This window comes from Acartia tonsa, chromosome 2 (assembly GCF_053477335.1).
Source record: "Acartia tonsa isolate MP-2025a chromosome 2, ASM5347733v1, whole genome shotgun sequence".
NCBI classification, from domain to species: Eukaryota; Metazoa; Arthropoda; class Copepoda; order Calanoida; family Acartiidae; genus Acartia; species Acartia tonsa.
The window spans coordinates 12,698,073-12,770,161 of NC_137261.1; the positions used below are offsets into that span (position 1 = coordinate 12,698,073).

At 32.7% G+C, this 72,089-nt stretch overlaps 4 protein-coding genes across 14 annotated transcripts; 1 reads left to right on the forward strand and 3 right to left on the reverse strand.

Annotated features, from left to right (window-relative positions):
- Positions 1-370: 370 nt before the first annotated feature.
- Positions 371-12,652, reverse strand: LOC145304714 (uncharacterized). Of its 4 annotated transcripts, none has more exons than XR_013874176.1 (23): positions 12,516-12,652; positions 11,756-11,805; positions 11,281-11,357; positions 10,054-10,730; positions 9,896-9,958; positions 9,495-9,643; positions 8,837-8,943; positions 8,470-8,520; positions 8,158-8,253; positions 7,611-7,691; positions 6,896-7,096; positions 6,339-6,602; positions 5,868-5,993; positions 5,177-5,532; positions 4,807-4,972; positions 4,509-4,538; positions 4,295-4,391; positions 3,937-4,021; positions 3,363-3,443; positions 2,677-2,777; positions 1,717-1,802; positions 586-1,268; positions 371-405 (listed from the first exon to the last, which is right to left on the reverse strand). XR_013874176.1 is itself a non-coding variant. In XM_080146681.1 (22 exons), exons 1-22 carry the CDS (start codon positions 12,596-12,598, stop codon positions 1,074-1,076), a joined length of 3,210 nt encoding a protein of 1,069 aa, XP_080002807.1. In that variant the 5' UTR covers positions 12,599-12,652; the 3' UTR covers positions 371-1,073. The 4 variants fall into 4 exon arrangements, 2 of the variants coding, with proteins under 2 accessions (XP_080002807.1, XP_080002793.1); XR_013874175.1 differs by having other exon boundaries at positions 371-442; positions 571-1,268; XM_080146681.1 differs by having other exon boundaries at positions 371-1,268; positions 11,281-11,345.
- A 48-nt stretch (positions 12,653-12,700) lies between these two features.
- On the reverse strand, positions 12,701-16,482 carry mRpS14 (mitochondrial ribosomal protein S14). The gene is made up of 6 exons (XM_080146707.1): positions 16,341-16,482; positions 15,877-15,946; positions 15,416-15,522; positions 14,231-14,317; positions 13,826-13,887; positions 12,701-13,114 (listed from the first exon to the last, which is right to left on the reverse strand). Exons 1-6 carry the CDS (start codon positions 16,446-16,448, stop codon positions 12,961-12,963), a joined length of 588 nt encoding a protein of 195 aa, XP_080002833.1. The 5' UTR covers positions 16,449-16,482; the 3' UTR covers positions 12,701-12,960.
- Positions 16,459-18,997, reverse strand: LOC145304732 (actin-related protein 2/3 complex subunit 1A-A-like). The gene is made up of 3 exons (XM_080146693.1): positions 18,694-18,997; positions 18,136-18,242; positions 16,459-18,045 (listed from the first exon to the last, which is right to left on the reverse strand). Exons 1-3 carry the CDS (start codon positions 18,787-18,789, stop codon positions 17,124-17,126), a joined length of 1,125 nt encoding a protein of 374 aa, XP_080002819.1. The 5' UTR covers positions 18,790-18,997; the 3' UTR covers positions 16,459-17,123.
- Positions 18,998-21,656: 2,659 nt separating this feature from the next.
- LOC145304752 (tyrosine-protein kinase CSK-like) lies at positions 21,657-43,053 on the forward strand. Of its 8 annotated transcripts, none has more exons than XR_013874210.1 (14): positions 21,657-22,014; positions 22,642-22,705; positions 23,185-23,253; positions 23,845-24,039; positions 24,596-24,661; positions 26,584-26,657; positions 27,668-27,790; positions 28,559-28,609; positions 29,165-29,258; positions 29,812-29,898; positions 37,262-37,456; positions 37,744-37,875; positions 39,165-42,291; positions 42,466-43,053. XR_013874210.1 is itself a non-coding variant. In XM_080146710.1 (13 exons), exons 1-12 carry the CDS (start codon positions 21,773-21,775, stop codon positions 37,828-37,830), a joined length of 1,347 nt encoding a protein of 448 aa, XP_080002836.1. In that variant the 5' UTR covers positions 21,657-21,772; the 3' UTR covers positions 37,831-37,875; positions 39,165-43,053. The 8 variants fall into 8 exon arrangements, 3 of the variants coding, with proteins under 3 accessions (XP_080002836.1, XP_080002834.1, XP_080002835.1); XR_013874216.1 differs by having other exon boundaries at positions 42,615-43,053; XR_013874222.1 differs by having other exon boundaries at positions 39,165-41,020; positions 41,146-43,053.
- Positions 43,054-72,089: the final 29,036 nt, after the last annotated feature.

Below are 72,089 nucleotides of genomic sequence, written 5' to 3' on the forward strand. Positions count from 1 at the left end.
ATTAATGAAGTTATGTAGCAGCAAACATAAATGCGCGAAAGAGTTCATAGATTTTTTGAGATAATCGTTACATTTTAACGTGAACTGCACAAAATCCATTTTTATACATACTTTTAATAAGATATATTAACCTAACGTAATGTGAATTTTTCTAACCCTTGCAGTATAACACAAAATTAAAAAAATTGACAAACAGCCAAAATAACAATCGATCTCTTTACATTACATTAAACCGATCGGATATCTTACAATCAATAAAAAATACCATAGCTAATTGTAAATTGTCAAATAACATAAAAAAAACTGTCAGATATACATTAAATACACAATAAATGTAAAAAAATACATTGTAAATTATTTCAATTAAAACTTTTTTTGGAACAAGACTAAACTTTATTGAACAAACTTTAGCGGAAAAACAGAAAATTAGAGAGTATATTTGCTTAGGGTAAGCAAATTAGCAATTTTGTGATATCTACCCTCACACCATCAAATTAGGGTTACTGGGAATTGATAAGAACTAAAAAAAAATAAACAAAGGGTATCTTCTTTTTATCTAAATTAGCTTACCTTAAGAAAATATACCCTAAATAATATTAAGTACAACATGTAAGATACCCTTTAAATTGTATCGGATTTTATAATTTTTTTTTTTACATAATTTAAGCATTTTCACTTCATATTTATGAATATATAGTCTTTTTTCTTCTTTTTTTATGATACATAAAATAATTCCATTTATTAAACAAATATATACACTAAAAAATCTACTAAATAAGAAAAAATCAATGATAATTGATAAACCTTGATTTTTAAAATGCCAATAAAAAGTTATATGTAAATCACCAGATATTTTGGAAAGAAATTAATTTAAAAAACTTATTATCTCCTTACTATTTCACTTCCCTTAACTAAGACCCACTAACTGAAATAACTACAGGGAAAAAAACAAAAATAACCAAAAATCCTCAAAAATAAAAATAACTAAAAAAATATCCTCTAAAAACTAAAAGAGAAAATGAGGGAAATTATTTGCCACAGCTTGCAGCGTAGCATCTCTACCACTCTGTAGTCTAGCTGTACATCTGTCTGTCTCTCTCAATCTCCTTGGCACGCTCCAGCCGCTTTTTGTTCTTTTTGGCCATCTTGGCAATAAGGTCGTCGTTCTCCTCGTCACCGCTGAGCTGCCCCAGGGAGGAATTTTGGATGAGCCGCTTCTTGTTCTTCTTAGAAAGTTTTGGACTTATTTCCTCGAAGTCATCGTCGCTCTAAACAAGATAGTTTGCGACATAAAAATATTTCAAAATCAATAGGTATTTTTTTTATAAAACAATTAACCGATATGATTATCTTTTCAAGTGAAGCTTTTCAAAGGTCCAGGGAAGTTTTATAACAGTTAAGGGGAAGGTAAAACGACAAAGACTGGTTTATATTTCATGAAAACTTTCTATATTAATAGATTCCTGGGACATATGTCCATCTAGTCTATGCATTGTTTTGTCCGTCGGTTTGTTGGTCTAAAAGACATAAACACCAATTGTTGATTTTTTTTTGCATATTCTCTTTCTTTATGACAATTTAACATTTGTTCTACAATTCTCTTGGTCAGTGTGTTCAATGTTCATTTTATATATTAAGTATGCTTTGCTTCTTATGGATTTTGTCATAAAAAAAAATTTCTTAAAAATTGAGATGAAAATTAAACCTTATTCTTACCTCTTGTAGCTCTCTGCTCTTTCTTTTAAGCTTTCTCTTGTTGGTCCCCAGAGGTTCTAGTTCAGTGTCAACCTTAGCTTCCTTCACCTAGCGACAATGTTCATAATAAATTTTTTTTTATTCATGGACTTAATCAAGAATAATAAAGACGTACATAGATAATCTATCTGAAAGTGTACAACTATAATGTTAATTAAACCCTTATCAAAGATTAATAGGAGGTAGTTTTTTTCCATTTCAAAGGGCTTAGGGCGATGTGACACTTAAAAATCAAACATAAAACTCAAAGAAACTCATCAAAAAACAGCTCTAAAATTCGGCACAGCAGTTGCTTTTGTGAAGAACAATATGGAACTTTTTAGAAACGGCGGGGGACACGTGACACGTAATATTTCAAACATGTCAATATTAAAAAAAAATTGTAAGTGTAAAATCTTACAAAAGTGTCAAGTGAAAATATAAGTGAAATTTAAAAAAAAAGGTTTTTCTTAGATGAACGAAAATTGTCTATTAAGGCAAAAAAAACTTTCGGCGGTTTTCGACGGGAGCGGCGGTTCCGCCGCCGTTTTTTCACAGTTCCATATTTTTCTCCACAAAATCCACTACTTTGTCGATTTTTATAGCTGTAACTCTTTTATGGGCTGAGATCATGCACGTTTTACTTTTGGTTTCAAAAAGTGGCACATCATCCGCCCCCCCCTGTTTGTTTTTGCTATTTATCGCCAAATTAGACAATTTAAATCGTCAAAATTTTCATTGCTGTAACTATTTTTTTAGTAGAGTTCATTCGCGTTTTAGGTTTGGTTTTAAAAAGTGTCTCTATAGGTAGATAGTTAAGTAATATAAAAATACTTTTGAGTTGTACTAGTCTATACTTAGAGAAGTTTGTGTTTTTTAAAGGAATAAAGACCATTCTATTAAAGAAGCTGTACCACTAAAAATAGTTTTATTATGAACATTCCTTGTGTCCAAGACGTTGTTTAAGTTTTGAACCTAGGCTGTCTCCCACACCTTTCCATTTCTCTGCAGAGGTAGCTCTGATGGATAGCTTCATTTCATCACTAAATATAATGGATATGTTGAGAGGGACAAATTGTCGACAATTTATGTGTTGGAACTCATTTATCAGTGATTTCGTTCATCAAGTAGAAAGAAAATATTCAAAATGAAAAAATTCAGACCCTAATGTATTTTAAGTGAATTTTGGTTAAGCCGAAAAATCATAGATTTTGAGGTTTTTGATACATACTTTTTGGGCTCAAATGACTTGTATGAGAGCTAGAAAGTCAGGTAAGGTGTCTATGGAAGCAGAATTTTATGCTGAAGATAAAACTCGACTCAACCCCAATGCTTAATTCAATTTTACTATGTGATTTTTCGGCTTAAGTAAAATTTACTTTAAAAAATAAGGGTCTGAATTTTTTCATTTTGAATTTCTTCTTTTATAGCCTGCTTGCTGAATGTAGGAAAATGTTCTTTAATGTTCTTTGATCTAATTTACCGCAACAAACACCATTATACATGTATATAAAGATCACACATACAAAAAAAAGGGTTACAACTTCATTACAGGGGGGGCTAGATCATTTTAAAGACCGGTCATTTTTCGTAACGTATACTGTATATAATAACATATCAATTTCTACCTGAGACTGCTGCTGTGCCTTGACCGAGAAGATGAAGATTTTTCACCAGAACTGTTCCGATTCCTGGATCCACTTTTTGACCTGTGAATTTTAGGGTGATATTAGTTTTTTATCACATCGTATTATAGACAGCTTTCCGCGGATATTAAAATAAAAAATTACAAAACTGGTAGGTACGTATATATTTTATGATTTTCCAGTATGGTTTAGAAACGTTTATATTCCAGCGGATATTAATCGGTTTAGAAGCAATATTGGAAACATATTTAGAATCTATGGTACTTCCTATTCTATAATATGTATGTATACTCTTGCTTAGGTCAACTTTTTGCAGTTTGATCAAAACATTAGGCTTATAAAGTCCAATAACATCTTACTTAATATGTCTCAATACATGAGATATTTATAAGTCAAGTCCACAAAGTTGTCAAGCCAACAAATTAAAAAACGTTAATTTAATGCTTTGGGGACTAGAGTATTAAACAGCCCAATGTTCCCTCCCTCCCTGTATAATAGTACATAATCTATAAATCAATTAAAAAGGCATTGTCAAATGTCAATAAATATTTCTTACCTGGATCTAAAATCTTCACCTTCCTCTAACATCTTTTCAAAATGATCTAATTCATCCATAAAGTCATCCTTTTCAACTCCCTCTTCTAATAAACACATAATTAATTTAACTTACATTCAAAAAGAATACTTATCATCATAGTTGGAAAAAAGTGAATCAGCAAATTAATTCCATTTCAAATTGCTGAAGGTTTGGATATTTTTGTGCTGTAACTTGAGGAAAGTGGGTAAAACGGTTTTTTACTTAAAATTGTTTTTCAAAATCCCGGTCTTCTGTCCCTATGCCTATTTACTTTATCTAAAAAAAAGGATAAAGTTTCTCAACAACTATCAAGTTTACAATAGGTATGTGTATTTTCCTTCAGATCCAGAGCCTATTTTGTCCAGTTTAGATTTGGAGGATTTTTTCTTCTTTTTCAGACGTTTCTTCTCCTTTTTCTCCTTCTTTTCTTTCTTCTATAGAAAAATATTTGTGAGTAGGTATAAATCAGAAATAGATAAATTGAACAAAAATAAAAAGTAATATCAATGTTGTTTTTAAAATAATCTAGTAAAATAAAAATAACTATTTACCTTATTCTTGCGTTGGAGTTTTTTCATTTCCTGAAATAATAAACATAATGATATATATATTTCAATGCTAGTATAACAAGTTGTCTACAAAAAAATGGTTGTTAAAAAAGTTAAAAATCAGCATGTTTTTAATGGACGTACTTACGAACTTTCTGGTAACGATTATGGAGTTGCTACATTTCCTACAGCGTACCTAAGCGGACAATTTTAGCATGTCTAACTAAAAGAACTAGCCGTTAAGGACGTACTAAATGACCCTAATTATAGAAAAGCTTCGCATTTAATAACAAAAACTAACCCTTTGAAGCTCTTCTTCAGTAAATCCAAACTTGGCGGCATCCAACTCTTCCTCTGCACCAAGTGAGGAAGATTTTATCTTAACCCTTCTACCCCCTTTGTTTGGCGGGGAGGGGGAGCGATCACTCGCCTCCCCATCATCTCCCTTTCCTTTCTCCTTGTCTTTCCTGAAGGAATAGAAGTTAGAACTCTTTTTTTTTGTCGTTTTTTCGAGGTGTCAAGTTTATAATATTTTTTCATTTCGGTCACAACTGTAAAATACAATGGTACTCAAATTAATCTAAACGCGCTCTATATCTCTTAAATTCCCTGATTTTGTAAAAGAGCTTTATTTTGTATTTATTATATAGATGGTAAGATAAAATACTTACATGAACATGGGAGGCATGATAACCCTATGTGTGCTCGTAATTGGTGGAACTCTTTCATCCTCCAAATCCAAGTCTTCATAATCAGACAAATCCTCCTTTACCCGTCTGTCTGACACTTTCCGCCCCGCCAAACCAACACCACTGCCGCCGTTACGCTCCGCAGATTTTCTCGCATTACTACGGTCGGTGGATTTTCTGTCTGATTTTTCAAACTCATCGCCGCCACCAACTCTAGCGGCCAGCTGCTTCTTTTTGTGCAATTGGACTCTGAGATCTGTAACGTGCTGTTTGTTTCGTCCGTCAGACGGCGGTGAAAGGGATCGCTCTCGGCGACGATTGTCAGATTTTTCGGTTGCCTAAATAATAACACATACATAAAATGTTATACATGAGTTAAAGAATAAAAGTTTTTAAACGAGGTTGATGAAGAAAGTAGTTTGTGATTTCTTGTTATTTATTAGGAATAATGATAGCTAGAAAACAAAAACAATTTTATCCCAAAATTATCTAATGAAAGTTTTAGGTAAATAAAACTATATGCATTTCAACTTAGGTATTATACAGCTTAGAAATGGATAAATGTATTTTGGACTGTAATATTTTTAAATATAAAAAGATTAAACAACATTCTTAAAATAAACTTACTATCATGAATTAAAAAAAATACAAATATAAACTGGTAAAATTAAACCTGTAAATTAGATTTCCCATCCCTTCTCTTGTGAGACAATTTTGATCTGGCATCTTCTTCACTGTCCGTATCTACTGTATCCCGTTTCAGAGAAATCTTCTTAGGCTTGTCTAGCTCTAATTCACCCTGAGAAAGATGCAATATAACAAGGATAACAACAAGCATAACAGAGAAGCTCTAAACCGGTAGGACAAATAAATATTAACACTTGTACTGTTTCAAGAGTTGCTACGCTTCCTAAAAACGAAAAAACTAACCGACGTTACAGACGAACGGTCCGAAACTAATCTTTGAAAAACTTTGCTTATAAAAAGTGATTATTTGCAACTTTAGATTTGGGCGATTCTTATTTCAATATTTTCTGTATGTCAGCATATAATTTTTTAAAATTTTCACCGCCTTTTTTTGAAGTTAAATCTCCCCCATCTTGAGACAAAAGCCAAAAAAATTATACATAATAGACCAACTTACCCTAGCTTCGAACTTGCGTCTGCGTGCCTCCATTTTCTCTCTTTCTGGTGAGGGCAGCTTGGCCAGTCTTTCTTCATACTCTTTCCTTTCTTTCTCCTTTCTCTCTTCATATTCTTTCCTTTCTCTCTCTCTCCTCTCACTTGATGTTTCCCTAAATTGTTGTGGCCGCGAATCAGCATCACGCGGTCTGGACCCGCGGTTATTATCATCCCGGCCTCTGGAATCCCGTCCGACGCCACGTTCCGCAGAAAAGCGTGGCCGATCCTTCAATCACATTTGAAGTTGAAAAGATACCCATCAAGGAAAACATAACAACTGAGGTGATGAAAAAATAGTTATTTATCGCATCGTATTATAGACAGCTTTACACGTATATTAGATCAAAGTAATGGTAATATGATGATGTCCATAATTTTTCAGTATGACTCAAAACCGGTTATAATCCAGCAGATATTATCAGTTTTGAAGTCAACCCGGCTAAAATTATAGTTGGATACAATAAGATAATAAAACAGATTTTTGAAAGAAAGAAAATGGATTATTTTAACTTCAATTGCCTTTGAGTATCTATTCTGACCACCACTACCTCGGTCAAGGCCAGGTCGGTCACGTGGTCCTGCGCGATCGCCCGGTGATTGAGATGACCGGTGCTGTTTGCCCGGGGGATGACTATCTTCATCACTGAAGCTTAGAGTGTCGTCACGTTTGGGTTTAATTTTCTTGCGCATTTTCTTTCCATCGACGGTTTTTCTTTCAGTCTAAAAGTAACAACAGTTCTTATTTGTAACCAATTTTCTTAATAGGTAAAAAAAAAGATCAAAGAAATGATAAATGATATTTAACACTTCTTGAATCTTGAATATAATAAACAAATATTCAGATAAACATTAGAAAGAATACATGACTCTAAGTAAGGATTGTTGCCTTCTTATTTCTGTTCCCAATATATTTTATTTAGGTAGTAAAAATAAGAATATCTTTTTTTGACCTTCTTCCCCCCTCTCTTCCCAAAGAGGGTAGGGGGTGAATTATGGAAGATATTCACCACTGAGTGGATGTTTATAAAATATAATGTAATGCTAGATACGAGTCAGAGTCACTAAAAACGTCATGATACCAGCAATATAGAATGTTGTGATCAGCTGATTTAAAGTCATAAGATAAAAAGATAAATTATATGAATGCTCTAATTCCCACCTCCCTTTCCTCACTCACACCTGCTTTGAAAGGTTTATTATTCAATTTGAAAAAACTATAATATTCGAAAGTTACCTGTATTCTAGATTTCTTTTCCGTTTTCTGTGATGTTTCCTCCTTTTTCTCTTCCACCTTCTTTTCATTTAAAATTTCCTCCTTAATAAAAAGGCTTGAGTTAATAGTTATACTTAAAAATTCAGAATTATGAAAGATTTTCTTTAAGTTTCAGCCAATAAAATAGGTATGAAGAAAAAGAAAATTGGATTCTACATGTTTAAGACAAAAAAATCTGGAGTAAATCAGCAAGTTCATAGAATGTGACAAATATTTTTTTAATTTGGATAAAAACCTATTTTAGTATGGCCTGATTTCCAATTTATATCCGCTGGATTGGAACCGGTTCTCAGCCATACTGCAAAATCATGTATGGCATCGTATTATAGACAATTTTCAAAGAATATTAAAATAAAAATCATAAGATTAATACCAGTTTTGTTAGCCCAAGCCTTAGTCCCCTCGGGTCTGCCAAAAATGGGTGTTGATCATATAAATTTTCATTGAGATATCAGCGGAAAGCTATCCATGATTCCATAATACGATGCGATAAATAAATATCATTTACCTCGAACTCATTCAGGAACTTTGAGAACTCATCAACCTCTGCGGACGCGTCCAGCTTCAATACATCATCATGGCTAACTTCAGAGTTTAAGGGTATCTAAAATAAAATTTGTTGTAAACTTTTTAAAAATCTAATATGTAGAGAACATACTATAACAAAGTAGAAATAAGATTTTAAGACAGCCAGTTTTCTTTTTAATAAACATATAACTTTTTACTTTACATTAATGAGAGTTCTAATATAATAAAGTTAACTGGAATTTATTTGTCATTAATAGATTTTTTTATAATCTAAAATATACTTCTTTAATACCTTTTTTCCGTCTTCAGATTCAAGGGTTTTATCTTTGGATTTCTCTGGTTCCTGTAAAATAATACAGTTAGGGATGAAGCATTAGAACAAAATAGAATCAAAATTTAAGAAGCCAATAGAATCATAAAGGAAGGGGACAAATGACTATATAATTTTATTACTTGAGTTCCCATAGTTTAATAAAAACGTTTCCTTATTCATTGACTTAATAACTTTGGTACTTTTAATGAATTTCATTGGTAGGTTTATTAAGTTGAGTGTCAAAACGTTTCAACCACTAATTGTAATCTATAGAAGGGGTAATTTTGTAAATCAATTTATCGGCCATTGTCTTATTTTTTTAGATCCCTGAATAGAATGATTATACCTTGCCATCCTCAACTTTGCTTTGTTCACTGGTATTTTCTTTGTCAGTGGCTGCTGAACTATCTTCCCCTTCAGAAGCCTTCACAGAATCCTGGGATTTATCTGCACCTTCAAAATTAAGAATTAAGTATAGAAAAATAAACAAATAAACAACTAGTATAAAAAAAATATATTTAGGTATTATGAAATTAAAAATTGTGCCTTTTTTTAAATGATAAAGACCACTGACTTTTCTTATAAAAAGTACAAACTTCTGTATTAGACACCTTATTGTATGCATTGGTATTTCTCTAAACACGTATAGCGATTTTGAAATGATGATTAACTAAAAAAAATCGCAAGTCCAAGTAGAAATTATTATAAAGAAATGTAACAGGGTGTGACACAGAAAGAACAGACAATTTTTTGGAGACCTGCGTTTTAGATATCCAAGGGGTCATACAAATCAAAAGAAGGCATTATTTTTTAACTGGTTAAAACTATATGCCTTTTTGAAAAAGGCATAACAAAATATGATGAAATCTTATTTACATTGCCTCTAAGTTTACCTAACTTTTATTCATACGATATGTAATTTTTATGCACTATATGATCATTCAATCATTCAATGTTAAGAATTAAGTTAAATCCTGGCCTTTAAAGCTCCTTGATTATTATACCTGTTGCAGGCGTATCTTGGCCAGCAGTAGCAGCAGAGGTATTATTTACACTTTCATCATCTGTTGGAGGGTCAGTGTCAGTTTCCCATTCAGATTCACTCACTGGCCTCTCTTGTTTTGTACCTCCACCATCCTTGTCAGGATAGGATCTAGAAAGCAATTAAATGTTTGCCTGTGCCTCATAATTTACCTCTGCTAAAATTGACATGTCAGAACATAAAATATTTTTCATCCATAACTGTTAAAGCGCTCTTAGCCTACAGGGACTTTGCCCCAAGAGGTGCTAAAGGCCTTTCTACATTTATTAATTTTATTTTGACCTTCGTTGAAACAAAATGGGAATTCAGAAAACAGTCCTGAAAAGCGAATTATAGAGTATTGTTGCTACTAAAAATATTTACTTTCTGTGTTGTTGTCTGTTATCTGATCTAGGCTTGAAAGGTTCTCTTCTAAAATTACTTCCCCTAGAAAATAAAATTGTTAGTTTTTGGATATTAACAGGATAAATTAAAACAACAACTGCACTAAGATTCACTAATGAAATGACAAAAATATTTACCTATAATTACCCCTGCTGCCACTATGACGCTTGTTATACGAATACGGCGACCTTCTTTGACCGCCGACTGTGGCAGGATAAGGTGGAGGAGATCTTCGGCCAGGCGGCGGCGAGTACATTCTTCCTCCGGGCGAGCGCCGACGATAATCATAGTCATAGGGCGGAGATCCCGGCCGTCGGCCATTTGGTGAGGGTGGTGTTAATCTCCTTGCCGTTGGTGATAACTGCCTGGTCGGTGTTAACCGCCGTGTTGGTGTAATCCGGCGGTCGGGTGACCGTCTGTAGGGCGGCGGCGACAGCGAGCTGTAACGACGTGGCGGTGAATAATACCGACCACGAGGTGATATTGACCTCCGCCGTTCAAACGACCGCGACTTAGATCGAGATCTGTATCCTGGCGGCGGATTGTAACGATAAAAGTCTGGAGATCGGCGATGCCCAATAGGACTAGGTGGTGGGTAGTTAAACACAAGCGGCGGATTGACTGCCATATTTGGCGGAGGTTTTGTGTAATCAATTTCAGTTTCTTCTTCGCCAGTTACGATAGAAACTAGGTTGCCACGCGCCGGATGCGTTTTTCTCACAAAATCTGGTTTATTTGTCTGTTGACTGTCCTGCGAGGAGTCTTTATCTATGGAGGACCTTGAATCCTCAGGTGGTTTAGATTCTTTTTTCTCCTAAAATAATTAAAAGATAGTTAAGGTATATTCTATGAATGAAAAATCTTATTAGGTTTAGTCATTAGAAAAGTTTTTTCTTATTTCTTGGATGCCCAATGGAGAAAAATATCCCTAATATCCCGTAAAAGCAACTCTGACTGTCTGTACCGAGGTATCTCGCTAACCGGAGAACCTATTTGGTTCTCCTTTACAGTGTAGCTTCTTATAGGTCCTGAGAAGGTTTATGGCTATTTGGTGGAAGTGGCCATCCTCCCAAGAGTAATTCCCAAAATTAAAAAAAAATATATATAAAGCACCACCTAACGGATATTTTTGGTAAACAGCTGATCTTAACATAAATTAAAAAGAAAATATTTTACGTGCCCCTTAAGGCTTCTATAGGGGTGTATCCTCTAGTTTTATATAAAGTAAAACTAATAAGAATCAAAATTATAGGCCTTTATTGCAGTAAGTTTAAGTATAGTAAGTATTTTATGTATATCTAACTAAAAAAATAAAGAAAAACCTTTTTTTTCTAAAACTTTAAGTTTCGCATGACTATTATTACCTTAAGTTTGATAGATTCTAGGGCAGCTATTCTAAGGGCCAGAAGTTCATCATCTTCATCCTCATCTTCTACGTCATCTTAACAAACGTGTTTGTCAGGGACGTCCATGATTTTTCTTTTCATGGGGGGAGGGGGAAATTAGGGGTTTTAAAGTTTAGAGGGGGGTAAACACATCTTTGCTATCTTTGCTGTAATGAAGAATCCTACCTTAATCCTTAATTTTATGTGACAATAAAGTCAAGTTGTTATTTTTCGCATCGTATTATGGACAGCTTTCTGCTGATAGAAAAACGATAAATTACAAAATTGGTTTTAATATTAGGTAGGTATAATTTTTATTTTACCACTCGTAGAAAATTGTCTATAATACGATATCAGTATTATACTGATATCGTATTATAGACAATTTTCTGACAGTATAGCTAAAAACCGTTTCTAATCCAACAGAAATTTATCGGTTTTGAAAAATTATTACCTGTGTTTGACTGAGACTCCGTGACAGCGGATTCTTGAGTTTGGTCAAAACTAAAGAAATAGGTATAAAATATTTAACAGTGCAGCATAAGATTTTTATGTTATGATATATGGGTATTAAATAGTAATAAATAGTACAATGAAAAAAGTAAAGTTTCGACAAGCTTACTTTCCATGGAAACGTGTGCCTTTTTACATTGAAAATTATTTTAGAGTCCCAACAAAGTTAAATCTGACAAGATATTTAGAATAGATTAAATTTGGCGTGGTTAAAACCCTCATAATAATATATTTTGGCTATATATTCTACATAATACATAAATTATCTTATCATATAAAGCTTAACATTTCAATAACTACTGTACAAAGGTATAGCGATGGTATAAAGCTATTTAATTTTCAGATTTAAGTCTTTTGAATGGATTTAGGATATTTTTCTAACCCCTTTCTGTCCTTTTAATTACTGAACCCCTAGATGCTAGGGACTTATCCGCTACTGTATTATACGGAGAAATTGACTGTTTTTTCTCATCTTATTCATATTATATGAAAACAGTTGGCAAAACAATAAAACACTATGGTTGTATCCCTTCAGTTTACATGATAAATCAGTCAACAGAACTATGATGGCAGGAATAGGGTATTAAATTAACCAACAAGGGAATTAAATCTTTTCAGAGCAGTTAGAAGATGATCATTAATACTATGTATTTTATGCAAATTAATTTAGTTAATGGTTACAACTGCAATATTTTCTGTACCTGGATTCCACTGTGCTCTCAGTGGCCAGACTAGAAGGTTCTGGGATTGACGAGTCCACACTTTCATCAAGAGAAGTTGCCATTTTGACTTTTCTGAAATTTGTTTTCAATTTCTACCTAACCAAAGCAAAAATGTATTAGGTAATTAACCCCTTTTTAATCCTCTTAGCAAATTTAAATATTTTTTACATAAGAAATAAGGCTAATTTAAAATATTCTATAAGAAATAAATAGGAGTACAACAACTCTAGATAACTAAAAAGTAACATTTTAAGGAGAAAATTAACTATTTTAGGTTAAAGATATAATAAATTCATAGATGACAATTTCAGAAATTTAAAAAAAGATCACATTTATAGGACAAAAATAACACCCTTTTCTAAACATTTTTTTACTTTATTGAATAACATTACAAAATAAAATAACAAAGTCTCTATCAAACATCTTATGGTTTAAGATGGGTATTATACAGCCAGAAGGCTCTTTGCGCCCCGCTAACTCGGTTATGGTCAGCCTCGTGTCGGAAAACAAATCTTGAAACTCTGAAGGCATTCCAGTTACCCCTTGGACGTCCAGTTACCACACAACGGTCTACCAATCTAATCAAATACGTGGATTTTTAATTAAAACTTTAAAAACAATTTAACAATCAAAATAAGATTTAGATGTTTTCAATTTTAACAAATTCTATCGGACGGGCATCAAGCTGCCTTCTACCTAAGTTTTTAAAATGAATTAAATAAAATTTGGTGGGCTAACTAGTAATTATAACGAGTCTCATCTTTTTAGGGCTAAAAACATTATTTTTATCCCCATTCTACTACAACAAGACCCTAAAACCTACTGAGGACAAATACATTGCTTCTCCAGAAATGAAAGATCTCAAAGTTTAGGTAACAGACATGAAATTGACAAAAGAGAACAAATAAATAAAATAAGGGTAACATTCATAAGTAGCGAGAAACAAAAAATCATGGATAGAGAAAACAATCACGAATGCTTTCTTTTCTATTTCCAATATTTATGTATTGTTGTAGCATGAATTACATAATTACATACCTAATGGATGCTCAATGCTCATTGTTATAAAAATTTATCCGTCTATCTTATATAGCAGATGAGAAAATCGAATTTGATGCGTTACGGACTGACTGACGTAGAGACAGACAAAAAGAATTATAGAGTAGCTTCGATAATAAAAATCTAACAAGATATTTATATTTAAGAAGAAAAGAGGTGTCATAAATAAACATTCGAACAAAATTTAATACATTTCAGATTATTTTAATAAAATAAAAATCCACAAATCCCTGATAATACTGGAGTCAAAGGGCATGTTAATAATTTCATTCATAGCCTTGTCCTTCACTTCCTGATATCAGAGGTACAGAGTTAAGTATATTATAATGTATATTATAAGCATGACATTGATAACAAAAAGCGAGGAATGTCTTGGTCCACTTAGTCGTACTTGTGAATAGCTTCAGATTAAGGAACATTATTTACTCTATTGTAGGGATTGGGAAAGCGTAAATTGGCCGCAAACAATCCCAAGACAAACCTAAAACGAAAGCTATCCTTGGAACTATGTGAAGGTACCATAAAATGGAGAACTCAATCGAATCAGTAGTTTTCGAAATCTTAAGTTACTGACAAAAAATCTTACTACTTTATATAGCATGTTAAAAATAATTTACTTATTAGTATAGCCCTGCCTTAGGTAGAATATCATTATAGAAAATATCTTGTAGTTTAGATCTGTGGTAATGTTGCTTTGCAAATATCCTTCTCCGTTGTACATCCTAAGGAAATACGCACTCAACAATTAGAAACTGTTTCATGCAACGTTGCGGAGCCGTTTGATTTTGGTGCGGCTCTGGCTCCGTCTTCGAACTAAAATCAAGAAAAAGTCGACATATTTTTTTTCCCATGTCTATTTTTGACTTAAAGGTTTTAAAAGTTCAATTTTTGATAAAATGGACTTTAAAATTGCAAATGACAAAACAGAGTTACCAAATTATAGGGGGGGGGGGGGGGGGGGTATTGCAACCATCTCGTAATCAATGATTAAATGGCACTTAGAATTCGAATTACGATCTGAAATTTTGCATGAATAATCTTTCCCCAAATCGAACAAAAAGTTGGAAAAGTAACGGCTAACGGCTGGTGGCTCAGCCGTTTTGCCATATTTCGGCTTTCTTTAAATTAGTCACGAAACCTATCTCCACATAATACTTTTTGTCGCTCAAAAACCTTATCAAACGGTTATAGCCAGTAGCTGTTGGTACTAGAAATTTTAAAAATGGTTATTGCTATCATTTAACATGAATTAAACCAAAAATATGTTTTTAAAAGTTGATTCCTACGCAATTAATGCTAAATTTGCCCAGAAAATATGCAAAAAACGGCTGAGCCGCCAGCCGTTACTTTTCCAACTTTTTGTTCGATTTAGGGATAATATACCTACCAAGGATTACCCTTGAAAAATTTCAGATAGAAATTCGAATTCTAAGAGCCATTTAATCATTGATTACGAGATGGTTGCATTAACCCCCCCCCCCCCTTAATAAAAAATCTCTTTATTTAGCTAGTCCGGAGCCATTTTTAACGAAAATTTCGGCTCCAGCTCCGGCAAAATATGGCGGCTCCACAACGCTGGTTTCATGAATCCTTCACTGAAGCTTTAACTTCTTCATAAAATAATAGCCTAATACCCGAACATTACCAACATTAAGCAGAGATGCAGGGATCTAGGGGATAAGACAATAGAAGATGCATCCATAATGTTGATTTAAATTAAAATAAACCTTTCTGCAGATTAAAATCATTAGTTGAATGTTGGGACACCATTTGTATTCTAAAATGACAATAAATTGTGAATTTCTAATTGTTGAGTGTGCCTTTAAAGTTCTGTTATCAGAATAATGATGAGGTCTGTATTTGTAAGGTCCCAGTCCATCCCATTCAAACCATTCCTGCACAGGTTTACCCTCAAATCTCTTTACACCTGAACATTAAGATCTATTGAACAGCTTCCTGATGAACACCATAAGCAAATTATTACTTTGCCTTTCATTTATATAAACAAGAAAATTCATAGACAGATAATGTTGATGAAGTTTATTAATGGAGAGATGAAGGACAAAAACAGCTGGGTTAATATATACCTACCAGATTCGCCCACTTTTTATTAAATGTCATGTCACATCCTTGTTGTTTATATAAATCGAAAGCGAGTACAGAATACCAACCTTATACCTACGTTTTCTAATTCAAAATTCATTTATCTGACATATAAATTAAATCATGGGCTCATATTGCTAAGCAAATACAGATGCTATGGTTTAAAAATTTATTTTACCTTTCCATGGGTTTCTATCCTGTCTGTATACTTTTCTATTGTTTCGAACTTGGGTAGCTGACCCTAACACCTAAAAGAAAGAATTAAAGAAGTATCTTATTTAATCCTATTTTTGGTTATTTTTCTCAATTCTAATCTAACCAACCACACATGCGGAAGGGGGTTGTAGAGGGGTGTACTCTAACAACCCCCATTAATATTGAAATTAAGTCGGATTTACGTCCCCTTTTCTTAACCCCAACAAGATTTCACATCCCCCTAGAAAAACTCTATGCACGCCACTGATTCTAACCATTACATAAATGCAGCTTGTATCGTTGGTATTAAACTAGAGCTAAGTGGCACGTGGGTGTCCTAACTATCTTTTAACATTATATCTTTTTATGTGAATTTCGTAGACTTCTTTTGTTACACTACTAATGGATACCATTGTTCTAGTATTATATTTTTACAAATGTATATACCTCTATGTTATTAAATTGATTAATATTTAGTCTTGTAAAACCGGAAACACCACTCGAATAAACATTTGATAATGCATTTTTCACAAGTCCACCCAAAAACCCGGCCATAATGATTCAATTCTGAAATATTCGTATTAATATGAAATAATAATCACAATAAAAAAGCTCTAAGATTAATCTGTCATTGGTATGAAAAAGAAAAGTTGTACTATTTATTTAATATTATATATAAGCGATAGGTATGAAAATATAAAATAATAATAAGGTAAGAAATTAAATCACAGACAACCATTAAATACATTAAAAATACTTAAATAATAGGTAAGCATTACAAAAATCCCTTTTTCAATATTTGACCTCATCTGACATTAGGATTGTATGAGGTTCCAAAAATATGTTAAATATTTAGATTAAGATAGGTATTACAACTTTAAAATTGTATTTCTATGTTATATTTAGGTAAGTAAGTTTTTAAATATTTGGTAGTATTTAAAAAGAAAATTTGCCATATGCAAGAAAAACTGTATGGGCTTATGGCACTTAACTTAAGAAGAAATTTTCAAACACAGCACTAAAAGGGTAAAATTAAGCTCCTTGAATATTTTTTTCAAAGCAGTTTAAAGCTTTGATTTTTTTTTAATTTGGACTTTTATAAAATACTATTCCACTGGTGAATAATGAATAACTTTAGACTCTATTTCATAGCAATAAAGGTGTAAAAAATTTAATTTTAACTATTTCATACTTCGGATTTTATGCTATAATGCAAAGTAATGAGTGACATTATATTTTGAGACCACTTAATTTAGAGGAGAGTACATCCAAATTCCAAATAACCAAGGCGCCATCTCCAGCAGTTGTGGACACACTCTTAGCATCCAACTTGTTTCCCTCCATGACGCGCATGCTGTTGATCTGATTCTGATGCGTAGTGGCTAGTCGTGAGTCACGCGACTCTTGTCCAACATCATCCTTGTTTTTAAACAAGTCCCTGGCGCCTAGGGTGGCAGCAGCTTCCATTGGTGTGCTAGTATCTTCAAGCTTTGACCCTTGGATAAGTTTACCAGAAGCATCAACGCTGAATGCCACAGGAACACAATCATGTCCTGCAGCAAGAAGCTTACTTTGTCCAATCCAAATAAGGCTCAGGAATGGGAGAAGATTAGTTTTCAGCTTCATCATAACCATTCCATTTGGAGCATCAGCAATAGCAATGCTTGAATCATGTCCAACCCAAGCTAGACGTGTACCATCTTCATTGAACGCCACAGAATGGATCCATCCACCACCAGTTGGCGAATTAGAGAATTCAGCCATCAAGTTTGCAAACGGCATTTTTGCGCCCCATTCGGTCGCGCTTGGTTTAGCCTCAATTTCTTTGATATAAGTGGAGAAGACACGCACTTTGAAGTCACTACCACCAGCCGCTAGCAGGATGTTGTTAGGGTGCCAGTCTACAGTTGTGATGGTGGATCGGATAGGCTTCCTGATATGCTTGGCAACCCACCAATCCTTTTCCTCATCCAGATAACAAATGGAAATAATTCTTGCGCCAGAGCCGACAGCGAATTTGTTTTCCTGTGGGGACCAGCGGACGCAAGTGGCTGCGCGATTTATTCTCAACATGACAAGAGAATATTTCCACTTGCCGTCGGGTCCCTGCACCCAGACATAAGCGTTACGATCAGCGCTACATGTAACAATCCTGAAAAATAAAAGAATCGAATGTCATGATGTTGAGACACTGTAATTAATCAAAAGGTAGTATTAAAAATTCAAAAACGACGACTAATACCTGTTCGTTTTAGGAGCCCAATCAATATCGTTGACTCTCAAATCGTGTTGGTCGAGGATGTCAGTTTGGGTCCAACCAGGACTTGAACGCTTGTACAGTTCAACCACCTTACATCAACACACAATTAATGCTTTAGAGAATATTGATTTAAAGACAAAACAAAATTAAGCCAAAGAAAATTCAATATTTTACTTAGATAGGTCCGTGAGCCTTTCTTTATCTCAAAGCTATTTTAGTTATTACAGGCCTTAGGATTATCGCAACGATTTCAAACCTGCTAGGATGATTCATATAAGAGTTCGGTGAAAATTAGAAAACATAGGTAGGAAATATATAGTCATAATTATATCGATCGTGTATTTATAACATGTTGATTTTATACGTTTTAGAAGTTACGTTTGTAGATCTTAATGGTGTAACGTTTTATGAAAATTACCGTTCGTTATAATCTTTGAATTGAATATAAATTTCACAATGATGTGGCGCAATGAAGCAATAATCTTAAGTAACTACCTAACCCTTATTTATAAATGAATTATTCTATATTATCATTACTACCTTATCGTTGTGAGAAATGGCGATTGTTTGTCTGTCCGGGGACCAAGCATGACACTGGATGGGAATAGCGGGGCCTAATTTATGCGCTGAAGCCATTTTTCTTTGATGTTAGAACTTTTCAATTCTGTGGATTCTGAGCAATCTACACAGAAAATTTATCTCTGAAATATAAATTAAATGATTAGTTTAACTTGGTATAAGAGGACTTAAAAAAAAAACAATTAAAATAATATCAAACGAAATCAGATAACGTATTTATCATCATATAGTCTATAAATTAGTCATTGTATAGCATTTGCTCTTATCTAATTCTATTTTTCCAAAATATTTTATCAAATAAAGTTAATAATTGATAGCGGCATTGGCACGCACGCCTTTCAAATAAATGTCGTCGGCCTCATATTATGACAGATGTCGTCGTCTAATTAATATATTACGACAAAAGGGTATTTCTAGAAACTTGTTTTGACTGTAGATAACAGCTTATTTTGAAATATTAAATTATTAGCTCGATTTCTTGAACAAACAGCTTGGTACATGGGGTTTACTAGGGGGAAATTCCTTATGTGTTACCTATGTGGACTTAGGAAAAGTGATTCCCTATGACGCACTTACAGAAAGTGTCTCATGAATAATACTTATGTTATCTGTGCGTATTTTTCACATATGTAATTAGCTGAGGGAAGTAAGCTGTCATAAGTATTTAAAAGCAATGTTGCCACATTTTTAATTATTATGTTGTCCAATTTTTTTAACAGTTTGATTTACACAAAGCCCATTTTGAAGATCTTATTAAATGTCTTCTTCTCTAAATTCCGGAAATAGAATCATAAAATGATAATAGTAAACATAACTATTATTTTTAAGTATTAATATAATTTTATAGAAACAATAATTTAATCAATATAATAACTTTTCTTAATTATTTAGGTAATACAAATATGTCCTTAAATTTTTTTCTCTTATTAACAAATTAAATTTACAAAGAGTGTAGATAAATTAAGAAAAATACAAAGAGTAAATCTTTATACAAAAGTAACAGGATGTTTATCTGTATGTTCGTCTGTACCAAAGGATAATTGAACAAAATCTTTTTTTGCAGGGACAGTGTTTGTCTCTGTAATATTTATCTTTTAGAGAAACTGCAGCTGCTGAAATCGCTGCCACTGGCAAAAAAAAATTTTTCACCATTTCTTGCCATATCAGACAATATTGTATCATTTAAGACAATGTTATTTTTTTCCAAAAAATTTCCACTGCGAGAGCACTTAATAATAAATTCTAATGTTAGGCTTTTATTTTTGTAGTTTGTTAATGGTCTACATAAAAAAAGCAGTTACATCCCCCTGGAAGAAATTAATTAAAACCGTGGTGGGATTAGAATTAATTAAAGAGTTTTATTTTCTATATTTTCTTCCATATAGAACAATTTTTATCATCGTTTATTTTAGTTTTCTGGACCTTTTTTATTTGTGTTTAAATTCTAATCTACAAAAGTACCTAGAAAAACATATCTACTTAATTCTACCCTCCCGAAATTATTGTTATTATGCACAAATGCCCCGTAAAAATCGATTATTTACTCATGTATTTGACAGCTAAGCTTAGGTAAAACAGCTTATTCACATAAGGAATAGCCTGTTCCCCATGTAACATAAGGATTAAGTTCACATATGTAAATGACGTCCACTTAGGGAATTTACTTCGGGAATTCACTTCGGTTTTACATCGGGATTGTTCTTGATACACTTTTTCTATGAGTTCACTCAGTGAAAGCTGTCATAGGGAAAATCAAATTCTTCAAGAAATCGAGCTATTATTAACAAGAATTATTTAAATGAATAATTTCGCCCCTATCTTCCTAAAGCACCAAAGAAAAATGATGCTTAGGATCCAATAATCAATACAATTGTTTAGGTCAAATCTCAAATTTCTGGATGATAACCTATTATTTTGACTCTAAAAAGCCCACAACTTTCTTAAAAATATAGGAATGAACACGGTTTACGAGATCTTGGCTGTCGTAGCGAAAGCGATATATTCTTTCAATATATTATATAGGATGGTTCAGAATAAAGGAAATCTTTATAAATGATGCTGTAATTGTTGAAGCCTTAAATATTATGGAAACCGCTGTTGCAAACTAGCGAAATGCCGCGTTTTCTTACATAAACAAGATTTGTTCCCTTTCCCTTCACTTACCATGCCTTCCCTTTTTATCTCTCCTCTTATGCACACTTTCCCCCTTTTCCTTTACTTTCAACCTTTCCCCAACCACTTTTGCTACCCTTCAATATATGTACACACCCACCATAAGTTTAGAGCGACCCAAAAATATTATTACGAATTAAAGTCTAAAAGTGATGTAATTATGATTTTTTTATTTATTTATACTTTTGTCGATTTATCCTAAAATTGTAAGGTTTATTGTCAGAAGCTTAAAATCTTAGAAATTGTTGGACTGAATTGGTTGAATAATTTTGAATAAGTATCGATTTGGGATGGTTTTAGTATATATAATTTTCCAGACCTTCACTAGAGGATATGGGCGAGGCAACTAGATTTAATTCATTTTAATTGTTTGGACTCGGTCATAGTTAAGTGATAATTATATATTCGTTTTTACATGATGTTATGTTCTTAAAGATTGAAATCGATCGCAATCTCATATATATTATTAATAAATGAATTTGTTAATGTTTGTTTTTGATTTCATTGTCTCTTCTAAACACAAAGTATTCATGTTACTTTTTCACCACTGTTTAAGAAGTTTTTTTCTTCAGTCCAGTGTAGTAATAGTTTTTTTTTTACGACACCCATCAAATCATCAAAAAGGAGTAACAAACTTTTCAACAAATCATTTAAATCTTTAGAAGGGGTAGTAATGTTAATTAACATTAGGATGTAAATAAATCGTTCATTAAGAATAAAGTTCCTCGATCCAACTGCTTAAAATATTAACATAGCATATTAATCTAATTTCTTTTTCAGAGAACACAAAAATTCAATCATAAAATGTGAAAAAAATACAGATACAATCTAATAGACAATTAAAAATAAGTGTATATGGACTTTTAAAATGACCCTGGATAATCAGCTGGGCGGTCAGAACACGACAACAACCACACAAAGACGGGCGATCGACCCGCCGCTTCCCGTTCCCGAAAAGAATGCGGCCGGCGGAAATGAGAGAAAAGTGATGGGCGGTCAGAGCGGCCAGATGCCCTGGTTCCACGGCAAAATTAGCCGCGAACTGGCGGAGAAGTTATTAACGCCGCGCAAGGATGGACTGTTCCTTGTGCGGGAAAGTACAAATTTTCCAGGGATATAGTGATACGTGAAAATGTTATTGCTGTTTTTGCCAACTGAAAGTACTATCAATAACGGGGAGAGAGGAGACATTTGGCTGTCTATTACACTAGTCTCCATAGTTTTATTATAACGTTTTCTTAATCATGGCTTTACAACTTTGGTTACTTTTATTGAATCTGATAGGTTGGTTTAGTAAACTGAGTGTCCTCCAAACGTTTTAACCATTAATTGTAATCTACAGAACGGGTAATTTTGTCTATCTTCATTGGTAATATTAAGTAATTTCTGGGCCATTGTCTTATCCCTTTAGATCCCTATATCAATAAAGTATTTGTCTGTTATTTCTTTAGATAGAACAATCATTCTTCCGTTAGTAAAATAAAAATTACTCTGCTCATCCCGTTTCCTCTTCCCGTAAATAAAAGTTTACAACTCTAAGGCATTGTAAAGCTTATCAATAAAGATAAAAATGTATAACTAATTCAAGATTTTCTTCGATTCAAAAATTTCTTGCATATAGTACTACGATCAATGTGAATGTGTCTAAGCTTTTTTTACGGGATGGGGGCGTATATAACATCATGTTCCTTTAACGTCTTTGTAAACTCTTGTTATCCCTATATCCTTGTGATTTGTAGGAGACTTTACACTGTGTGTTTGTTTTGATAGCAGAGTTGAACATTACAGAATAATTCTACAGGTAAGGATTATAATAAATCTATAAGTATAGATTTATAACCCAGACTAATACCTGCCCCAAGTGTTGGTGACTTTTTTCGTCGACTAGCAAAGTGCTTACTGTTCTTTGGCTGATATTCAAAGAAGCTATTGAAAGTCAGCACAGGGTCCACCCTTGGGGTAGAGTTTCATATAGCTCGTTCCCACTCTATTCTTTTATTATAACAGGATTACAACTTAATACTAGCATTACTGCTTAACAAAGAAAGATTATTTTGTATTAATATATCAAGTATTTCAAAGAAGGTTATCTATATTTTTTTCTCCTTTATGTTTTCACAAGTACGTTATTAAAAAAAATGTAAGACTAAGGAGTATCAAATTCTTCGTTTGTGATTTACAAATTAAAATCCATAAACTGTAGAATAACTACATCAGTGTTTCATAAGTTTTAAAATGCTAATTTACCTAATTTCATTTGTAATCTTTTGTGTAATGTAGGATAACAGAATAACTATCGATGAGGAAGAATATTTTGATACACTAGCCAGTTTGGTTCTACATTATCAGGTAAAGGGAAAGTTATATAATGTACGTAACCTATATAGAATATACGTGGATATTATGACAGGGGAAAAATTGTCGTTAAGAGGGGGAGGGGGGGGGGGGGGGGCGTATTGACATCTAAACTTAAACAGCGAGCAAAAGGGTTCAAATATTGAGCTAGATGCTTGAAACTTGGTACATAAGCCTAATTTTATTTTTTGTCCATTTAGATGTAGTACCTATAGGACTAGGCTTATGTACCAAGTTTTATGAATCTAGCTCAGTATTTAGACCATTTGCTCACTTTTCAAGTTTAGATATCATTACGCCCCCCCCCCACACTTTAGGTTGCTAACATGGACCTGGTATATTGGTCATTAGTTCATCCAGTAGTAGGGAAGGGGATGGAAGAGGGAAATCGTTATATTAGAACATGATAATGTGGTGTGTAATCCAAGTAATAATATTTACATTAATAATGTTTTGTGTTTTTATTATCATGCCTCCATTACCAGGATTATATAGGTTTTTTTGTAGGGTATTTTTATTAGGTCCATGTTTCATTAGGTATATAACATTATTATAGAAAACTTATAACTTATTCCTTTTTTTCAGAGAGACGCTGATGGATTATGTACGGCTCTAGGAGAGCCCCTTCCCGCCAGGAAAACCTCCTCTGACACCCCCCACCCACACCAACACACTACAAATAACTGTTCAGAGTCCCAACTCTCATCTCAAGACTCCTTTCTGATTGATAAATCCGTGTTTGAAGAGGCGGGTTGGGTTATTAATGGCGATGACATTACGGTAATAATTACGGATATTTTTTTATCGCCTTTTATTAAAATTACGAGTTAGATAGCATCCGAATAGTCGTGCTATCAGTGAGTTCTAATATTCCACCCATTTCTCTACCTGAATATTGAAAATAATACCTAACATTCAAAATTCTTCCAACATTCTTATCATTTACCTAACATGTTTATTATTTGTTAAAAAAGAATATTAGGAAAACAAACGCAGATAAAAAGTATGTTAACACTTTTATTTGTCATTTCTTATCTCTTAGCAAATACGCATTAAAAATCATCTAAAAAATGAATGGTGTGATTGTAAATTACAATCATTGTATTGATTTATTTAACAACTTTAAAATTAATAGTTCATTATGGGATTCAATCCTTTAATGCATGAAATATCCTTTTTTATTTTGATTTAAAAAGGTTAATTCAATGAAAAGAAAATTATAAATCTTCAACTCCATTTAAAGCACATGTAAAATCATGTGAAAGAAAAATGTTTGTTGTGGGCGTTTATAATAGAATACTTAAAAGTTTAATCAAATAAATGTGTTCTATTTTAGTTACAAGAAAAAATCGGCAAAGGAGAATTTGGTGACGTCAGACTTGGAGTCTATAAAGGGAGTCAGGTTAGTTGCATTTTCCATAGTTTTGAAGTCAGTATACCTTAAAACCAACCCAATATAATACATCTATATCCTGTAATATAAAGTAGTAATGTTATCTGTATGTCCGTTCAGATTTAAAACCAATGAATGTTGAGTGCATATTAACGTTTGTGTTGAATAATAGCTTTGCTCCAAACCTAAAACAATTGAGGAATCCTATTATATACAGCAGTAAGGTTTTTATTGTCTGAATTTTAAGATTTTGATAACTACTGAACTGATTGTGTTCTCTATTTTAATTAGGCTGCACATAGGTCCCGTGATGGTTTAAGACGATTTCATTTTTAGATTTAGGTCTTGGGGTGGTTTTAAGCTATTCTTCTAGTAGCCCCTATCTGACCGGCCCTTTGAACAATATTTAATTATTTATTCGGGTTATTCGCCAAAGTCATGCCTTTTAAACTAGTTTAATTTATGTTTAGAAAGTAAAAAGGAATTATTTGAATGTCAAGTTTTATGTATATTTGTGCTACTTAAATGACCTTAAAATTGCTTGAAATTATTGAAATCAGGGATAGAGGGAAAGTTTACAAGCAAAGCTTTTCATTAGGCGCTCATATAATTGTTGCTTTCACACGAAGTACAGTTTGAGCACAGACCCCCCCCCCCTTCATTCTTAATTTGAAATAAATTAAAATATATAGAGGATGGTTTTTTCCCCTATGCCTGTAATATGCGTGGAACCCTAATCCTGTGGGGCTACTCATTACACAATATAACCTAACCTGAATCAACTTAAACTAATTAATAAACATAAACACACTACTACCTCATTTTTAATTTATTTCATAAGAAGGGTGAAAGGAGTGTTTGAAAAGAGCATAACCCACCCAGGACTAATAAAATATATCCCTGAAAACTATAAAACAATAGTCTGGGCCTATAAATTTGAAAACCTTATTGTGACAGTGATATTACCAACTCTGCTAATCTGTAACTGTGCTGTCAAAATACTCGTATATTATGATATTAGAGGAGACCTAATGGATGAACTTAAATGTAATGTTAAGAATGTAAATGAGCATTTAAATAAACAATTTTCACTGAAATGGGGGGAACATTATTGTGCACACTAATAGAGATACACATATTTAGAAATGTTGATATTCGTTGTAAAAATAAGGACAATTATGTTCATAAATATCTCAGATTTTGATCAGAGTTGAAATTATTAAGACAGTAAACTGTAATTCAGTTGAAATAAAGTAAGAAAAGTAAATACTTTTGATAAATCTTCTATCTTAATTAAAGGTGTATTTTATCGGTTTGAAGTCAGGAGGGAGCATAGCAGATCTTTTATTAGTTTGTCTGTTTTTATGCTTGCCTGTATTGGGTTGTGTTACTAGTATGCACGTAAACAGTCGAAAGTACATCGGGTTTAATGTTTATTTTACTTTTTGCGCATAAAAAATTACAGTAAGCTTAAAAAGTATCCAAATTAAAAAACTCAAAGGATAATCGTTTAATAAACTGTATTTAAGAGTTTTATTTCCTATCTAAGAAACTAAATAAGAATGCAAAGCTTAGTGAAAAGTACTATGTATTTATATTCAGCAAGATAATTTAAATATTTTACCCATTCCATGCGCATTAGCAAGATTTGAACACCATTACAATTTATCTGTTCATTTATCTCAAATTTTTGCGCTCACTTTCTCACTGTCAAAGAAATGACAAAGTATAGGTTTGTATGCATGTCTGCTAAGATCTCTAATACGGATGGACTAATCATTGTACAATTTTCATAGAAATTACATATTGGTCCGTCCAGTGAAGGTTTAGGGCTATTTTGAGGACATAGGTCATGATTGCCTTTGTTGTTTTTGTCGTTGTGCGACAACGCATTCCTTTTAAAGAAATGAGTTTATTTTTTTTATTTTTAGGTGGCTGTGAAAGAATTATTAAAGGATACAATTGGGGCTGCACACAAATTTTTAACAGAGGCAAAAGTTATGACGTAAGTTATTTTTTAGTTTGACTTAGGTAAAGAGAATATAAATTGGACTTATAGTACCCAAAGTTTTTAAACACTTTAAAAGCTTTAGGGTTATATAGGAAATCTTAATTAGGTTAATGTACAGTGTGTTTTTTTTTATGAGCACTTTCTTGAAAGCAATTTTACCCCACTTATAGTTATCAGAATTTAATGATTAATGGCTTATTTTCTTCGTTTTTTATGGGAAATTATGAAACAACAAAAAAATTACAGTTTTTGTTGAAAAAGTACAGCAGGGGTGTATATTCAGCACAAGATTTATTTTTTTTCCCCGGCTACAAAATTTTTCATTTTTTTTCCCCCCCTAGTTTTTTCTCTCCAAGTAGGGGGGAAAATGAAAAAATATTTAAAGAACTCTATATTTTATTTATTTTATCACTCATACCACACATTTTTTTGTTTTTTTCTCCAAGGAGAAGGGGAAATGGAAAAAATGTTTTCAGTTTTCTCAATTTTTACATTTTTTTTCCCTCCAACTACTTATTTTTTATTTTTTTTCCCCCCCCCTTAGCCGGGGATCCCATGCAGAATATACACCCCTGAAGTACAGTAAAGTTGAAAATTAAAAACTTAGGTGTCAACATCTAAAAATGGTTTTAGTGCATTTTTCTTATGCTCAAATAATCAACCTTTTGCAAGAATGGCTGCTAAACACTTCAAAGTTGAGATAAAAAAAAACACACTGTATAAGCCTTTTTGCTAAATCATTTCGCAAATAACTTTGTTATACAGAAGAGGTAGTTTTGTTTTTCCTAATTTGGGGTGAAAATTAACTTGTCGTCAATTTTCATAGCCTGTGGAATTTATAACTTTAATTTGTATGAAAACTTTTAAATTCTTAACGGGATGTACATTCTGCACAATATTCACCTATAAATGAGGTCCATATTAAGCTAAATTGACGACAAATTTTCCCTTGTCATAATATCCACGTACAATGTACATTCTATATATATCCATAATAATTTCAGATCATTACAGCACGAGAATTTAGTGCGGCTACTTGGTCTCGTCATCGAGGAGAAAAATGGAAGAAATAAAATCTTCCTAGTCACAGAGTATATGAGCAAAGGGTCACTTTTAGAATACCTTAGGTTAGTAGTTCAAAAGAGGACTATCCACGAACATGAACAAGTGATTTTAAGCACCTTCCAACATTGATCCATAGTATTTTTTTTAGTGAATATACTAGGTTTATGTTAAATATTTGGTTTATCGACTAAAAAGTTATGCTTCACTATGGTTTTATATGAAAAAAACTTTAAAATGTAAAGCATTTTTAGATACAATATCATCAACTGCTTTGTTGAGTTCAAAGGAAAAAATAAAATAAAAGCATCAAATGCTGTAAATTGCAAAAGTACATTAATTAAACTGTTTAAAATATTACAAGCTACCAACCCTTTTTCTAAACATACATTTTTAATCAAAATGATATACTTTTGTGTCAAAGCTTTTAAACAACAGTTTGAACTCATCAAAACATTTGATCAATTTGCACCAAACTATGCTTAACATTTCAAAGTTTTTTTCATATAAAACCATGGTGAAACCTAATTTTTTAGTCGATTAACTAAATAATAAACACGAACCTAGTATATTCACTAAGGAAATGCCAAGGATCTATGCTGGAAGGTGCTTAGAATCACTTGCTCTTGTTCGTGGATAGTCCTCTTTCATAAACGGCCATGAAAAACGTCGTGTATCTGTGTCATGAATTTTTTTTTGTAATGAGATCAAATATACTTAGGTATTTATAAATTCTAAACAAATTGGAAATAGAACTAATGAAATTTGATATTGCAATTTTTCGATATTTGTTGTATTTTTTATCCAATTATTAATGTTACACTTAATTTTAGGTCCCGAGGGCGGCAGTATGTTACAAAAAAGGATCAAATTGGTTTTGCATAGTAAGTTATTTTCTCATCCGCGACTGTGGCGAAACACATAGCCAATCCGCTCATTGTAGGGAAGGTGTTAGGTTCTAATGTCAGGTGCGCGATATCAACAGTTAGAGTAGGGGGAATACATTGGCCCAAAACATGCGAAACTCACTACCATGCACAGTTTTGACCTCCAGACAAAGGTCGTGCAATCAAAGGGTTTGTTGTCTATTGGACGTGTGACCATATAATCATGCATAGCAATTGGGCAAGGTTTGGTTTAGAGATGTACCAAAAAAAGATCTCGTGGTGTATCCTGTACTTTTAGGATATCTTTGGGTTAAGTTATTTTCTCTCTCGATATATATCTCAGACTTCTATGTTAGAGTTTCGTCAAAGATAAATCCAGCTTAGTAGGTACCTATTTTAATCCAAAAAACTACAGTGTGGATTGAAAACATTCATAATGATTACTAGGTACCTACAGTTTATGAAGACCTAATGTTTTAAAATTTAAGAACCCTTTAATTTTTCATTGCTGATTTTTACCAGCAATCCTTATTAATATATATATTTTTTTAGCGACACATGTTGCGGTATGGCATATTTGGAGTCAAAACATGTTGTTCACAGAGATTTGGCAGCTAGAAATGTGTTACTATCAGAAGAAGGCCAGGTAAAAATGCATACAGCAGCTAAAGATTTGAATCAATATTTAGATATGATATCCTATCCTATTCCATGAAATATTAAGTTTTTTTTGTTAAAGCTTAAGATCTCAATAACTACTGAATCGATTGGGTTTCTTTTTTAGGCAAGCTATCCTGTGATGGTTTTATGCTATTTTATTTTCAGATTTAAGTCTTATGATGGTTTTAAGATATTTTTCTAACCCCTTTTTGTTCCTTTGAATACAGAGCTCTTAGATCCAAGTGGCTTATCCGCTGTATATATAAATTAATAAGTTAACAGAAGCTAGCATACCTAGTACCTATAGAATTATATATAGTTTAATGGAAAAGTAGGTAGTTGTGTGATATAGCTTTTGTAGCATGACAGTAAGAACAACGGACCACGTAAGTTGTTTACTGGATTGCACATTGGCGAGAGGAGTTTTTCTTGCTTTAGTTTTTAAATTTTTTTCGTTATATAAGAACAACTTTTTATCTAGGTACCTATGTACCTCTTATCTTCCAAAACTTAATAGTATCAGTTAATATTTTATTTAGGCCAAGGTAGCTGATTTTGGTTTAGCAAGTCCTGACGGTGCAGCTATTGACAGTGGTAAACTACCTATAAAGTGGACAGCTCCTGAGGTAAGATTCAAATTATTAGGGCTTGGCAGCCGCGACATAGCCTGAGATTTAAACTTGTTTAATTGAATGCTTTGGATTTTTTTTAGGAAAAGAGGTATTTCCATATTTGGATCAGGTCTAGACTTTTTCTTTGAAATGTCTTAGGTCAATTTCCGTGAGGCTTACAGGCGACTGTCGAGCCCTGGATATAAGTAATCATTCCTTCTATTATATAAAGTAATAAGGTTTTATGTCTGAAGCTTAAGATCTCAATAACAACTGATCTGATTGGGTTCTCCTATTTAGGTAAACTTCACATAGGTCCCGTGATGGTTTTAAGCTATTTTCTATCCCCTTTCTGCCTCTAGAAGTAAGGGGCAAATCCGCTAGTTTTTTTTATTGTGTTGAAATTGCTGCACCGTTAGTACGTTGTTTAGAGAAAGACTTATTACAAATTTATAAATGAATATTTATGAATAACTTTTAAGTCTCTTATAAAAATTCTTACCCCAAAAAAATAAGCAATACATTACATATTCATCTTTAAAAATTAAACCTTAAACCTATTTAATTCCAAAAGTTTTTATTGAATATTAGTAAGTATTTTGATTCTAATCAGCTCTAAGTTTGGCCTAATATTCATCAGCCTGTATTTTCCTTCCAACTTTTTCTGTGGCCCAAAACTTTTGACACAATTTGATATTTTGGATTTCAAGGCCTGAATTGGCATAAACCTAGCTATATTGACAGTTGACTACAAAGTAACCTATTTTCTCTAAAAAAAAATTAGCTGATTGAAACAACATTTGTCAGCATACTTGAATAGAGATGCTTTTTGGTTTAAGGAATTTCCCCCCAACAATTTATTGCTTAGGTATCTGTTAACTAAGGCAAATAAGAGAAATGATTGAAAAAATAGGTATAAAATTGCTGTACTTAAAATGTTAATCTAAAGTTTAGAACCTGAGCACATTTGTAAAAGTTTTGAAGATTCCATTATCGGAAATATTCCCCTAAGAAAGTGATTCCTTGGACAAGTTTATTGTATCATAATTACAGCATGGTAACAGGGCAGTTGTAGTTGTAATATTGCTGTGATTCTATCAAAATACTCTGTTCCTAAAATCCACTAGGAAGCCGACACATTTATTGAAAAAAAGTTGAAGAGAAGAAAAATCTGGGATAGAGAATAGAAGAATAACCATATATGTGGAAAAATTGTATTAAGAATTATTTTTATTTTTTTTTATTTTATTGTATGCGTCCTAACTTTGTTTGAATCCTAACTTAATCTTTAACTTTAAAGGGGGGGGGGGGCAATATCCGTTTAAACCAGGGAGGGAGGGGACAATGAGTTGTTTATTGCATTAGTCCCCAAAGTTTTATAATGTTTCTCATTCGTTGACTTAACAACTTTAGAGATTTGAAAGGAATTTTGTTTGATCTTTTATTAAGTGTCCACACGCCTCAACCACTAATTGTAATCTACAAAAGGGGTAATTTTGTGTATCATCATTATGAATGTACATGAATTTGTGGGCAATTATCTTACCCCTTAGATCGCTTGGTTAATCGTATTTGTCTATCTTCACATTCCTGAAAAAAATGTGCGAAATCTTGAGAGAGATGCAAAAAGGTATGATGTGTTGTGATGCCGGGTTTAAAGTCTGTATCCCAGCAATGTCATGCCACTATAGTAGTCGAGATCATTCTAAATCTTTAATGTGACATCTTAGAGTACAAAAAATTCCTAGGATTATTGTAAGTTGATGTGATGACGTTTCAAATATTTCCATTGCTTGTCAAAAATCACTTGCATTCAATATCAGGGCAGTTCCTTAGCTGCGGTTAATTCCCTCTAATTATTTTAGTTTATTAGATTGTTTTCATTGCGATTTAAAAATCAAGGGAGCTCCGGAAAAACCGAATTCTAGTTCCACTAAAATAGACATTGTACTTGGTTGACAAATGCTATCACAATTTGTCTAATCACAACATGCAATCTTGTATTAAGGGATATTTGTAGGAAGTAAGGATTCTACCTATCAAAAACTTTATTTATGCTTTCCCTTATCTATGCTCCTCATTCATATGAGAGTGCTATTAAAATTAGGGTGGCTTAATATGGAACACCTACCAGTACTCTAGGCTAGGGTGATGTAATAATTGAGTAGCTTCCACGAGAATTGCAAGTGATGTTGAAAATATCTATAGCATGAAACTGTTATTATTTCTACATTATTGTAAAGCTTAAATCTTTAAACTTCAGCAATTCGTATGCTTGGCTTATTTTTATATTATTATCATCTTGTGTAGGTATTGTTTCTGTTGCTATCTTATATAGAAAAGTTCCATCATACATATACACACATTTACCTTGTTTCTATATATTTGGATGGGTTCTTTAGTTTATAAGTTACTCTTGTGTCACATTATAGTTGGAGGCTATAATATAAAAAATGCTTGTATACTGAATTATCCATGAACCACTTCTATTCTGAGCATATTAGAAGCAGAAATACTTAGAATAACCAGTGAAATTGGCATAGAAATACATCAAATTTCATATTAAACACTGTTACCTCTCCTTGTCCTAAAGTAGTAAGTTTTTTTGTCACAAGCTCAAGAATTCTAAAACTACAGAACTGATTGCGTTCTCTCTTTTAGGGAAGCTTTACTTGGGTCCAAAAAATGATTTTAGACCATTTCATTTTTTGATTTATGCCTTGGGATGGTTTTAGGCTATTTTCTGCCCTCTTCTTGCCCCTTTGAAGACAGAGTTTCTAGATAGTACATAGTCAACTCAACCTCTTTGAATTTTTCTTATTGTTTTTACTGAAATTTTAAGATTCTTTTACAGTTGGACGACAACATTGATATTTCAACTCCTTTCACAATTCTTTGTAAATGAATCTGTGTTTAACAGAGTGCAAATTTGGCTGGATGCATGCAGATAATGTTTTATATTGAAAAGTATATTATTATTCCTCCCAACATGAACCAACCACCTGTCCTACAAATTGTGCTACAGTCCTAGTAGAAATTTAAGTCTTATGGCATTCTAATCCGTCTGTTTATCTTCCAGGAGATTCCAGATTTATATCTATAAAAATTAATTTATTCTAGAGAAATATCACTCGTTTAAAGTAACAGTACATATTTAGAAGTCTGCACATACATGAAATTGGCTCCTAAATTCTTAATTTAAAATTTGTAATCTTTATATAAAAGTAATAGAATGTCTGTCTGTAGTTGAGGATCTCGTTTACCGATATGATTCTCTTCTACAGTAAAGCTTTTATAGTTTCATGGAAGTTATAAATTTAAAACTGTTTTGGAAGAGGCTACCGCCAGCCCCACAAAAGAAATTGCCCCTGAACAAACACCCCCCCGGCCCCCCCCCCCCCTTAAAAAATTCTTTTTCTTTTTAAATCTAAAATTTAAACTGGGAGGTCGACTTATTATTATAGTTAGTTATTTGTATGTATACATGATTAAGATTGAGCCTAGCAACGGCAGTAAATAAACACATTTGCGTACAATTTAAAATCATATACTTGTGGATTCAGAAAGATGGGACTTGCAATTTAGCAAATTTTGTTATTAAGCTTTGTTTAGAGTTGGAATGTCTTTTTCTGTTAGCGGCGATTTCTCTTGATAGGGTGATGGTACCCACCCCAAATTCGTTATAAAAAAACTCGCTTCATATGATAGACATACATTTAAAGACAGGATTTCATAGATTTTTGCTTATAATATTGTGTCTAATCGTCATGATAATCAAAACTGTGAAAATCAAATTAACAGTAGGTATAGTTATATCACATAAAAAAGATTCAGTATCAATATGTTTCATGTTTGAAATGAGCTTTCTGATTGTCAGGTCACAGCGTTGCTACGCTATTTATAATGTACCCTACTGCGTACTACGTTTAAAGGATTCCATGTTATTTGAAAATACAACCTTACCATTAATCTCATTGCATTTTTGAAAAGCAATGTTTCAATTGAAGAAATGAAATTTATTGTAAAGAGTAGTGAAAAAAAATGTAAATGCTTCCGAACAGTGGCGTGTAGAGGGCTATGCTAGGTGGTGCTATAAATGCACCCACAAATTTCTACAACTCCCCCTCCTAAAACTATGTTGAGGGTGTGTGATCTTTAGGGTGCTGCATTACAGACAACATGAGTGGTGTATTTTTAGTGTTAGCGGGTTGATACACCCACTTACTGCACGCCTTTGCTTCCTACCTTTAGTTTAAAAGAGAACCCTATGAATTCTCCTCTTTCCTCTGCTGGAAATCGTATCCCTCCCCTGGGCTCTTAACTGTAAAGGAGAACCACATAGATCCAGCTGGACCTTTTGGTACAGATAGACATTATGTCTCTTTTACAATGAAATATTTTAAACCCAAGATAAATATTACTTAGTTAAATATTGAGAAAATATGTGTTCATGGTAGAAGCTCCGCTTGTACTGTCCTATCAATTTTGAGATAACTAAGCCTTGTCGACAGGAAAACAACAATGACGTGCTATGTTTAATCAAAACCTTACTTACACAAAATTGTATATAATTATCTTTTCTTCATACAAGAAACCACTTAATAGTATTTACATTTGCTATCTTGAATTCCACCTTTTAACAAAAGTACCGAGTATACTTTAACACATAGTAAAGAAAAAAAGGAAAATGTCCCAAAAATGTGAGATAGAAGGCTTTGCTTGTCCATCCAGAAGCTAGCAGGCAGTCAGCCTGCCTGCGGACAAAAACAGATTCTATTGTTTGCCTTTTCACAAGAATAAAGATCTATTATTGGGAAATGTTAAACAACCTTTCAATTCATCAATCCACAGGGGGCCTGGTCAGCCATACAGATTTAAATTCGGATAATTGAATTGCTGATTTATTGAAAGAATTTATTAGCAAACACTTGATTGAAATTGTATATAATAAAAATAAAAATAAATTTTAGGTATGTTAGAAACTTATTTAATTCTTACTTTCATAATATTAGTTGTAACTTTTGGTAATGATAGAAAACCCAATTTTTGGTATGCCTTATGGTAATATAGAGATATGCTTGACTAGGGGGGGAAGAGTTCTGAAAAGGGCTGAGGAGAGGTTAAGGTAGAGAAAACTCCATTTCATGGGTGAGCAGATCTTTAAACATTGCACCATTTCTCAGGATTTTTCAAAGCAAAGCTTCTCTGTAAATGCAGTTTCTTAGATCTGGTATACACTTTTTCCCCACTATTATTTAATTGACATAATATTACACAACATAGATTTCTCAAATTAATTTGTAGTTCATGCTGATGAGAATTGTAATAATAAAACTAGCATAGCAACTCTGTTGTGTAAGTTAAACAGCGGGTCCTGATACTCATCGAAATTTTGAGAAAAAACATAGAAATTGAATATTTGTCCCTTTTATTACAACCTTTTTATAAATGTTGTCATCCTTGTTTCTAGAGATATTTTACCATTAAGAAAATGCATCCCACCCAATCCTTATCTATATACAGCACACAGACAAGGATTCAAGTAAAAAAATGTTTTGTTAATAATGATGTCCCTTTCTAAGTTGGTTTGCTGAACTTAGTTAAGGTTAAGTTGGTTAAGTGTCTTGCAGGGGTTAGAAATGAAGAAATTCCATTTATTTAATAATCCTAACTTTTTGCTGTATTAAAATAATCATAATTGCATTATATATTTTACTAGCGGCTACGCCTCTAGAGAACTAGAGGCGATTTCTCTTGGTAGGGTGGTTACCCTCTCACAAAATAGTTATAATCCTTGTAAATGAGCATTGAGAACCATATCGGTTCTGTGGTTAGCGAGATCCTTATATACAGAAACACATACACATATCCTGTTACTTTTATATAAGGATTATTGTTCAATAAAATACTAGGTGAATATTAACAAATTGTAGAAATTGCATGTTATTGTGAAATGGTTAAAAAGTTAGAGGCCAATTAGGTTTTCTTTGTTTACTTTATCTCTGGCTGTTAAATTTTTGTTTTTCATAAAGTGCGTCACTATTCTATATCAAGTATATATACACACAAACAAACACATTTCAACCCAAAATCTAACATACACAAGATTGCATTTGATATCAGGGTTTAAGGGAAAAGTAAATTGGCATCTGAAAAGTCATAGGATCAGTCAGACTGTTAGTAATGAAATCTTCTGGTTGACATTTGAAAATGATGTATTTTAGACCCAGCAATTAACCTCTTATTGTTAAAAAATAACAATTTTTTTCCTTCTGCTGTGTTATGAACTTGTAAAAACAGGCAGAATGTCTTGGCTGGTAAATAGGAATACCTAATTAGCAATAACAGTTAATACAACAGTTGTTATTTCAAAGGGTTAATTGGCTGATATCAACTTGCAGTAACAATGGATGAATAATATATACCTGGATATTATGACAGTGGAAAAATTTTCGTCAATTTAGGTTGTTGTTTCCCCTCTCATTTATTGGTCAGTTCGTTCAAAGAGCAAAGAGTTATTGTTATTTTGGCCCGCTACAAGTTTTACTTCATTAGAGTGACAAAATTGTGTTTTACCTGTCTATTTATCTCTGAATTATATAAATGCTTACCAAACTAACAAAGGCATAAATATATTTTCCAGTTATTACCCAGATTTTCTGGTTAACTACAGAATAAGGTTTCTTTTCAAAAATTAATAAAAAGAATTCATAAGATTTTACACAATAAAATTAGTAGAGAAACACTTTTAAAAAACAATATAAAATTTTATTAAAAGGCAACTTTAATGATCACAAATGTAGACCTTTTTTAAAAACTAAATGAAATGTATTTTTTATAGTTATAACTTTTAATAGTTTAATTTATTGTTTAGATTAATTGTCCATGTTGATTTAATTTTGCATGGCAAGTAAATAGTCCAATATTGCTTAGCCATATCATTACCAATTCAAGTTATTACATTAAACTATCTATATACCATAACTTGGATGTTGCACCAGATTTTCATATACTCGGATAAAGTGATCCACCCTCTTTACCCCATCTCCTTAACTTCTACTGGATGAACGAAATGAATAATAAATGAGGTTCATGTAATCAACCTAAAATGACAACAAAGTTTTCCCTGTCAATATTATATTCTATATCCATTAGAAATAAATAAAGTAGTTTTATATTTAAATCTAATAATATCATCGGCAAAAAAAGTCAACAATTCCAGGTTTTTTGAAAGCCTTTAGTATGCGACATTTCAGTTTACTCTTTAAATGTTTAGTCCCTTCAAATATTTGTCATATATCTTATATGGGACATTGGAGATCCTCTTTTGTAAATGCATTACTTTTTAACACAAAATAACTCTTTTTCTTTTTCCTAGGCATTGCGACACTCCCAGTTTTCCAACAAGTCTGACATGTGGAGTTTCGGGGTCCTTCTCTGGGAGATTTATTCCTTCGGGAGAGTGCCCTATCCCCGCATCCCCCTAGGGGAGGTGGTAAAGCATGTGGAGAAGGGATATCAGATGGAATCTCCGGAGGGTTGCCCTCCCCCAGTTTATACTATTATGAAAGAGGTAAGAGTATCTTGTAGAACAAAACAGGCGACCGCCGCTCAACACTTAGTACATCAGCTCGTAGTCGGGTAGGTGGTAGGTTCAAATCTCAAATCAGCCCTAAACAGGTGCAACCCTTTACCATGTACAGTTTGGACTTTCAGACAAAGGTCGTTCAGTTAAACAGTTGGTTGTCTGAAGGACGTATGCCCATTTAAGCCACAAGTAATCGGCAAAAAGTAAAAGCTTATGTTTTATAATATCCCAAAGATTTAAAAGCCTCATCTTAATACTTTTCTTCTTCTTAGGCTTGGGAGTTAGATCCTACGTCACGGCCCACCTTCAAGCAAGCTAAAGAAAACCTAAACAATTTTCGGCTCCAGAATCCTCAATGACACAAAACAAATTCTATTTATAACAGTAACTTTAATCCTGCCTAAGTCTGATTTTCAATAAGAAAATATAAATATACCAATTATAAAACCAAAAAATCAGGGTGCGTCAGCCGCCTGTAAGTCTCTTGGAAATCAACATTTATAATTTTTAAAAACAGCTCGAATTTTAAACCTGACCTTAATATGTATGAAAATCCCTCAATATATTCCTAAGCTGACGCGCGGTTGCCGATCCCCGCATAATATCTTTGACATATAAAGATACTATTACCATTTTTACAGTGGAACTATTTGTTAATTTTAGTTACCATAAAACTTTTGATAATCAAACTTAGGCAAGTTAAGGAAAAAGCTTTATATTATTTATTATTAATGTTTTCCTTTTTAGGGCTAAATATTATGGACAAAATATTTTTATTCTTTTTTGTCCAATATTTATCCCAAATGGTTGAATTTATATATGGCAGCATGCTTTAAAGCTATTAAACAGACAACTAAAATGATTTTCTAGATTTGTATAGCTTGTACAAAGTACTACAAGTTACTATTATGTATTTGCTATAAAAATCTCGGAAATACATCTAAGCGGTCATAAAGTTAACTCCAGTAAAGAATACCTAAAGCTATTGTGCATATAATAAAAACTTAAAAGATAGTTCTTACACAAAGAAATATTTAGTATCACAGTGGAATCGCGGGCTTAATAAAGCATATTTTGACTGTAACACAAAGGTTTTTCACTGTGATAGGAACCACTTTGAAAGTTGGCAAGTTTGTATTAATTAATGCAAAATTTAGAATTCAGCGCTGTCTGTAAAGTGCGGCTCAATTTTAATATTTTCCATAAAAATGCATCTTAGAAAACTATGGATGAAAATACAAGTAGCTTTATATACAAGGTTTTGTAGATCAGTTAAATCAGGCACAACTTAACTTATCCCATAAAGCATAGCATGCATAGACTCCAAGGAGGGGGTTAAGGGGTGTTTACCCTATTTTGAAACCTCTCATTTTACCCCCTCACAATTTATAAAAATACATTTTATTCCCCCCCTCAAATCTTTTTAACACCTCACTTTCCCACCCTCAAAATAAAAAGCTTTGACGTCCCTGATTGTATAGTTGAAAGAATTGTATCAAGCTACCTGAAGACTAATCTATTATAATTGAGCCGCTATACATGAATTTGATTAATGCTTTTGGCTTTATCATTATTTAATAATTAATTTAAGCTGGATTATTAAGAAGTAAATAAGGATCTGATATATACATTTAATCGATGCTCAAACGTTTATAACCTTTTCTAGTACTTATTATATTTTATATTTTCCTAGGATAAAAGTAATGATTCAAGTAGTAACAGCACTTATAAAAATGTGATTTAAAATTAATCTGCCAAGTATTTCTAATTATTTTTTACCTATTTTTATTGACAATGTTATTATCATATAAGTTTTTATATGGGTAGGTTGATTAGGTAAGTTTAAGAAAAAATCTTGCACATTAAAAAATTATAGATATCGAGAAAAAATATTAATTTGTATTTTAATATCTTTATTCGTTTATCATTAAGCCTGAAAATTTAAATTGTTTTCTAGTCAAGAAAAATAACTTCTTAAAAATACAATTATGCAAGGTTTTAATTATAAGCTATTTTTTTCAAAATGAGGGTAATTCAAGAAAGAGGTTTAAAGAGACTTTTAAAATCACCAAATCAATCAAATACAATACATGTACAAAAACGAATGAACGTATTAGGTGGTTAAACTCTCTAAGTGTTTTTTCATGAATTGTCTTCTTAAAATGTTTTTTTTTTACATAAAACTATTTTACGCGTTGTTTTTTTTATTGCGTACTGTATGTATTTGTTTATTAACCTATCTCAAAAAAAATCAATAACACACACATAAAGTAAATATCCACGATACATTGCCAATATGCTTTTGTAGGCATTTTATTTTGTTTTATGTTTATTGAATTGTTATTTTCAAAACAAAAGATCAACTATATTTAAAGTTTCACAAACTTAAACTAAACTTTGACATGATTGTTCCATTTCCACCTTACATACATTTTCAAACATTTGGTATAAAATTGGAACCAAGGATTTACATCTGTCAGTGTATACTTTCCAATTTTGACATTTTAATATGTTAAAATAATGCGACTTTAAAAATTTTTAAAGTACATTTAAGTTAAAGAAGACGTAACCCTAATCCGCTTTGTTCTATTTAGAAAAGAATCTCAATAAAGGCTAGGTCGTTACAAAACCAGGACCTCCCCTTACTTATAAATGAACATTGACCTTTTTCTGTTCTTTTATATTAATATTGTTTTATACCTAATTACCAAACTCTTGTCGCTATCACTGATTTAGGTTAAGTAAGACATATTTTAATATGCCTCTAAATCTAAATATATTCCATATATGCCGTTGAAAGACTTTAAAATATGTTGTGTTAGGTTATGTATTTTGTCATACCAAAATGCATAAAGATTATCTTAAACCCAACATTACTTTACATTTCATAAGATTTAGGGCCTGTTTACAAGTCATATATAACTTAAAATCACGTTAGGGACTTGGCAGGTAAAGCCTAATAATTTGTTGTAATTTTTCATCTTTCAACCATATTTATTATGCAACGATGCTTGAAAAGCTTTAGGCTTTGGACATTAAAGAATATTAGGTAATCCGCACACATTACCATGGGATAGAAATAAACATTTTTATTAATATATTATCCACAGAAACGTAAATAAGATAAATGAAATTATAATTAAAGTCTAAAAAACTATAAAAAAGTATTTATTTATGTATTGGATATTTTTCCTTTAAAGAAAAACATTTCTTACATTGAGTAAGTCGAACTACATATATTTCCAATTCTTCTCCATATATTGGTTTCCAATTTTAACCAAATTGGCGAATTTTATTTATATTTGAAACATTATATTAAACATAAATAAATGCAATAATTACAATTCAAAATAATAAAAAAAAAAACAGAAAATGCCTGCAAAACCGTATTACCCTCAATTATCTACTTAAAAAATGAAAATTTAACATTTATTGACAAATCCTGCTAATAGAGAATGTTTTTTTTTCTCATTTTTTAAGCACCTACCTTGTTGTTCACCATCACAATTTTTAAAATACCAGGGCTCGGCAGCCTTGCGTCAGCTGCGTGTAAATCTTATTGAAATCGTCATATTTTAGCTTTGAAATTTAGCTGGATGTTAAAAACTGTTCTTTAACAGACTATTTTATCTTTCGAATTTTTTTTTATGCACACAAGCAGGTTTTAATTTGAGGCTTATGCGCACTGCGCAGCTGCCGAGCTCTGATAACTACCAATTTAACCTGACGTTTGTTTTCAAGGAGAAACTTGTAACTTCCAGTTTTTATACTTAAAATCTTGTACTTACCTAATCAGGGAAGCAGGGATTGGGTGGCTGAAGAGATTATTTTTTTTTCAAATGTAAAAACAAATTTGTGGAGGTATTTAGATATTCTCCGATCCATGTTTCAAGGGTACCTTTAAACATTTAAGAAATTTAAGTGTTCTTTATGAACCAGTAAATTATTATTGATTTATTTTCATGGATACCAAGATTACGAGATGCCTACATAAAGTATATCCACCTCTTTTGAAAATCTCTTTTCTTCTCAAGCTTAATCCCTAAATTCCTTGTACTTAATCTTTTAGCTTCCAATGTAAACCTGGTTACAGACCTAGAGGCCAGGGAAGCATCCCCTGTGTCTCTGGTCACCTGGATCAATTTTTATACTTGTAAAGATATTTTTATACGCCTCTTAACAAATATTATTATATTTATGTTACTGTGATTGTGTATTTAAAAAGAAAGGGATCAAGTGCAGTTTTCACTGTAAAATGTTTCTGGTAACGATTATCTCCAAAAATATATAAACTTTAAAGGTTGCTTGCTGGCAAACAGCTGAACGCACGTCGTACATGTCATGCCCGCACACCGTGTTAAGCGGTATAAAAAGCCTATAAATAATCTGACATATCTGTGCACTGCGATATAACTGCATTTTTAGTAAGACTATTCCAGTAACATTTTACCGTGAACTGCACATGATCCAAAAGAGATAATAATTCTAGATAGATTTTTAAGTTGACCTTGACAAGCTTGTAATAAAATAAGTAAAGATCAAATCTTCTTTTAGAATTATTCTAATAGTTATAGACAAGTAAATGTTTTTTGCAGTATGGGTTCCAACTCGTTTTATTTCCGCTGGATTAGAACCGGTTCTCAGCCATACTGAAAAATAGTATCGTATAAATGACAATTTTCCACGAATATTAAGATATAAATTATATGATTAACACAAGTTTTGTTAACTCAGGCCTTTTAACCTTGTAATTTTTATTTCAATATCCACTGAAAGCTGTCTAATACGATGCAAAAAATATAAATTCTATCAATCTAAAAGTAAGATATTAAATATTTTGGACAATTGCAAGAATTAAGGGTCCACCATAAAAAAAGTTTTTAACATTCCATTTTTTTTCTTGCCAGTGAAAAAAAAATCTTTTTGTTTCAAAATTAATCAACAAATATTAATGTGCTGTGCTTGTTATTAATAATATTAATACTTCTTCATAGATTTTTATAGAAAAGTTAAGTAAGTTGTAATAAGATTAGTAAAAATAAGTTTGAAAGTTTCATAATTAGGATACATAGAAATTTCAGTAATTTGTAATTTTGGGATAAAAATTCGAAAAATATTTAATTTGTTTTTTCATCAATGCAAGATTAAGTATAAAAATCCTGCATTTCATTTGAAAGTTAAATGTACAAAATTAATTTCTTGTTATCAATTAATTAAAAAGATTCCCTGAAAAAAAATAATTTTTAATGTTTTTATGTCGTTTTATATGAATAGACTTATGTAATATTGTTGTAGATTTTTTTTTTATAATTTTGTGGATTTTTAAGACTTGGATTGTACATAATTGAAAAAGTTAAGTTTCTTAAAAGCAGCTAATATTTAAGCTTGTAATAACCAATAACAAGTAGAAAGTCAAGTATTATTTTTTCATCATTTTTGTCCTTTTAACCGAATAACAAAAAAAGTCCACTACTGCTAAACTCCTAGATGCCAAACTTACTGAATTATTCCTTTCATTATCATTATTATCAATTGTTTTTTTTCTTTTTGTACTTTTTAACAATAAATATTTACAGATAAAATTTTTTTTTGCCGCTAGATTATTGTTATAGTATGTTGTATTCGTAAAAGAAGATATTCCCTTTGATATTAAGTATTGTTATGTTATAACTGTCATATCAATTTAAATTAGGTTAGGTGTTAAAATCTTACGCTCTGCTGCTGTGTAAGACGCATGCCTTTGCTAAACATCTACAGTAATCCATATTTTAAAGTAACATGATCTGTGTCTGTCTGTGTGTTCGTCTGTTCCGACGGATCTTGCTAACAGCTGAACGAATATAGCTTCTCAGGTCCTGAGAAGGTTTATAACTATTTTGGGGTATGGTACCATCACCCTTCTATGAGAAATCACCCATAAAGATTGAATTACAAGTGATTTTTCTGTATTTTATTTTAAAACTTGAAAGTGTAGAGTGGACCCAATCTAAATCGCCTAGCCCTAGGGAATTTAAACCGGTTTTACAGTCATTTAATACCATAAAATCACCGATGACCCACCACACCAGATACTTTGTTAAAGGTAGAGTTATTGTATGAGTTTTTAAGCAGCTTTATTTTGTGTTCTATGAAGAGAGAAGACTAAATACAATATTCACTATTTACTAACACAGTAAAAGGTTTAGGTAAAATTATATAATAGTTAAATATTTAACGCGTCGTATTATAGACAGTTTTCTCGGATATTGAAGTAAGAAATAAAACAGTTTAGTTAGCTCCGAGGGAACGAAGCCCGGGCTAACAAAATTGTTATTAATTTCATGATTTTTATTTTAATATTCGTGAAATACGTTTGAAATACGATTTCATACATAATTTTTCAGTATGGCTTGGAACCAGTTCAAATCCAGAGGAAATTAATAGGTTTCGAAGCGTCACTGTAAATTTTCTCTTAAATATTTGTGCAAAATTGTCTGTAATACAATGCCATAGATACTGGAAATTAAATCAAATGAACATACGGTTCTGTAGGAGACCTAAACGTCCATGACATCACCCTGTAGTTTATTTTCAAAGAAACATGATATTTTTAGCCCCTGCGTGGTCCTCCCCCCTACGGTGGGAGACCAACATGTAACATTTGTTTCTCTCAATAAACCAGACCCTGTTGTCCATGGGGTTCTAAGTTTCCTGTTTGCTGAAGAAAGATGAAAGGTTAAACTTTAAACGTGTATACAATCTACAAATAATCACAAGCACAATTTACACTTTTGTTCAGGCTAGCTAGTAAAGATTGACCTACAATCTTTTATAAATTGTTGAAAGATAATGCGTGTATACCTTATATAAATCATCAAATAAACAAATATTTGGTGAGGCCATCGAGCAAAGCAGAGTTCTTTCTCTATCTACATAATTTGCAGAAATGTTGAGGGAAATTAAAAAGACATGGCTACATATTCCACCAGCGTTAAGAATGATACCTACTGTTGCTATGTCAGGCGCGTGTAATCAATAGTAAGTGAAGGGGGAACGCCTCGGCCCATAAAAAGGCGTAAATCATTACCTTGCATAGTTGTGACTTCCAGAAAAAAGGTCGTGCAATCAAAGAGTTGGTTGTCTATCTGTCGAATGGACGCTTTTACATCGCAAATATAATACGTGGAGTATGTTTCATGTTTCGTGAAGATGTCTAGAATCCAAAGCGACACCAAGACCCCTAGGGGCAGGGAGTAAGGGAGGGGACAATGGATCGAATATAAATTCAATTTTTAGGAGTCTCAGACTTTGGGTACTGGCTTAAAGGGAGTGTACAAGAATTTAGCATTTTCTGACTGACTTTGGGTACTAGCGCACCAAATGCCGCTATCTCGTTTGTTAATTTTGAATATTGCAGACAAGTATCAATAAACTTAATTTGTTATGATGTGGCTGGTTTTAACAATTTTTTTCGCTCCAGAAAATATCATTTCATAGATAAAAACTTTATTGTGATATTTGTTTAATAAACAATCTAAGAATCCAATTAAATTTTGGGTTATGGAGTTATGGGTTGAATGGATTCCAGGGAGATTTTTCTAGTTATTAATTACAGAATGGTTACGTCAGTCTGATAAGCTTGTAATATAATTTTCAAATGAGTGCTTTTTTTTTCTTGGAACTTTCTTCTTATTTTATAGTTTTCTGTATTGTATTAAATCTCCCTTTACAATTTCCTCCTCATTTTCTGGATTAATATGGATTTCAAGGTTTTTCAGCAAATACTCTTTAAATTGAAATTATTGCCTATTGTCCCCTCCCTTACTCCCTGCCTAGGGGTCATCATCTACATATTATGAATAGAACCTTGAGGTTTGTATGTAAATTTGTTCATGCTAACCACTAAAGAATTGGCTTCATAACCCTACAACTATTTTTAGCAGCGATGCTACTCTGTAATTTACTTTGTTCTTTCGGCAGTCCTTCAGTCATTCCGTGACGCTCCCTAGTAGTTTTTGCCCCTTTTCGGTCAGATTAGAAATTCACTGTCACTAGTTTTCAGATTTAAATCTGTCACAATATGAGTCTTTGTTAACAAAGTTCAAAATATGACAAAATTTGACTATGATTTAGATTTCAATCTGAAATTTAGTGACATTATGTTATTTTCTCATTTTTGGCAATGCAATCATATCTGACACAACATCACACAAAGTCATATATGACATGTAGTGACGTAGTCAGAGCTATGAAATTTACCTAATCTGACACATTGTTACCAAAAGTCACATAGTGACATAGAGTTAGAGGTGGGAAATTTACCTAATCTGACACATTGTTACCAAAAGTCATATATAATATGAGATTTAGTGACATAGACTCAGAGTTGAGGAATTTACCTAATCTGAAACATTATTACCAAAATATTTTTGCGGTGTTAGGGGGTGCATAAAACTGCTTATATAGAAATAGAACGTAAGAATTAGGTTATGATTGTAGAAGGCCTTCGCTTTTCTGATGAATACCAATAGACTAAAGATCATGCATGCTAAGAAATCGATAAGACAAACGAGCCAACCTTAGAAAAAATCTTCCCTCTCAAGAATGATCGAAAGCTTTGTTTAGTTCAAACTGCACATAATTACTATAAAAAAATTTCCATTGACAACGTTTTACGAATGGCCAACAAAATACTTGTAGAGATGGTACCCTTCAAAAAAAGAAATTATAAAAAGGCACTCTTATTCTATTTTACCCTAAGAATATTTCGCATGTCTACACACTTTCTCACTATTAAGTTCAGCCACATTTTTAACATTCACATTTTTTTCTCCATTTTTTGGAAACAGTTATAAATGCGATTTGCGATTTTTTTTTTTTTTATATATATACACTCTATAATTTAATTCACTAAATATGTCTGTTTTTCGGCCAGTATCGGGAAGATTTTATTTTCTCGGCTGCTTTATAAGTGAAAAGGCTAAAACTTCCTGTCAAAATTCCCATCATTATGGAGCAATACTAACTATAAAACAGATTGTAGTCTAAACCTTACCAAAATATGCCTTTAAAAAAAATTCAAACGGGTTTTAATTTGAAGCTTAGCGAACGCGCGGCTGCCAAGCCTTGGATTTTTTTACTAAAGTATTAGCATTAACTGATCGCATCACGTATTTAGTTTTGTAAGCAGAGCTCGGCAGCCGTACATATGCCTCAAATTCAAACCTGCTTGTGAGAAGAACAAATATAAAAAAATAGATTTCCTGTTTAGGAAAAGGTTTAGACATCCAGCGTGGCCGCCAATCCCTGGTTGTCAGCCAGGAACCGAACTAGGCACCTCATTACAACGTGTCAATATTCGTAGTGTAATATGGTCAATTGTTGTTGTACAAATTGCTCTGAATATTCTACCATCAAAGGAATTTTTTATCCTTTATCTTTGCACGAATACCTATTTCAAGTAGGGGAGGGGGGTTATACCATAGACAACAATTTCCGGCGGAAAACACCCTCTTTTTAAAGAAAAGCGACTGGCAAGTAAGCTGCGACTGCAGATTTTTTATTGGTAAAATTTGTTGAAAGGGGTTGTGTAATTGAAGGGGCAGGAAAGAGTAGAAAATAGCCTAAAAACATTCATCTATCAATAAAATGACCTAAAACCACCCTGCGACAGATTTAAGCTTCACTAAAATCGAAAGCTTATCGGTTCAGTAGTTATCTTAAGCTACAAACAAACAAAAAACCTTGTCCTATTATATAAAGTAGTAAGTTTTTTTAAATCTGAAGCTTAATATTTAGTAACCGCTAATATAATAGGATAGGATTGCTTGCGATTGTCCAATTGCACGATGCTTTTATTGACGGTTGTGATTTATGGACAATTCGGCTGCGGCTCCCCTTCCCTAAAAAAAATGTTTACAGGTCATGAGAAGGATTTAGGTAAGCTCCTTGGGATTTTTAAAAAGCAAACTATTGCATACCTAGTGAATACACAATTTATGAAAACATTTATATAAGCATAAATATGACGATAATATGCTTTTTTGGGTTTTGATATGATAACGAAAAGCTTAAATATTAATGCATTTTTATACTATTTAAATAGTGAACTTATTGTAATGCGATCTAAATAATTCATTTGCTGCTAAATTAAATATAATAATTCCTTTTTGTGCAAATAATGTTGTTTTGACTAAATGAAGCGAAGCTTTCTATTATTAGGGATGTACTGTGCGTCCGTCCATAACGGTTAGCTCTTACTTAGCCTTAATTTAGACTTAGATTTATCAATTCTATAATCCTTACCAAAAAGTCCGTACTTCTATTTAAAGTTTTCTGATTTTTAACTTTTTGTATGATATAATTATCCTAGTCGTATAATTTTTAGAAAAATGTTTCCAAGGACAACAATGTGCAATATTAAAACCGACACATCTCTATTATTAAAGATAAATCTATGCCGTTATACAGTATCCCGTATTTATTCAATTTGTCAACAACTTACAATTTAATATCCTGCTTATTAAGTTCTGACACTCTACTGTTCATGTGTCCATCCTTCTGACTTTAGAGCTTCGCTTATCTGGGAGCTTTTATGGGTGTCATCCTTGTCATGTATAGGAAGGAGATACTTTTATAGGGATCAAAAGCTTTTGGTATCTATTCGTATTAGTAAGTGATAAACAAAGCACCATTTTTTTTTATTTTCATTGTTTTGTTCCCTAATAAACGCTTGAAAACAAGAATGTTTTTTATATAGCCAAAAAAAATTTAACATAAATTAAAGCAAAATATTTATTACCCCATTTTGCAAAAACACTATGACGTATGAACAAGTTTTTGTTAAGAAAAATAAAACATTTGTATTGTATATTTTGAAATAAATAGTTTTAACACATAAATATATATTTGTTTCAAGTTTTACCATAAATCCAACGCGCTGTAGAGAAATATATTTCACATGAAATGGAGATATCAGATGTAGAAAACTCAATGTTTATGTCCATTATGTGGGTGCGAATGGGGCGTTTGTCCAAACTTAGGCATGGAGACCGCTCTTCTATGAGTACTACTAAAAACCTACTGTTACTGCAATACACATAGACATTCTCATCGTCGGTTCGTTTGTTTAGAATGCTTAACCCTCTATTCCCACAAGTATAATACGAATTTGGTTGAGCTGGTGGAAGCTCAACAAAAGACCCACGCGAAGTATTATGTTGCTTTAATCTAAGAATAAATGGTTGGTTTTGATATTCGATCAGAATTATATAAGTATATTAAGTATTAAGGAAGGAAAATGTTTTTTTATAAAGTGTATTTATATTACAAGTGCATAAGTTAAGTATGAAAATATTTACAGGATAAGTGTTAAAATTATAAGTAGAGTAGGACAGAAATGTGCCCTAAGTCCCAAGCAGTGAATTGTGCTAAGTGTTAGAATTCTAACATAAGGCCTAAGCTCAATTCATGCTAAGTACTAAGGGGCCTAAATTTAAACTACAATGCATGCCAAACAACTAAGTCATTACCTTTTAAAGCCAGAAAGAGAAGTTGATGGTTGGAGAGTCAATAAATAACTAACTAAATTTAAGAGGTACATGCTATAACATTAGCTTTGGACCAGGATTTTAGTGTTTGTCTGTACAATTAAATGTCTGTGTGTTAATATGTGACGTAAATCAGGCATGGTTGTAGGCATACATATTTGTACTGATTATTTACATGATTACTTTAACAATAAACATAATGTCTTTAATAAACATATACTATTAGCAAATCACATACAAATTACCATGAATAGGCTAGCGTTACCCATATATGGTGTCATATAGGTAGAGATAGGCCTATGAATGCATAAAATGATACAAATAATGCCTTGGGCCTAGCTAAAGTAATTGTGTCTTGCCCCTGATTGCTACTAGATAATTGCAGGGCACGCGTCAATCAAATATTCATAATCTGCTCTATAAAGTGTTGACTTTATATCAAGCATAGATAGATAGCTGTGGATGCGAAGCATTTCTGTAAAAGTCTTATATGTACGTTCAAAGAATTTGAAAATTGAGGATCGCATCTCCAATGGGGGTAAGTTGTTAAAAAAGAAAAAAGAGAAAAAGAAAAAGTTTAGTAGTCCCAGTATAGGCATATATAATAAACTATAAATATGTATTCCAAGCTAAGTTAAATACGCTTTCCATTAAGAAAGTAAGCTTTGCGTATTTTCATGGCTGGGTATACAAGATGATAAACCTCCCAAATAGAATACATTCTTTTCTTGAGGGGTTTAGTTTTATCTAACATTGTCACATCAATAAATGTTTTTGCTTTGGTGATTCTGGATAGTTCAGCTTCTTCTGATGATGAACTAGGTGGTGAAATGCTCGTGAAAAAGTGTAGACTGAGGTTGGGGGTGAGGTAGATATGTAGCTAAGGGCGTCCACTTGTGCTACCTCTTTGCCATTCTCGTCCAAGGTGATTGAGTGATTTTCCAGGTCATAGTAGAGTTGGTTGAGGTCATCGGTAGAGAGGGATAGTGTGCTGCTGGAGCTAATGTCACTATCGGTCTCCACTCTACTCTCTTCTCTGGTATTCAGGGCTGTATTTAACAAGAAATTCCTAATGGTGATGGACAGGTTCTCTGAGAATCCATCGTACTCTGGTGTGGTGATAATGTTGTTGTTCTCGTCTATAGCGTCAAGGTGTTGACAGGAACACAACCGTAATCCGTCCAAGGTAGGGTGGTGGTAGGGCTCCAATACTCCATGATCATCTAGGTTATCTCCAGGCTGGTCCATGGTAGATCCTAAAAAGAGTTAGTGCGCGTGCTCCAACCGGTTCCTTGGGGTATCCTGGCTATGGTAATCTAAACAAAAGAACTTTTAATAATCTTTTATTAATCATTTTATCCCTGGGATATTATAGAAATTCTTTTCGTTACAGATAGACCTATAATGGATTGATTAGTTATCTCTATTTCTGTTAAATATAACTGTTTCCTGAATTTAAACAATATTTTATATAAAAATTATAAGTACAGTTAATATTTACATATCGTATTAATTTCTTTGGTTACATTACTCGTATATATGTATAAGTATAAGGTTTTACTAACAATAGTTGGTAACCCTTGTTTGTATATTTTGTATATGTACATATGGTTTATACCATTGTTGGTATTAGCTGTATTTCATTTTATTTTTAACATGAATAAATTTTAATCAATTTGAAGACTAATATCTTACGTTACATCGCTGTCAAGTATACCTTTTAGACTTAATGTCTATGAAATATCTCGTTCGACGTCCGTAATTAAAATTTACGTAACAATAAGTTGTCAACCCTTTGTTTATGTTTGGGCGGTCAAAAGTGATAGGGGTTGGATTTGAGCGAGGTTATAAATAGCTGGCGGCCCAATAATTATGCTCATTTTAACAACAATTGTCTTTGCGAGCGGAGCTTGCGTTCGAGTGTTTAATTTTTACCGCTAGTTTCAAGAGAATTTATATAAAAGTGATAAAATATAGTAATTCGTTTGTTTTATATAAATGTTTTTTTTTTTTGTTCTAGATTGTTGATACGCCCATTATTGCATTCGTTAACCACTATTTAAGACTCAGGAAGTAAATTTTCTTCGTCGATAAGGCCTTTATCACTATATTTTTGATCAAAAGTGGGTTAGAAACAATATGGGTATACTTTCAATCTACGACGATTTTGTTTTATATAATATTTGTAGTTTTGATGGGACATATCTGAATCATCAGGTAAATTGACGTACCTTGTTTTGTTTACGTTTTCCGTCTGCAAAAATTAAATTTGTTTCATCGTAAACAAAACTTATATTGACACAGATATGTTCCATCATTTTATTCGTTTTAACTTTTGATTACAGCGTCCCTTTTTTGTAATCAAAATTTATTGAATATTGACTTAAATCTTCTAAAACAATTTTGCTATAGATTTTAAAATAAGATTTCCGTTTTACTTAATTCATTTATAATTACGTATAATTAATAGGTTATTTACGTTACAAATAACTCAACTGTATTTATTTTAAAATGGTCGCTTATAAAAATTATATTTAGCTAGCTTTATCGTAGGTACTTTTAAATAAGTAATTCATAAGAGTATGTTTTAGGTAGCTCAGTTATAGGTACTTTTAAAAACATCATTAAAAATATTCAGATTTAGCTAGAACATAAGTTTTAATTGCTTGATACATCATACTGAAAATGTTTTGATAGCTCAGCGATAGCTATTTTTAAGCTTTGAGTTATGTAAAATTAATTACACTTCTATTAGCCTAATTGAATCTACTTTTAAATGACAAGTCAGAATTTTAATGTTTGGATAGCTTGACGATAGCTATTTTTAAGCGTTAAATTATGTAAGATTAATTACACATTCTTTAACTTAAGTAAGTTAACTTTTTAAATGATAAATCAAAGTTTTAATGGTTGGATAGCTTGACGATAGCTATTTTTAAGCGTTAAATTATGTAAGATTAATTACACATTCTTTAACTTAAGTAAGTTTACTTTTAAATGATAAATCAAAGTTTTAATGTTTAGGTAGCTCAACCATAGTTGCTTTAAACACTAGAAAAAAAATTCGTGTATACAGTCTTTTTCATAAAATTAATTTTACTATATTGCCTTTCAGAATCACTAGTCCTTTATTTTAAATTTACATCCGCTCATTATGTATATTCCGGACAGCCTGGACGCGCATCAGAATATTAAGGAGAGATTCGAGGAGTCGATGAGAGCGGCTGCGGCCACTCTCGCCAATTCCTCGCTTCTCGAAACCTCCTTAGACGACTCGAGTTCAGTGTACAGCGACGCGTCTGGGATGCCAAGCCTTGCTGACGTTGATGACTATGGGAGTACTTTTGATACTGTAGAGTCCGAAAGGGATCAAGGGGAGATGTTTGGCAACGAGCATCTCTCACTGATGCTTAGTAGAACGATACAAATCATCTGGTCTCTCCTCAATTCGGTGATGCGGAATTCCTGCGGTGACATTGGTGACGATGTTGTCCGAGGTGATTCTGGGTCTGCCGAGTCGAGGAGAGACCAGAAGACGAGTCTGGACGCACTCAACATGGATGGCTTGTTCAACATGTTGTTGGGTTTAGGCTTATTTTCTTGTGCTCTCTTAGTTGTCTTCTTCGGCGCTGTAGGGCTTGAGACTTTAACTCGTTTAGATAACACCTCAGACAGGTCGCTGGCTCGCTGGATAAGAGATGTATGTACGCGCCTCCGTGATATAGGCGTCCGGACCATTGAGCTTCTTCACTGCGGTAACAGGACTAGATCTGGAGTTGCGTCGCCAACCGTGGAGCCGTCGGATACAGGCATCTACGAAGCCGCGTCTTCTGTGATGGATGATATTCTGTCAGATACACAGGTGAGCTTTTCTTCTTTTGTACTTTTTTTTTCTGTTTTGTATTCTTTTTTTTTTGTATAGCCACCCGTTTTGTCTAGTAAAGCATCATGTTGTTGCAGGATTGTTCTGTCCTATTCTCACTTCCTCAACGTTGACTTTCGGCTCTTCCATATATATCGCTCACCGCTTGTCATCGTTTTATGTCACCAGAGAAATCCGCTCGGTTACCGCAATCAAATTGAGATACCAGTTAACTTTTACTATAATCTTAATTAACAAACTAACATTATTTCCCTCTGGGAATGTTGAAAGTCTGCTCGTGCCACACACTTCTCATTGGGGTTTATTGAAATTATTTCAAGACTTTAATATTTTCCTTTTGTTTTAGGCTCCCTCTGTTAGTCCATCAACTCCAGCCGAGGTGAGGTCCAGAGTTGGGCTGTTTGCTGTACACCGCCTATCTGCCACTGAGGACCGACTTACTGGAAGTAATGTGCCTGCGGGATTGGACAGCCCGTCAGGAAGTCCTGGCTTCCGCCCATTGATATTCGATCAATCAGAGCGTCTTCATGTAAGTATAGATGCTTTAGTTTTTCTATATTAATTTTCAGAAAGAGGCCGTACCTTTGTACACGTAATTAGAGGTGTTTGCAACTAAAATTCTTATATTGGTAGAATATTAACCTTAAAATGTATGGTTGCGTAAGCATTTTTGAACCGTTTTAAGATTTTAATTCTATTATAAAGTGGGTTGAGTCGCTACCTAATCATATAGCTTTACAGGATTTTAGGCATTCTCATTTCCTGATTTTCCTGGATTCTGTTTTAGTGTTGCGATTAAACTAATAAAATCTATTATATTTTAGGCGACGAATTCAGTTAACCTGGAGCAGCATTATACAACCATGCTAAGGTTTAGCCCGCCCAGTACTGGAGGGTCCGCGGAGAGATCCAGCTATGGTTCATCTCTATGCCTTAGTCGCATTGATTCTCCATCTGCAGCAGACCTTTCAGCGGTAAGTTTGCTAAATTCTTTTAATATTATTATTCGCCAAAATTACGTGACTTAAAGTAAAGGATTTGGTGGGTTTAGCTATGCTTATATACAATAATTTATTTTAACTATAGTTTTTATCCCTTTCCAATGGTTAGCATTATGACTTTGGAGGATTTATGTAATAATCTTTTTTTTTTTTTTTCTAAAAGTATCAGGATTGCCCAATAATCTATATGGGTAGACATTATTATATTTCTCCCTAATATTTGTTAAGACTTTCTGTTTAATTAATATTTACTTCCCTATTTTAGGAAGCGGAAAGTACAATTCCTCTAGTGGACGTTTTCGAGATCGATATCCCATCCAGCCAGTTCGGTTCTATGGGTAGTGAGATTCAGTTCCCTTTGCCGGAGAGAATTGTTGGAGGCTTAGAACGGCTGCGTCTTACAGTTGAGACCCCAACCCCTTCCCTTCCGCCAGAGACTGCCTCAGAGACGGCTAGCCTGAATTCAGTTGCGCGTTCGTCAGAAAATAGCAGGGAGGAGTCCGATGCTGAGGGTGTCCCTCGGCGACGGGGTTCTGCCGGCCCTAAGCGTACGCGTTGAAGTGGCGATTGTTAGCTTGGTCGTAGACACTGCGATTTTATTAGACAAAAACTGTGTAGACATGTGTGACAAAACTCTTAATCTATGTAACTAGTCAAGTAGTGATCACTATTTAGTAAAATATTAGACGTTATGACTTTTATACTGTACAAGACCAAATAATTTACACCGTTGCTATTTTGTTATGTATATACATGTTAGCTTGTAAGGAACTTAGTATGTAAGGAAGTAATGATGTAAGGTTGTATTTTCTTTTTCCCATAATTTAAACTTCGTGTAGTCTCAATTACTTTCTTCGTAAGCGAACTAATTCTTTCTTTTCTCAATAGTATATTAACAACTTTAATTTCAGCCTTATGTCACAATTGATTCATTCTTGTTAGCTTTTAAGGGTTATGTATATATAGATATTTAGTCGAACTTGCGCCTCAGTACCTTTTCTCTAATCTTTCATTTATATCCATCCCTGTGCATTAATCGTGAATTTAATTGTGCTGTGATATAGAGAGGACTTGTAAATAGCATATATTTTTTTTTGTAACCAATATCTAAGTGGACTGAAAGACTGACGTTAGACAAAGCTATTTAAATACGCTTATTCAAGTACCTTTAAGAGATCTCATGTAAAGACTGTTTGTAATTTTAATATTTGAGCAATTAAAGTAGTATCATTGATCGGGTAATCTCATTAAGGAAGAATTGTTTAAATTAGTAAGGTTTAGAGTAAATATCATTTCCCTTCAAAACTATAGAACTTAACATCCCTTTTAATTCTCACTACAACAGTCGTAAAACTTAAGTTTCGGGGTAAAATTTTTCTTAGGTCCTTCATTAAAGCTAAATCTAAGTTTTATTTCCACCAAATAGAGTTCTCCTGATTCGAGTAGAATCGTTGATAGGCTATGTGCCTACATATATATATAAGTTTTTGCATTTATTGCTCAATTATTTTTAATGATCTCGAAGTTTTTCTTATGTGCCAGTATACAGCTTAAGTCCAAAAGTATATTAACTAAATTTGTTAAAACTTGTCAGAAATTTTTCTTATTATCGCAATTTTATTTCCAAAGATTTGTTAAATGAAAGTTTATATTCTGTTTTCAAAATTGTTTCAACTTTATAATTTTCACCAAAGAGAAGTATTTGTCAAATTTTTATACCTTTTTCTAAAGATTATCTACTTTTGTTAAAATAAATATAGAGATTTTTAAGTAACATATATACTTGTTAATTACTGGTTTAATATATGTTGTGTAAAATTCCCATCTACGTAGCTACTCTATAAGCGTTACTTGTTCGTTTGTCACATTAGTAATGATAATAATTAAATTAAATTGTTACCTTTATGAAGCGTTTAGCTTAGTTTAAAATTCGCTTATTTTATAACGATTAAATAAGTAATAACATTACCTGCTATGTTCTTTTGGTATTATAGTTACTATATATGCGATTTATTTCTTACCGTTTCTATCACTACCTTTTAAGATAAATCATATAATAATTACGTAGAGATTTTTTTTTTATATAAGAACATACAAGAATATAAGTACAATATTATATAGGTAAGTACGAGAGTATTATATTTTCCGTTTGGCAAAGTCTTTTATATCTTTGGGAATGTCCGAAGGTCTTTCTATCTGGATACATTAGAAATCAAGTCATAGGAATCAGGTTAACTTGTATGTTTATCTGACTATTCTGTTTGAGTTTCTAGGTCGATAACTAGCGGTAGTTGCGGCGGGGTGACCTCTCCTGCCGTAGATTACCGTTAGGTTATGATGATGTGCATCTGGTCGTTGAGGGACAAGCGTTCTGCCGCGTATACGCAAGCTCCTCTGAAATACTCTTAATATTCTTTTCAAGAGTCTGACTAGGAATGTAGTGACCCTGTCTAATATTATAACCATGATAATTGTTATCGACACGTATATAGCTATTTCTTCTATATGAGCGAAGATGGTTCTAATGGTCAATGGTTCTTTAGGTTTAGGTGGGCACAATGATTCCGATGCAAATGGTAAAGTTCGTGCTGTGGTCTGTCGGTCATAGCCTAGTGCGAACTGTGTGATCGTATCTCCCAATGTGAGATTATATGATCCTCCTGTTATAATAAAAGGAGTGGATGTAATAGTTATTGATGCATTCTCTAAACTGTGATTAGTATTCTCACTCAAGCTAGTAAAGACAATTCCATCTTGCACATGAGCATAAGGATAAGTCTGTTTTGCCAAAGGACAGTGCTTGGTTATCAATGTCTCATTAACGCTAAGTAGTCCCTTAAGGCACTGGTCAGCCTCAACCGGTATATAAGCGTTATAGTAAGATTGTCTGTATACTCTTTTGGTTTTATCCAAATAATAAATGGAATCGATGTAGCATTCATCAAAAGGAATTGGTGCATATCTGTAGATTTTTATTGGCTCAGAACTTAATTCCATGGATAGTATAGTGGTGAATGATGTTGTACCACCACTTAAACGGCTTTGGACTTCCAATCCGAGATTATGAATATAGTCCAGTTTAAGCTCTTGCCTTACAAAAGTTTTAATAGTGTCTGTGATGTCCGTTTTTGCAAGATCTTGAATTAGAGTAAGTCTGAAGTTTAAGTCTGCTTTAAGCTCTTCTAAGTTTGTGATGGCTAAGTTGCTTAGGCTATCAAAATAAGAATATTCTGCTGTTTGCACAAAGTTAGCTGCTTTGGCATGAAGAGTTATACCACTTACGATTTGTGGTACTATCTCCGCAAGCAATAACTGTGTAAAATCAAACTTATCATGATCTAGCTTATAAGAAAGTTTATTTACATTATTAGTCACTTCAATACGGTTAGAACTTATTAAGGGAGTTACTGTTTCAATAGCTTCCTTGATCGTGCGGATAAGTTCCATTACATCAATAAGCAAGTCCCTAATCTTATTGGTATATAACTTGCCTATGAGTTTAGTTTGTGCTGAGGTGAATGTGCGTCCGTCGTAGTTAATGTCTAATTGTGTCTTCAGGCCATCATAGATTGCTATTTCAGGCGCTGTATTGCCTATAGATATATCAACTTGAATGGATTGAATTGCTACCGCTGTGTAGCCTATATACTCTCCACTTTGATAGTGAGTGGGTATCAAATCTGTCATTGTATTTGCTGTTGTACTATAGTAGTACATACTTAGTATTATTAATATTATCTTAGGATACATTGTTAAACAGCTAAGTTTATTTAGTAAATGCTTATATCCAAAATCAAAAGTTACTTTTCTGATTGATACACTTACACTAATAAATAAGGTCTTCACTGCTTGGAGTTCTATGATAAACTAACTTATTTTTCCAAAATCTATTTATTATCCCACTTTCGCTACTGCTAGATTCTGAGTGGGCGTTTCCGGTTTCTAACTATAATTAAAGTTTTGACATATTTTTTGTATGTAGATTGGTTATAGGCTTAATAACTAATCAAGTTCATCTCAGTTCAAGGCATATATATAGGTTGTCTAATAATATTGTTATGCCTGTGCAATTTACATGGTTTATATTAGGTATTTTAACTCAATTCTGTATATATTGGGTTAGGTAGTACCATGTGTATATTTGTACAGTTTGTATTACTCGTTTGACTCTGTTTAGACTATACAGATTCAAAACTTATACATATACAATTTACCTTCTATATATTTTTGCGTATAAATATTTTTGAAGGGATCGACTTATTTAGTCGACGTGTATTGTATATGGTTGGTCTCCCCCTGTCAATAGAGAAGACGTAAATTTTACCACTGGATATATAACCTTGAGTGGGAAAATTCTACATAAATTATGATATCTCAGTTATCAGATTAGAATAACATACTATTATATTGTTCCCGAGTTTACAGGGTAAACGGAAATGTAAGTAATTGTTATTGGAGTGAACTTATACCTCTTGAAATCTGATATTTATAATTTATGTTCAATGTTTCTTTAGATATGAACTCTGTACGTGTCCAGAATTATAGGTTTTGTATTATTTAAGTTTGCATTTTTGTTATAATGGTAATCATTTCGCTGCTTATTTGTGCATAAAGAGATGAATGTGCACATATTTCTGGTTGCAGATTTTGCTTTAGCCGGAAATATAAGCGGAAACGTATTCGTTTAGTTAATTATCTTTTAGTTCATGAGTTTATTGTAAGACTTTATAATTACTCTTTTGTATCCTCTATGAAAGTGTCAAAATATTAGTCAATTGGTTTGAAAATCTTTGATTTTGAAAGGGTATTTAACTTGTCTGTATTTATATCAGATCTCCTTTCAACCATGTTTATTTTGAAAACTTGCAATTTACTATGTACTGTGAGAGGATATGTGTGATGTTTAGAGTTGGTCTTATGTAGAAAGTGTTGCTTTAATTAATTCCACGAATTTTCTGTAAATTTACCTTATATTTTTATGTGTTTTAGTTGTATTTGCATTCTTTAATTAGCAATTAAAGCAGGTTTTGATACGTTTTGGTGTTTTTAAATTAGAGCTAGGGGAATTTTGTTATTTAAACTTTTAACTATCCCTGTTTATCAGAAATTGCGTACAGCGTATAATATCGCTTTTAAGGAAAGAATAGTAAAAGTGTTCTCTTTTTATAGAATGAAATATAATTTAGTTCATATGCGTTTACAACTTAAATATTTTATGGCATTTTTATTAAGTGTGTTTGTTGTTATAACAGTTCAAACTTTTACATTGGGGCTAGTGTTTTTTAAAGTCAGTAGATGAGTATTTGTTACTGCATTATTTTTAGGCTTGTTAACCTAGCTTTTATGTGTCTCTGTTAAGAATTGATACTTGTCCTTTCTTGTCAGGAAGGATATTGTTGTTTTAGTCTTAGGGTTAATACAAGTAATAAATTGATTCTTTGGTATATTCAGCGATACTAAATATACATTGGTTAGAAATGTAATAAACCCGTTATTCATTTGTTGACAAGATGCATTGGTATTTGGGTTATATTAAAGTTCTGAATGAATTTTCGCATAAAAATTTTAAGTTTTCAAAGATGTCTGAGTACAATATGCAATGCAAAAAAAAATTTTTTTTTTTTTGTTTGACTGAAATTTTCTTTGAGGGTATGCAATGGCTTCTTGCCTAATTACTAGATCTTTAAAATAAAATCATTGATGGGTGAAATTGTGGCATATCACAATATATACTGTTGCTGTGTTCTCATAATAAAAGCATGAAAAGTATAGTTTTGTTCGCACAGATTTTCAATCGATAGTTATTTTTACACTGTTATATAAAAATTAGATATACTTTCGTCGCAATATGGTTTTGGGCATATATTTCAGGCTTTATTTTAGGCTGATAGTTAAGTATCCGAAATGTGTTTCTTAGACCTAATGTTAACCGCAAGGTTACTTAAGAATTATAACTCATAGGGTTTTCAGGATAAAAAGTCTTAAAGTTTGGCGTTCCAATACGGTTTACCTTGACTTGTAAACGCAAAGATAAGCTTGGTATCTTGTCACCAGGAATGATATACTATTGTATTATTATATAAGGATTAGATCAGGTGATAAAAGTGGTCTGTGAATTCTGGCAATGCAATTTATAATAAGACTACTGCGTAAAAGCTAGAGGTGGTGCCAGCTTCATTTGACAGGATTATTTTTACATGTCAAAATGCTAGTTAATTTTACTAAAATTGGTCCAGCTGCCAAAACTCTCTTAGTGTCCTCTAAGTTTCACCTTTGTGCTAGAATTGAGACAAAAGTTTTATTGAACTTGAGAATATGAGTGATCTCAAGTATGCTATTGGTTCGTATATGCATACTGTTGTGAATATGCGCATAAAAAGTCTTCTTTCAGTAAATTCTGTAAGTCCATATATCTTTTGAAAACTGCTATGCTTGATTTCAATTTATACGGCGATAGACATGTAAACTTAGAACCAAGGAAAGTTATAACTTTTGAAAGTAAGTGAAATTTTCTTAAACTAATTTTCTCTCTTTTATGTGCGTATTTTCCACAACTTTCTTCAGAATATTTAAAATGTATGCTCAATAATTCAGACTTCGGTCTTAGATAGTTCAATCAATTTAATGATATTCCCTAAGTATACTGGGCTCCTGGGGTGGAGGAGTGTACTATCTAGGTCATGTCCTATATATATTTTTTTTTGTCTGTCATAGGTTGAATTTTAGTGTAAGATTTGCTTCACAAGCAATAACAGTCTTTAGGCAAAGTCCCAGAGTCATTTTGGCACAGCTGATTGTCCAAGACTTTTCTGTCTACTTGTGAATGTATGAAGATTCTAGAGCTATACCGTAAAACATTACCTTTATTACTACCCAAAATTTTTTTTATATTGATTTGAAATATTAGTGTGTGAGATTGCCAATTTTAACCATATACCTTAACCTAAATTCTACAACATCATCTCTGTTTTCAACGAATTTACTTCATTCAGGATTAGAGGAGACTAGGAATTTTATTAGCATTAAGATGATAATCAGATTAAGATCACTCATGATATGTGAGTGCCCTGTTCGATAGCTGTATGATTTAGAGTGTATCTATCAACTTGAAAAGTTAATCGATTTGATTAATGATTTTGTGTTTCAGATTGGTATAAGAATATTATTGGGTTGGTTACTAGTAACTAGAGTGATCTAATTAATAGCTGGTGTGTTTCGGGCTATGGCATGTTGCTCCAATTCGTCATCAGAAACATCTATTTCTGGTAGCATAGGTAGTCCATATATGAATGATCCTGTGAAATCGAAATCAACGACTACCTCTCTGACAATGGATTGGTCGCTGGACTCTATGTAACCAGTGATAACTGTATTGGTGATAGTGTGATTGGAGTTGTTGATTATTAGAGCTCTGCCACTGAGTTGTCCATCATCATTGATAATGAGTTGTGTTTGTCCAGGTAAGATCTTAATTCCTGCGTTTCCGTTTGAAATATGATCGTCGCTGAGGATCACTTGTGTTCCAGGTGCCAGGTTGAAAAAGTGGTTGATATTCATCACTATCACTTGGGTTTCTTTAGCTTTGATCTTTTTAACTACTCCTGTACAGAGCTGGAGCTCGAAGTCAGAACAGAAGATACTGCTCAGTGGTCCTTCAGGGTGAAGAATAGAATACAAACTCGGTGCTAACCGGTACTTGTCTGTGAAGGGAGTCCATGTTAGTTGTAGACTTCTAATACCATTCAGTCCAATTATCATAGGTGCGACATCCTCATGGTCTTCAGATACAATTGAAAAGAGAATTGGGTAATGACGGCTTGAAAATGATGTGGGACGAATCATAAGAGTTACATCTCCGGGTTCGGGGATCTTGTGATCAGCACATGTAACTGGTGGCTCATGACTTTCTTCCAACTGATTTTTATCATCGTTCATTACTATGCCAAACAACTTGCTATAGTACCTGGCTGATATGATGTTTTTATCTGTTGCTGAGTCAAGTAAGGCTGTCATACGTACGTCATAGTCATATTTACAATCTATTTCTTCTGGCATACAACCAGAGCAATGAAGGTACAATTTCCTTTCTTCCTCCTTAGTTGGTGTAATGTTGTCTCCTATTTGATCGTTAGGCTCATTGGGAGTTATTTCCGCTGTGGTAGCTTTGACTCCACTGAGGTTACAATCTTTAGGTGATTCCTTAGCATTGGCTTTAGCCCATTCTTCATATGTTTGCCTGAAGACGCCACTAGGTTTCACCTTACCACTATGGTACAGTTCCATCATGGCTGGCCTTCCAGGACATAGGTGTCGAGAATGGTATAACTCTTTACCATATATCTTATAACAGTTTGTGCAGAATGCCGAGGTCAATACAGTTGGGTATAATCTTCCTGTATCATCACACAATAATCTACATCCATCTGATATATTGTGAGAATATTGTCCACATGCTACACAGTAGCGTCCAGGTGATAATCTATAAGAAGCCTGATAATCCCGTTTGGTATTCCTTTGAAAGTGCCTGTCCCTGTTATCCCTGTGATAAGGTTTGGGATTGGGTGATTTTGTAGACATTTCTCTAACAGTGGATTTTCTTTTATAATAATTTGAGATGGCTTCTATCTTGGCAGTTTGTTTGTCTCTGTGGTTAGCTCTTCTCTCTTTAGACTTCGAACTGTTGGTGTTGTTGGTTCTCTTGTGCACTACACTCTTTGTACAGTTTGTGCAGAGATTCCTCCCAACTTCAAGTGAACCACTCGTGTTAGGTCTACCAAGTTGTATCGTGTTCAGTTTCTGTGAGAGTAGAAGTTCTTCTGCTGGCTCTGCTACTGTTGTTTGCACACGGGAATCAGTTTTCCACGAGTCTGGTGAGTTAGCTTGAGTTGATAGTGAGTCCAGAGATATCTTATTCAATTCAGGGCTCACATTCTTCTCACCAATTTGTTCTGACTCTTCTAGATTGGATATTTGTATTTCCTCATAAGCATCAGAGTCTCTAGTGTCTGTATTAGCTGAAGGGGTTTTTGTACCAGGTGTTGTCGAGCGTCCCCGACAAGGAGTGGTTTCCTTATCAGCTTCATCATCCTTCTTGCCTTGCTTGCGGGAAGATGACATGATAGTTGTTGTAAAGCCTTAGAACTATTTGTAAGTTCTTTAAAAGCCTGTGAGATGTTGTACTATTTTTAAGATAAAAATAGCGAAAGTTCGAGAGGAGTACAAATAATGGGTATCGTCTAAAACGGTCAAGAATCTGTTTAAACTAACGATTCTTTTCTTTGAATTTGCTTAGCTATAGATGGGTGTGGTATCTACTTCACCTATAGTTGTTTCCACGTCGTATATACTTGCGTGTGAGCTTTGATTGATATTCTGAAGTGTGCGCTAATGCACTCTTATCCTTAATTAGGCTCAACTGTAGAAACACCTCTACTTAACTTTTATATAGATTTATTTATGAATTCAATTTGAGCTAGTTAGCTATTCAAATTAGTTATCAAGTTAAGTAATGTTTGCAGCAGAGTTAATTTGGGTATGCTTATATACTATCACAAATTAACTTTAGTTTGCTTGGGAGTCGACTTTCCTAGCAAATTATGGTTGTCGAGAAAAAGAAACAGCAATTTATAATCCTTGTTGAATTCTTACTTCACTCTAAGGATATGTGTTTATAGCCTACGATCTACTTATTCCTGTAAGGCTATTATGAATATAACTTACTAAGGTTCACTCCCAAAGGATCGTCTATATTCTAATAATATTGCAACAATTTTGCCTGAATGTCAAAGATCTCGCCACCTCTTACTTATAGTTGTATTAGGGGTTTTTCCTTCCAATCCTATAAAGTAATTTGCGCAAAATTGGGGCTTCACTTATGACTTCAATTCTTATAACTGTAGTAAGATATACAATTTAGATACACCTATATTTATATATGTAAAGATTGTTTTCAAAATTATCTAACCGGATGTAATCTAATTATAATTGGTAGTAATACAATATTCAAGTGCAAGTTTACTCTGAGGAAGTGTGAGATCCTACACTTGGTGGCCAACCTATATTGTGGAGGTTGTCAATCAAACTTCAAAGGAGCCTATCAACTTTGAATTAAACAATACTTATACTTTTGAAAACTAATCTAACTGGTTTTAGTGCACTTCTTTCTTATTTATCTAAAGGTATTCTGTTAGGTTATAAAAACTCTGGGCTATATGTAGACACACTTTTATGTTACTTGGTTATAGTCTGTGTGCTAATAAGCCTAAGTAAACATACGTTTCTCGATATGTAAAAAAAATTTTTTTTTTATGATTCCGGATATTTAAAGACAGTAGGGTACTTTCCGTAGTACTTCTGCTACTTCTTTTAGAGACGTCCTACTCTCCCAAGGTAGGCTGCTGCAACCTCCTGCTGCGTTTGGTTTATAGAACTTTGTCTCTTAAAGCGTGCTATTCAATACATATAGGGCCTATATTGTTGACTATACTTTTATATCACTAATGGTCACTATCACTAGTAATTAACTTGTCTTCACTTTCACTGCTGAATCCTGGTGGTACATGAAATAGAAATGTTAGCATTAACAAAGTAAGTAAAAATTTAGTTTTCATGTCCTACTTATTGTTGAGTGAACTGTTTATTGTATTTATGTATATGTTTGTAGGGAACACACAAACAAAAATTTTCTAAGTTAAGATTGAATTAAAAACTTTCTAAGTCAAAATAAAATAGAATTACTCTAAGTCCAAAGTTGGAAAATTGTGACTAAGTCCAAAAGTTTCTAATGAAATTATTCTAAGTACAAAATCAATAAATTTTGGCTAAGGAAAAATTTATGAAAATATCTAAGTGCAAAATTAATAAATTTTGACTAAGTCCAAAAAAAATTTTATTGAAATTATCCTAAGTACAAAGTTAGTGAATTTTGACTAAGTCCAAAAAAAAAATTCTCTTTCAATGAAATTATACTAAGTACAAAATTAGTAAATTTTGACTAAGTCCAAAAAAAAATTTTTTCAATGAAATTATGCTAAGTACAAAATTAGTGAATTTTGACTAAGTCCAAAAACTTTTCAATGAAATTATGCTAAGTACAAAATTAATGAATTTTGACTAAGTCCAAAAACTTTTCAATGAAATTATGCTAAGTACAAAATTAATGAATTTTGACTAAGTCCAAAAACTTTTCAGTGAAATTATGCTAAGTATAAAATTAGTGAATTTATCCTGAGACAAAAGAAATAGAATCACTCTAAGTCCAGACGTGGAGTATTTTGTCCGAGGTAAAATTTCCTAACAGTTCACCTCACAAAGCTACTTTAGAGATTGCCCGTAAATCAAAAGAAATAGAATCACTCTAAGTCCACTATTGGAATATTTTGACTAAGTGCAAATCTCGCTAAGTTAAGGATTTTAAAATCATAAAGTATTAGAGTGTTAGAGTTATCCTTCACCAAAAGAAATAGAATCTCTCTAAGTCCATAGTTGGAATATTTTGGCTAAGACAGAATTACTCTAAAACAAAATTTTCTCGTAAGTGTGGAAAATGAAATTTTGTTAATCTGGTTGGAAAAATTGCAATTATTACAAGTCCAAATTTGGTAGATTTCCAACCAAGTTCACAATTTCATAAAAATTACTATAAGTCCAGAAATTCAAAAATTCTCTGTAACAAAAGAAGTAGAACGGTGCTAAGTCCAAAAAGTGGAATATTTTGCTCAGACCCTCAGGAAATCTTTGGAATTATTGCTGATTGCATAAAGTAATTTGTTTACACTTATATCATTCTAACCGATCGATGTTGAGAATATCTTTGAGACTTTGAAATATTTTGTTTAACTCAAAATTTTGGAGGAAATAGTTATTTTGATACAACCGCATATAAATCAGAATTACATTAGGAATATAAGGCCTAGGCATGTATAAGTAAGTGCAAATCTCAGAAAATCGGTTCTAACGGTACCAAAGTATTAGTACAGTTTAACTTGAGTATAAATGCTACAAGTTTGTAATAATCTTTTGGCCCTTTACTACGACTCAAGAGTACTAACTGCTTTCGGCATATTGTTTCAGAAACATGGCTCCAAAGACAATATGTATCCCAACTAACAGCGTTTCCCGTGTTCTATAAGATTTGCTCCTAAGTTTTCATTTAATAAGACAGTTCAAAATGGTTCTTTACAAATAGTATTTTGATAGCTTATAAATGAAAAGTTACTCCATGCTTGATTCTTAATAAGTTCTGGTTTAAGTATCAAAGATTCAAGTATTTCAACACTTAGAGAATTTCCGAATAAGTAAAAATCATACCAAGTCCGAAGATTTATATATATACTCCGCCACCTAGCACAACTCCTAGATTTCAAAAATCTGACTAAGTCCGAAAATCAAAGTTTTGTACATAGCTTGATCATAGATTATTCCAACCCAAGTGTTTTACTAAAGAGAGGCGGACATGGAGGTGCCGGTGTGCTGGTATTCTCTAGGGCCTCTAGAGTGTCAACCAGTGCGAGTGTCCTTATAGGGCGGCGACCAATGGCCACAAATATGCTAGCATTCTCTAGGGCCTCTAGAGTGTCAGCTAGTGCAACTGCTCGTACACGAGGCTCTCAATTGCATTTGTGTCGTGCCTTTCAGTCCCTATCTCTTCAAACGCCTCATAGTCCTAACCTTGCTCTCAAATAGTTTCACAGGTTTTGGAAAATCCGATTTTGCCATAACTACAATTATTCGATTTTGGTAAAAATACCTGCCTTAGGCGGTTCGGGTACGGTAAGGAAAAAAAGAAAAAAAAATTTATGAAGTAAAATTTTTCTAAGATACAACCGGTAAGTTGCACCATTGTGGGTGCGAATGGGGCGTTTGTCCAAACTTAGGCATGGAGACCGCTCTTCTATGAGTACTACTAAAAACCTACTGTTACTGCAATACACATAGACATTCTCATCGTCGGTTCGTTTGTTTAGAATGCTTAACCCTCTATTCCCACAAGTATAATACGAATTTGGTTGAGCTGGTGGAAGCTCAACAAAAGACCCACGCGAAGTATTATGTTGCTTTAATCTAAGAATAAATGGTTGGTTTTGATATTCGATCAGAATTATATAAGTATATTAAGTAATAAGGAAGGAAAATGTTTTTTTATAAAGTGTATTTATATTACAAGTGCATAAGTTAAGTATGAAAATATTTACAGGATAAGTGTTAAAATTATAAGTAGAGTAGGACAGAAATGTGCCCTAAGTCCCAAGCAGTGAATTGTGCTAAGTGTTAGAATTCTAACATAAGGCCTAAGCTCAATTCATGCTAAGTACTAAGGGGCCTAAATTTAAACTACAATGCATGCCAAACAACTAAGTCATTACCTTTTAAAGCCAGAAAGAGAAGTTGATGGTTGGAGAGTCAATAAATAACTAACTAAATTTAAGAGGTACATGCTATAACATTAGCTTTGGACCAGGATTTTAGTGTTTGTCTGTACAATTAAATGTCTGTGTGTTAATATGTGACGTAAATCAGGCATGGTTGTAGGCATACATATTTGTACTGATTATTTACATGATTACTTTAACAATAAACATAATGTCTTTAATAAACATATACTATTAGCAAATCACATACAAATTACCATGAATAGGCTAGCGTTACCCATATATGGTGTCATATAGGTAGAGATAGGCCTATGAATGCATAAAATGATACAAATAATGCCTTGGGCCTAGCTAAAGTAATTGTGTCTTGCCCCTGATTGCTACTAGATAATTGCAGGGCACGCGTCAATCAAATATTCATAATCTGCTCTATAAAGTGTTGACTTTATATCAAGCATAGATAGATAGCTGTGGATGCGAAGCATTTCTGTAAAAGTCTTATATGTACGTTCAAAGAATTTGAAAATTGAGGATCGCATCTCCAATTAAAAGAATAGAGGGAGTACGAGCTATATGTAACTCTACCAACGGTGTGGCGACACTGTGAATATCAGCCTATGACGTTGGAAATATTAAAAATTGCTACAAAAGAAATCAATTTTCTAGCTGACAAAAAAGGCCCCAACACATGGGCCAGGTAGTTGTCTGAGTTATACATCTATATTATACATTTATTGGCAGTCCCATTTACTGCTGTCGAGATTCAATTTTGATAATTTTATCGTTTATAATAAAACAAAAGTAACAGGATGTGTGTCTGTCTGCCTGCACCTAACCTAATAAACCAACTAATCAAAATTCAATTGACGTCCCCAAAGTGTTTATCCAACAATTAAGGAAACGTTATTTTAAAACTTTGGAGAATAGTGTAAAATCCCCCCCAATACACCCTCCCTCCATATTCGTTACTACCTAATTTTCGGATAGAGTTGAATTTAAAGTCGAGAAAACAAAACATTATTATAACCGGTTCTACCCCATCTCTTATTCTCTTCCCCACTTTCAGGTTTGGGGGGGGGGGGGTGACGCAAATTTCAGATCCATGATTTCGCGATTTGAGAAATTTATCTTTATATCATAGCGAATTAAATAATCTTGCAAGCATCGCTTTTATCTTATGAAAAAAATCAGCGAAAAACGAGATCTGAAATTTGCGTCACCCCTGTAATATGACGCATGACCGCGAGACGTGGCAAAAAATTGTCCACTATCAATTTTCGATCTATAGCAGTACTGTCTAAAACTAGGTCAAAATCTATCTAAAGTTTCTCTATTATTTCACTCCCCCGTTAAAATTCGGTCAAATGGTTTCCTATGTATTAAAGAGGATTAGTGGGTATTAAGAAAAAGGAAAATTGTTTCTAAATAGTATGGCTTCGAAACCGATTAATATCCGCTGGGTTAGAACCGGTTCTTAGTAATATTGAAAAATCATGTTTAGCATCGTATTACACACAATGTTTTCGAATATTAAAATAAAAATCATAAAATTATTACCAGCTTTTTTTATTCCGGGCCTTCGGTTCCTCGAGGCTAACAAAACTGATTTAAATCTTATAGTTATTCATTTTAGTATCCACGGAGAGCTGTCTATAATACAATAACTATTAGATATTTTTAATTTTTTAGTATACAAACTAGATAAAAACTTTTTAAGTTTAAATAAGTTCTTGTAAAAAATGTATGTTTTGTTAATATTTTATTTTAAAATAGGTTCTTGTTCGAAAAAATTGTATGTTTTGTTATTTTAAATTAAGATTAGCTTTATTGGCTTTACTGTTTGGCCACGCCCCTAGCTTTAATTTTCGATGGGATAAAATTAAGGTATTTTTAAAAAAAGAGTTTCAAATTTGTTCAAATAAATGAGGTGTTTAGACTAAGATCTAATGGGTAAAAGATCTAATGGAACAATTTTGACACCCAGCTTACAATGTAAAGTTCAGATTAAGGTGGGTACGACATAAACGTTCAATCGTGGGGGTAACATCCCTCAAAAGAAAAAGCTTGGACGTCCCTGGGTGCAAATAAAGTTTAACAATAATTTTTAATAAAAAAGAAAAAATATGTGAGATGATTTTCAATTGGAATTGATCTTTCATTTCCTAAAAATAAACCTTAAAGTAATTTTATAAATCTCCCTGAAATGTAAAATCCGACTGATATTTATCCAACTAAATTTAATATCAGAAAGAAATAAGGATGTATATTTGTATGTGTGCATGTCGGGTAAAAAGATCTCGATAAAAGATAGACCGATTAAGTTGACACAACACTAATATGATGCAGCGTGTTTTTAGTATATAATTTCTGAAAGCTTTTTTTCAGTTTGGCTTCGAAACCGATTAATATCTGCAGTATAAGAATCGGTCCTCAGACATATTGAAAAATCTTGTATAACATCGTATTTTCGAAGAATATTATAATAAAAATCATAATCAAGACCAGTTTTGTTAGCCAGGGCATTCGGCTCCTCTGAGCTAACAAACCTGATTTTAATCTTCTATTTTTTTATTTCAATATCCGCAGTAAGTTGTCTATAAAACGATGCGATAAATAACTATTAATTCACTACCTTTATATTTTTGCTCTTGTTATCCTTGTATTTTTATTTCCATACTGACAATTGAAGAACTATTATTTAATATTTATGAATAGTGTACTATACTATGATGTTAAGCTACTTATGGATGTTGTCATCCTTGTTATGTAGACAGCACATAAAGACAATATACAAGGTTGAATAAACTGTTAAATTATCATTATTTGAAGAACAAGGATATATGAATCCACAATCTTTCGATAACATAATTTGAACATTCTCTGTTTTTATTGATATTTGGGTTTGTTGGAGGGTTTGGTCAGTTTAGAAATTGAACCATAAATAGCTATTTATAGACAGCGTTCCACGGAAATTAAAATGAAAATTTACAAGATTAAAACCAGTTTTGTTAGCCACGAGGGGCCGGTTCTATGACTTTTAGAGGAAACCATATTGGTCCAATGGTTGGTGATATCTTATTTCACTTTCCCTTTTGCCAACTTTATTCATTTCAGTAATTTTGAATAGTATGAGTTGGAAAACCTTATTATTGCAGAACATGTTTAACATTTACAACAGTAAAATTTGCATTTTAAAGGACGCAAAACAGGATTCCATTTATTGACAATATTGTTCTACATGTTTTTTTTTTTACTGTGGAATTTCCCCAGAATCAGTTTTTTATAAGAAAATTATAAAAAGATAGGTTTTCTAAAAACTAAAACTCAAAATGATTTGGTTCAACTAAGAGATTTACTTTTTGCTATCACTCATTAATAAAATAACCGTGCTAAAAAACTATCCCTTTATTTTCTACTTTAAAGAAAAAAAAGTAACTTTCCTGTAACCTAACCTAACCTAACCTGAAATTAAGATATTAAAACATTGTCAAAAGTATTAATTTTTAATAGATTTCTTGACCCTGTCCTTGAAATGGAGGAACCTTGCAATTTATTTATTGTTTAAATGTCATTTGCTGTAATCATTTATAATTAATTTAATTTAGTTTTAAATTTTGCAATTTCAAATTTAGTAGAAAATTATTTTTTCTTCTCAGAATTTTTTTGTAGCACATCATTAAGAAAAAGTAGGCTAAATTATTTTTATATTAACTAACTATGAAATAAACCAAAAATTAAACCCCCCCCCCCTCTACTTCTTATTTTTAATATAAATTTAAAATAAGTGAAGGGGGGTAGTTTTTTCCTATTTTTAACTTCTGCGGGGTTTAAACCTGTGGTGCCTTAACAATGCGCGGCTATCAAGTAACTAATAGAACCTATCCTAACCTATAATAAAGAAGCAAACAAAGATACTCCCATCCACCTCTTTTACCCCATTCTCTCCCCTTCCTACCTGATGGACAAACTGAACAATAAGAGAGTTCCATGTTAAAGTAACCTAATATGACGTCAATTTTTCCTCTGTCATAATATCCACGTATATTCTATGTTCATTTGTTAAACGGACATCATAGACAGACAAACAACATGCAATAAAGATGACACATTACAATATTTCCCGATTTTGTATTACTTTTGCGGAACATGATTCCAGTTACGTCATATTTTTCTTTCCCGAAAAAGGGAAGGGGGGAAGAAAAAAAGAGATAGGAGAAAAGGGGGTCTTCCCCATCTCTTTTGAAGAGATTTTCTTCCCCCCTTCCCTTTTTCGGGAAAGAAAAATATGACGTAACTGGAATCATGTTCCGCAAAAGTAATACAAAATCGGGAAAGATTGTAATGTGTCAATAAAGATCTTCTAATAAAAAGCAACCTTGGTTAATGGCATATCTTTTATCCCTTTCACTGAAAACAATTTTAGGTTATCCTAGATACAAGAAAACTGTAAAGGTTAGCAAAACAAAAACTATCTCGAGAAAGTTTTCTAAGAGCAAAGCTACTCTTTGTATCTAATGAGTTGGTGTTGCGGCGGTTTCATAAACATATAAAAAAACATATAAAAATGTTAGAACAAACAGCCGTCTATTATGAATAGTAGCCGAGAAAACGGTTTAGACCATTTTGAATCAAAGAGTAGCTTCGCTACTAATAAAAAAGGTAATTAATAAAAAAGTACTAATGATAATAAATTAAAAGAATAGAAGGGCCACGAGCTATGTCTAACTCTACCCACAAGGTTAGAACCCTGTCCCGATTTTATATTGGGTCTTTGAAATCAGCTTATAGTGTCGGAAATATAAACACAGCCAAGTTTCTACAAGAGAACAAAAGCAA

Coding starts and splice junctions, on each gene's coding strand:
- LOC145304752 (XM_080146710.1), top strand. CDS start 21,773: ATGACCCTGGATAATCAGCTGGGCGGTCAGAACACGACAACAACCACA. Junction 24,662..26,583: donor GAGTCTATAAAGGGAGTCAG/GTTAGTTGCATT, acceptor TTTTATTTTTAG/GTGGCTGTGAAAGAATTATT. Junction 37,457..37,743: donor TTTATACTATTATGAAAGAG/GTAAGAGTATCT, acceptor TCTTCTTCTTAG/GCTTGGGAGTTAGATCCTAC.
- LOC145304732 (XM_080146693.1), bottom strand. CDS start 18,789: ATGGCTTCAGCGCATAAATTAGGCCCCGCTATTCCCATCCAGTGTCAT. Junction 18,243..18,693: donor CCATTTCTCACAACGATAAG/GTAGTAATGATA, acceptor TGTTGATGTAAG/GTGGTTGAACTGTACAAGCG. Junction 18,046..18,135: donor TGGGCTCCTAAAACGAACAG/GTATTAGTCGTC, acceptor TTTATTTTTCAG/GATTGTTACATGTAGCGCTG.
- LOC145304714 (XM_080146667.1), bottom strand. CDS start 12,598: ATGGCAACTTCTCTTGATGAAAGTGTGGACTCGTCAATCCCAGAACCT. Junction 8,521..8,836: donor GCAAAGTTGAGGATGGCAAG/GTATAATCATTC, acceptor ATTATTTTACAG/GAACCAGAGAAATCCAAAGA. Junction 4,973..5,176: donor ATCATGCCTCCCATGTTCAT/GTAAGTATTTTA, acceptor CTATTCCTTCAG/GAAAGACAAGGAGAAAGGAA.
- mRpS14 (XM_080146707.1), bottom strand. CDS start 16,448: ATGGCCGGGTTTTTGGGTGGACTTGTGAAAAATGCATTATCAAATGTT. Junction 15,947..16,340: donor ATCAATTTAATAACATAGAG/GTATATACATTT, acceptor TCTTTCTTTTAG/GTGTTAGGGTCAGCTACCCA. Junction 13,115..13,825: donor TTTGACTCCAGTATTATCAG/GGATTTGTGGAT, acceptor GTATTTGATTAG/ATTGGTAGACCGTTGTGTGG.